This window comes from Oncorhynchus kisutch, linkage group LG3 (genome assembly GCF_002021735.2).
Source record: "Oncorhynchus kisutch isolate 150728-3 linkage group LG3, Okis_V2, whole genome shotgun sequence".
Taxonomy (NCBI): Eukaryota; Metazoa; Chordata; class Actinopteri; order Salmoniformes; family Salmonidae; genus Oncorhynchus; species Oncorhynchus kisutch.
In genome coordinates, this window is record NC_034176.2 from 26,386,291 (window position 1) to 26,458,379 (window position 72,089).

At 41.7% G+C, this 72,089-nt stretch overlaps 2 protein-coding genes across 3 annotated transcripts; one reads left to right on the forward strand and one right to left on the reverse strand.

The window, feature by feature from the left end:
* Nucleotides 1-6,360: 6,360 nt before the first annotated feature.
* Nucleotides 6,361-43,699, reverse strand: LOC109879031 (synapsin-1-like). Of its 2 annotated transcripts, none has more exons than XM_020471233.2 (13): nucleotides 42,729-43,699; nucleotides 37,066-37,123; nucleotides 35,809-35,900; nucleotides 34,987-35,143; nucleotides 34,744-34,833; nucleotides 29,148-29,210; nucleotides 28,883-29,025; nucleotides 28,665-28,739; nucleotides 28,475-28,577; nucleotides 18,053-18,202; nucleotides 17,814-17,883; nucleotides 17,094-17,679; nucleotides 6,361-9,721 (listed from the first exon to the last, which is right to left on the reverse strand). In XM_020471233.2, the coding sequence occupies exons 1-13, from the start codon at nucleotides 43,052-43,054 to the stop codon at nucleotides 9,694-9,696; spliced, it is 1,941 nt and encodes a 646-aa protein (XP_020326822.1). In that variant the 5' UTR covers nucleotides 43,055-43,699; the 3' UTR covers nucleotides 6,361-9,693. The 2 variants fall into 2 exon arrangements, with proteins under 2 accessions (XP_020326822.1, XP_020326817.1); XM_020471228.2 differs by having other exon boundaries at nucleotides 6,361-9,759.
* An 8,559-nt stretch (nucleotides 43,700-52,258) lies between these two features.
* Nucleotides 52,259-58,096, forward strand: LOC109879047 (transcription cofactor vestigial-like protein 4). The gene is made up of 5 exons (XM_020471239.2): nucleotides 52,259-52,492; nucleotides 54,506-54,629; nucleotides 54,751-55,021; nucleotides 56,780-56,864; nucleotides 56,982-58,096. Exons 1-5 carry the CDS (start codon nucleotides 52,426-52,428, stop codon nucleotides 57,290-57,292), a joined length of 858 nt encoding a protein of 285 aa, XP_020326828.1. The 5' UTR covers nucleotides 52,259-52,425; the 3' UTR covers nucleotides 57,293-58,096.
* The last annotated feature ends 13,993 nt before the right edge of the window (nucleotides 58,097-72,089 follow it).

The window sequence follows — 72,089 nt, forward strand, 5'->3', positions numbered from 1 at the left end:
CCGGAACAGTTTAATCCAAAAACCAACGGCATAAAAATACAACAGAATATGGGTACAAAAAAACCGACGCGCACCAGTAAACAAGAGCACAATCACTTACAACAAACAGTTCCACACAAAGACATGGGGGGAACAGAGGGTTAAATACACAACAAATAATGAGGGAAATGGAAACTAGGTGTGTTGGAAAACAAGACAAAACAAATGGAAAATTAAAAGTGGATCGACGATGGCTAGAAGACCGGTGAGGCCAACCGCCGAACGCCACCCGAACAAGGAGAGGAAACGACTTCGGTGGAAGTCGTGACACTGTCAATGTTATGATATTGTCTGATATTGACATGTAAGCGACAAATTATGAATCTACAGCCATCAACATACAGTTGTCCTGCACATCTAATGTGCTCCCTTGTGTCTATCATCAGAAAATAAACTACCGATCAACTGGGACCGCCACATCTGTTACACTGGTGTCGAGACCAGTCTTCTTGTCTTCGTGGGACATCTGTTACACTGGTGTCGAGACCAGTCTTCTTGTCTTCGTGGGACATCTGTTACACTGGTGTCGAGACCAGCCTTCTTGTCTTTGTGGGACATCTGTTACACTTACATGGATATTTCTATATCCACCATAGATTGTTATACAATTATATAAGAGACAACAGCTCTGAAAGGCATTCAGACCTATTCTTTACAACATTGCCAGCCAATAATAGAAGATTTAGCAGCCCATCAAAAGTTAAGTCTTTCACCTTGGAGAAAAATAAAGGAAAAAGGAAAATACGTTAGAGGGGGTTGTTGGGGGTAAATGTAAGCCTATGTGCTTGTAAAAAAAATGTATGCAGTTTGAATGTTTCAAGGGAAATTCTCCAGGGAATCTCAAGATGTTGTCTGTGCTCCCCTTGGTGGTTAATATTTTACATATTGGGTCTTGAATTATGTTTGGATTTTTTTTATTACTGTACGTGTGCTATCTAAGAGTTCTTACAGTCCATGAAAGTTCATTATAACATATGTAGATGTTTTAAATCAGGCCAGGCTTTACCCTAAGCTGAGACTCTAGGGATTGAGTGAAGAACAGTGTTGTGAATCTGAGGAATCCTTTGGAGAGTCTTTCTCTAAATCCATTGGTCAAGACTGAGAGGATTAAAAAGTCAACAAATTAAACTAAACTACTCTAAGGCCCATATATCCATCAGCTTTTCCCAAACAGACCTGAGCAACCACGCTGCAATGGGGCACCAGCCTCTGGGCTCAAATGATCCATGAGTATGCGATGAGGATTTAGACAAGAGTGCAGTAGTGTTAAGTCTTCTGACTAATAGGGAGCTGAAGCCCCCACCCTGACACAGAATGTGGTCAAGCCTGGAGGGGAGTGAGTCAGGCTGGCTCATATGCAGACAGGATGATTGGGCTTTTTCATGAGTGACAAACATTATAAACTATTAAATCCCCTGAGCTGCCGACCCATTGACATCTTTGTCTCTTTTATCCTCATCACCCTGAATTTTCTTAGGCATTTCGTATGGTGGAGCAGAGATGTTCTTATGTATCCCTAACTGAATCAGTTTGAAGTGCTATTGAGTATCACAGTGAGTATCACAGTATTACACATGCATTCATAACATAGGCTACATGTTAACATCAACGACAGTCGGTTTATTGCATTTATGTTTTGTAGTTTTGAGAGATATACAGTATATACCACACCAAGAAACTGTACAGTCATAAACAAATGCATGAAGCTAGTTAACAGTTGGGAGCAGTATCCATGGTAACCCATATTGAGTAGGAGCAAAATAAAAGGCTGAATTGATTTCAAAGGGAATGAAGTAAAGTGCTGATGGGAGCTGCCCATAGAGACCATCAAAATCTACTTCAGAATCCGAAGATGAATGAAGGTGAAAATTGGTTGTAAATATGAAACAGTCTGTGAGTGGATCCAGGGGGTAAAGCGTTCTACCAACATTTTGAATGCAATGAGGTAAACTAAATCCAATCACTTCCCCATCCATTCCATATTATCAAGAGTGATCAATGAGAGGTTTATATTATGCCGGATGCTGTGCAATAAGGGGAATAATATGGAACCATACGGTATACTTCCAAACTGGATGAAGCCTACCAACCAGACCCTTAGAGCAGATCCTCAAAGCAGTCTGTAGGGCATACTGTACACTGCTCGTATTGTCAATTCTTATATAATGTAAGAATAGACAATACTATTTGCTACTGTGTTCGGCAAACAGTAACTCTTCTCTGCTAGTCTCCGGAGCGGCAGAGAGACATCCTGGAGAGCGGTTTAATTAAATCTGTGCCACACACTTCAGTCTCTCATTCTTCATCATCTGTCATGTTGGCCAGGGAGACTTAGTGGGCTTAGACCATGAGTGCAAATATGACCCAGGCCATCATTTGAAGACTACCCATGTAAACTTCTGACTTCCCACTTCTAGAAAATTATGTATGTAATTAGAGCTTTTAGATGACACGTAGTCATTTGTTAATTTATTGATTGATTTTTGAAGAGTAAGGATGTCAATGGGAGGTCATTCATGCCGTGCTGTTAAAAAGGCCTAACATGACTTGACAGACAACAAATCTTCAGTGCTTCAGTTAATAGCTTTCTAATTATGCTTTGGCTCTGCCGTCCACAATAGGACAGCTCCCATCAGTGCTAAAACCACCTCAACAAAGGATTGTACAAGCCTAAGATAGGCCTACATGGTTGAAGAAAGTCAAAAGCAATCACAACTTATGAGATCAAAAAAATATATATTTTCACAGCTGACAAAATATGCAATCACTCTACTTGCAAAATACTATCAAATCTCCAGATTTACTTTCAGTGTTTTTATTTCAACAAGAAGTTAAACCATGACAGCTAATCTCCCTAAATACAACCGTGAATACTTCGTAGCTTTGACTGAATTTCACATTTCATTACTGTAAAGTCTTGTAAATATCCTAAGGGCTCAAAACATGCCCAGCCGTCAGTCATTCCCTAATGTGATATGTCAGCTGATGAGCTGTGCTGTTTGAGGTTGTCATTTTCCATTCTTATCATGTGAATCCTGCTAATTATTGTGTCTGTCTGGGTTTCAGAGACAGTCAGAACCAGATGCACCTGTGCCCACAGCATCTCAGGGCTGTTTAAGTAGGTCAGCTCTAGAAATATCTCTGTTCAGTGAGAGAAAGAGACATCACGGACCCCATCTCTGCCATCTCCCTCGCTCCCAGTCGGTGACAATGCAAGGCTAATGTTATCACAAAGATGCCTCAATCCTTTATTCATCTCCAGCAAGATAATGAGAGCTGAACTCATTAAGGACATTTCCCTCGATACTGCATGGCAGACTAACAGTACCAGGCAGGGCTTGTGTGGCGCTGTAGACCTCAACTACTTCCGAAAAGCTTTTGAATAGGTTTTCTGTATTTGCTCCCTGAACTAATACACAAAGTTGCACTGGATTTTGTCATATTAGAACACTTTTCTTCCTTCTGACAGATTGACAACATCTCATATGTCACTGTCATCATGGGGTTGTCAGTGGCTGTCAGTGCGATTCTCACGTCATATCAACTCGTGACGTGGCCTGGTAGCAGTAAATGACACTAAGCCATTTGTATGCCAGGAGATCCGAGAGTGATTTCGTGCAAGTACATCACTGTCTAGAAGGTCATCAGATATTGGTCATCAGATATTTATGAAAATGTATGGTCAGGTTGAAAACAGCTGCACTCTTAGTATCCAGATAAGAAATGCAGGCAGACATAGCTTTAAATTCAAGTGTGACCTTTCAGAACATTTAGCAGCGTTGAAACCATATAACATTCTGTGCAAATTGGATTGTGCACTCCAGACACAGTAGAGTATAATGAAAACTTTCTGGGGAAACTGGGAAAGTGATCGACTGCAAATAAAATATGGAACTCTTCTCCCTCACTCATCCTTCGCTAAGTATGTCCTTCTGCTGCTTTGGCCAACTATGGAGTTTTGACAGAGCTCAGGGACTTTTCTTTTACAAGACAGCTGTGCAACACATCCATGCTCAGTGCAGTCAAATACGTGATTTTCCTGTGTTTTATATACACTGAGTTTATAAAACATTATGAACACCTGCTCTTTCCATGACATAGACTGACCAGATGAATCCAGTTTCCCCCTCCCCACTCAGACAACTCCCCGACAGTTCTAGCAACATTCTTGCTTGAGATATGGCTCTTTGCTAAGAAACTCTTCTGTTTTCAATTAAAATGGTGAAAAAAATCACAGTAAGGTACTTAATTGTTACCCATAAATAATTTGATATTGAGATAAAAAATAAAAAAACAGCTGCATTGGACCTTTAACAACCTTTTCTTCAGGCCAAGTCACAGGAAGAGAACTCTAGGGAGGCAGCAGATATTTGGGTGCAAAACCAATACTGGCACTCTTTGTGTTAGTTTATATTCTCAGAGAGCATACTTAGATTATTCATATACAAAATAAAGCTAGAAACAAACAAGCAAACAAAACAAATGTTGGGCTATGAAGCAAATCCTTTGACGAAAGTAAAGAGACCAAGATGGGGAAGGAGTAATAACAGTCTCCTCTGTATCTCTTTGGCTGGATGGGGTAGATGCTGCCTTTGTCTGGTACAATAGTTCCAACACAATAGTTCCAACAGTGACAAGTAGTTTCTATTAACTTTACAGGGCTTGTGTGTTTGACTGTTGTACTGTATATAAACCTTGAACGAACACATTTGTTGCACAAAAAACAAGATAAAAAAAGGCTTGATCATCTTTGGATATTTTATATGCGTGCTCTGTTTAAATGAATGGGATCACTTCAACATTGGCATTTGTGTGTAGTATTTTGTAGTAATGCTGGCAGTAAATCTTATTCACCAGATTTCTCCACCTCATGCCATTATCCCTTTTGCATAGCTGGCATATTATGCATGAAAGTATGTACAATCTTAAAAGATTACCAGACATTTCTAATCTACTCTGTCGCACTTTTGTTACTGCCACGGCTCACTTGAAAAATAATGTAAATCTCAATGTGACTACTCAATCCTTTTAAGGTTGCTCACACCTGTTGTATAATTAGGGCCCTGTGTTCTGTAGAATCATGTGACCATTTTATCCTGTTTAAGCCTTACACAGAAACACGAATTATACAAAAAAGTTAAGCAATTGTCTGAGGATGGTGCTGGACTATCTGACATAAAATGAAAAGGGTTCAAATCCAGTCATGTCACATGTTGTCACGACTTCTACCGAAGGTAACTCCTCTCCCTGTTCGGGCGGCGCTCGGCGCTCGGCGTCGCCGCTCTACTAGCCGCTACCGATCCCTTTTTCTTTTTCTGGTTGTTTTGTCTGTGTTCCTTTTCACACCTGGTTTTCATTGCTTTGATTTCTGTGGGTATATAGGGCACCTGTTACCTGCCGTAATTCGTGCAGGATTAGATTTGTGTGCATTGCGCTCGAGTGTATTTGATGTTTGTTGTTTTTTCGCTATTACGCACCTGTATGTAAAGTGTCGGAACTGTGTTTGTTCCTCCGTGCGTTTACACGAGTTTCTGATTATTCGAGAGCATAGTTTTGGGGTTTTGGTCTGTGCCGTTTTTGTATTGCTGGACTATATTATTAAACACGCTTCTCAGACATCCCTGCTCTCTCCTGCGCCTGACTCCTACACCTCTCACCAAGACGCATGTTATCACACATGTTACATGATCACGCACAACACCGGGCCCTAGGTATAATATGCTGTAGCTCTTATTACATGTTCTCCAAGCATTAAAACATTATATCTGTCCTTACAACAATATGATAACAAAGACATCTGAAAATACACCAATAATTTAGGCCACTCCCCTCTACAGTATCCCAAGTTAGGATCTCATGTTGGTGCATTGGTTGCTAGATCGAATCCCGAGCTGACAAGGTCAAATCTGTCGTTCTGCCCCTGAACAAGGCACTTAACCCACTGTTCCTAGGCTGACATTGAAAATAAGAATTTGTTCTTAACTGACTTGCCTAGTTAAATAAAGGTAAAATAAAATAATACTAATTGGCGGTTGTGATGTGATAAAGTTCACAGTAAAGTGGCCTTTGAGTATCCAACTAGTTGGTCAGACTGTAACCCTGCACCACCTTGTGGTCACATTGGTAGAGCTAAACCTTATTACACCAATAAAGCATAATATGACAGTCGTTCGACTGAATAGCTCTTCTACAACTCCACAGAGGAAATGAGCCATTGGCCATTCACAGTTTTCCACTGAGCTTGCTGTTATCATGTCTACTCAGAATGTTATTTTTGATCATCATTTGAACATTATGAAGAAAATGGTTCCTCATTGTTACTAATGGTCTTGAACTTTATTGAATATGTGCACATGTTGATAGCATAATTATGAAGGTACATTGCAAATAACATCAAAATAACATCACATATACTTTTCTACATTTATTTGAATACTCCACAATGATTTACAATATATGTAATATTTATAATTTGTCTATTTTAGATACATATAGGTTTCTTCTTTTATACATCTGGCAGGCATCAATATTGACCATCAATTTCACAGAAATTCATAGTGCAGATAACAAAATAAAAAATAATCACATCTGCATTTAGGAAAACTACTTAAGCAAAGAAAAAAGGCATACAAATTGTAAACATACATTCAAATCTATCCATCAAAAGAATGTAAACAAAATAAACATTTCAACCCATGTCTATGAATATCAACAAACAGGATTCATATAGATTGATTCAATTTTGATGACACTCCAATGTATAATCCACCGGAGGATTTTAACTCCAAACACAGCTAAGATGTTCTCTGATGGATGTTCTCTGTTACAGGCAGTAGCAGAGAGCCGAGTAAAACAATACAGATGTATACCAATCACGTCTTCATCCAGACAAGTCATTTTTTTGTAGCAGGTATCATTTGAGGCTTCTCTGATCCATTCATTCAATGGTATACGCTGACAATTCTGTTTGCTGAGTTATGATTTCCATTGAGTCCCATGATAAGATGTGTAATATACATTTTCAAACGTAGACATGTAATCCTGAATACAAGAGAAACTAAGATAAAAAAATATTTTTCAAAAAGTAGAAATAATGCATAATTCATGATAGTGAATGCCAGTACTGAAAAAGGGCTTACAAATTATATAAATGCCAAAAATCCAAAACCAAAACCCACAAGTATTCATTGCACAAAATATCAACAAGCACAGCGTGACAAACGTGACAAATCTGCATCATTCATAGGTCACGATCTGTACAACACTTCTATTTGGTTTTACAAAACAACATTTACACGTTTATGCACCACTTATCACAAGGGTTCACTGTGGATACACTAAGGGTCGATGCGTAGAGGAAGCAGAGGGGTTCTGCAGGGACATTGGGACTTTTCCGAATTAGCTCCAAAAAACAGATTGCCTGGAACACACTCTTTTTGGAAGACATAATCAGTGCCCTAGAAACAGAAGGTTTCAGCTTTGGGCTCAGGGAATATCTAGGGATTGTTTTCTGACCAATGATCAAAGGGGTCATTAATGTTTTGGGGAGAAAGTATTACATGTAGAAAATCAAACAGAAGTATACTGCAGTGGTACTGTATATCCCACAGGGGACATACCAGTACATGTATTTTACACTGCCTACATAACCCTTGGTACATCCCTTGGCTGAGCATTTACTTGGACTAGGTCCCTTGCTCACAAGCTGTGACCCTGCTGGGAGCCAGGGGACAGACAGGATAGGCACCCAAACTCTCCACTCACAGAAACAGCAGCATCCCAGGCCCTTGTGATGGCAGGTAAAATAGAGCACTGAGATGGCTGTGTCTCTACAATCTGACATTAAAATCTCAAAAATATCGCTTGACTCATGTCTTCAAGTATGATTTTGTTATATTTCATGTGCAAATACATTTGAAAGAACAAATACATTCTACCTCAATAAACACACATGCTAGCATTTGCAGTGCTCATCATCCTCATTTCAGTGCAACATTTGGAAGACCTGTCCCCTGACACCAGTGTGTCACTTACCAGGACATCCCTGAGACAATACTATCTGACTGAACTTTGTGCCTGTGTAAGGCATGTTTTCCAAATTGAGAGCTATTGAGATTTTGTCTTAATCTAACAGAAGAAGGGAGAGGGAGGCAGCAATGGCATTCTCACAAAAACAACACGTACTTTTGTTATGCTAATTACGCTAGCTAATTTGACAACACGGTTACAAGCGGCGATGTGAGTGATTGAAATTGCAACCATATCTCCTTTATTGACATGCATCTAAAAAAAATATCATAATTTAGAATGAATGAGCAACTCAAACAGCTGTGGTGTTGCTTTACTGTAACACTGAACTGACCTACTGTAGTGTGAACAACACTGTGCCGACAAGTTCAATTTAGCGATGGTTCATTTCAGAGCCAACCAAAACTTGGTCAAATGTGTCACTATGATCTGACAGTAACAGAAAACTGTGAACACTATCATGACGATTACCAGTGTATTGTTTCCAGTATACTAGCATAAAAACAATTTCAAATGATCAAATCGTGACCAAGTAAATATCTCCCAATACATAAAAACTGTAGCAACACAGGCCACCCACTGAAATGTAATATATAATAACACCATTTAAAAAGGGACTGATGATTGATGGGGTAAGAATCTTCACCCTTACTTTTATCTGAAATTTAAACACACGTGCAACAACAAGAGAAGTGAATGTGTACTGTATGTGTGTGTGTGTTTGTAGGAATCATTTGGAATGTGAAGGTGATGGGGAATGTTTCAGACTGAGAGCAACAAACCTCCCACTGGGCACATCTAGTTTTGATTTTCATTTGGTCGAGTTAAAAAAAAAAATACATGTAATTGGATTTAAGTTAAAAGTTGGGTGAAAAAAGACAAAATGCCCTTACATTGATGACTTTTTTGCAAATCCAATCAGTTTTCCACATTGATTCAACGTCATCTCGTAGATTTTTCTGGTTGAAATAAAGTGGAAACAACATGATTTGACCAGTTTTTGTCCAGTGGGCTATCTATATTATATTCTATGTGTGGTCTTCAAATGTACAGATGTAGGATCTTAATTTGGTCACTCTTTTGTTGTGGAGAATTTTCCTGCACCACAGGACATGCAGATGAGCTTTGTGATTTACATAAATGCACTGAAAACCCACACTAACACACGGTTTTAATATTTGACATTTATTTAACCTTTATTTAACTAGGCATGTCAGTTAAGAACAAATTCTTATTTACAATGACGGCCTACACCGGCCAAACCTGGATGACGCTGGGCCAATTGTGCGCCGCCCCACGGGACTCCCAATCACGGCAGATTGTGATACAGCCTGGGTTATATTAACAGTATTGCACTTTTCACATACTGGTCAAATTAAGATCCTATGTCTGTATAGGCAGTAGATGTTTTATATGTGCATTTTCACATCAATGTACATCAATATCCATAACAGGGAGGTGTTAGTTCTATTGGTCCATTGTGTGTTGGGGAGGGGAAGAGGGAGGGACTGCCTTTCAGTCTGTCTGTCGCCGTAGGAGGGGGCTTACTCCATCTCTCAGTCTGAGAAGAGACTAGCAAAAGACTTGCGTAGGTTGCGTATGGTCTCAGCCTTCACCTCATCCTGGCTAAGGCTGGCCCGTGGCGTTGGAGTTTCTGGAATGTTGAAGGCATTGGTAAGAGACTGGGATTTGCTATAAAGAGAGGAAATGGCAATAGAGGAGAGGAAGAGGCTATTAAAGTCATGCAGCAAACCCATGTAATGGTAAGAAGTGTAGGGTGTAATGGTAAGAAGTGTAGAGCATGGCTGGAGAAAGAAAGAGAGAGACCATACATAGGGGATAGACAGAGTTCCTTCAGTATGTATGGACATTCCTTACATAACTGATTCAGTGCACTGACCAGCTCAACTTTATATGTATACTGAATGATTGATCTGGATGCAAAGGCATGCTTTTTTAAATCATCCCCCACCCCCCCCGACCAGTGTTCCTAATTACATGTTCTGGACTCGACGGCACAAAGATCAATTCATTGAAGAAATTGCTTGCAGTTGTCTTTCAGTCAGTCAACTTGGGTACAACATACTATGGGGAGTCGCACTCTCACGACTTCAGTTGGAGGAGCTACAATCACGCCTGACAAGGCCAATGAAATCCACGCCACACTGGAAGCCCTGTCTTCCACAGGTGATACATGTGAGGTTCGGATTCATTCCTTCAGTTATTCCACTATTTACCTCAGTGTGAACAGGAACAATTCACACTACTAAAACAAACACGAGACTATCTTGGAACACGAGACTGTCTTGAGTCACGTCAACTAAACTGTCTGTTAATGGTAGAGCGTGTTCACCCCCTGCATGTTGTGTGCTGAAGTTTGTACTTTGTTCTCATATTTATTTTTTTATTTCACCTTTATTTAACCAGGTAGGCAAGTTGAGAACAAGTTCTCATTTACAATTGCGACCTGGCCAAGATAAAGCAAAGCAGTTCGACACATACAACGACACAGAGTTACACATGGAGTAAAACAAACATACAGTCAATAATACAGTATAAACAAGTCTATATACGATGTGAGCAAATGAGGTGAGATAAGGGAGGTAAAGGCAAAAAAAGGCCATGGTGGCAAAGTAAATACAATATAGCAAGTAAAACACTGGAATGGTATATTTGCAATGGAAGAATGTGCAAAGTAGAAATAAAAATAATGGGGTGCAAAGGAGCAAAATAAATTAATTCATTAAATACAGTAGGGAAAGAGGTAGTTGTTTGGGCTAAATTATAGGTGGGCTATGTACAGGTGCAGTAATCTGTGAGCTGCTCTGACAGTTGGTGCTTAAAGCTAGTGAGGGAGATAAGTGTTTCCAGTTTCAGAGATTTTTGTAGTTTGTCCCAGTCATTGGCAGCAGAGAACTGGAAGGAGAGGCGGCCAAAGAAAGAATTGGTTTTGGGGGTGACTAGAGAGATATACCTGCTGGAGCGTGTGCTACATGTGGGAGATGCTATGGTGACCAGCGAGCTGAGATAAGGGGGGACTTTACCTAGCAGGGTCTTGTAGATGACATGGAGCCAGTGGGTTTGGCGACGAGTATGAAGCGAGGGCCAGCCAACGAGAGCGTACAGGTTGCAATGGTGGGTAGTATATGGGGCTTTGGTGACAAAACGGATTGCACTGTGATAGACTGCATCCAATTTGTTGAGTAGGGTTTTGGAGGCTATTTTGTAAATGACATCGCCAAAATCGAGGATTGGTAGGATGGTCAGTTTTACAAGAGTATGTTTGGCAGCATGAGTGAAGGATGCTTTGTTGCGAAATAGGAAGCCAATTCTAGATTTAACTTTGGATTGGAGATGTTTGATATGGGTCTGGAAGGAGAGTTTACAGTCTAACCAGACACCTAAGTATTTGTAGTTGTCCACGTATTCTAAGTCAGAGCCATCCAGAGTAGTGATGTTGGACAGGCGGGTAGGTGCAGGTAGCGATCGGTTGAAGAGCATGCATTTAGTTTTACTTGTATTTAAGAGCAATTGGAGGCCACGGAAGGAGAGTTGTATGGCATTGAAGCTTGCCTGGAGGGTTGTTAACACAGTGTCCAAAGAAGGGCCAGAAGTATACAGAATGGTGTCGTCTGCGTAGAGGTGGATCAGAGACTCACCAGCAGCAAGAGCGACCTCATTGATGTATACAGAGAAGAGAGTCGGTCCAAGAATTGAACCCTGTGGCACCCCCATAGAAACTGCCAGAGGTCCGGACAGCAGACCACCAGACTCATAAGTTTCCTAATTACAAACAATGAATTATTCTTCAAATGGCTTAGCCTGGCTATAGCAATAACTAACTACTAACAAGCCGGGTTCGCGACCATGCCCCAGTATATTAAAAGATCATGTTTGTTGTCTTGTATGTCTCGGCTCGGTGCATGCTCAGGATGCTCTCGCTTAAATCAGTTTGTGTGCGAGACTAAGAGACAGCTGCCACTGTTCCCCAACTAGTCCATGGCTCAGGTTCTCTTGACAATCATGTAGCATTCCTTACGGAACTTGGTGTTTCCAATAGTGACTTCCTCTCCTGGGTGCCCGTACCTTGGCTGAGTCGGAGTTGCGGAACGCAGAGATGGATTGGGTGCTTGGTCGACTAGAATGTCTACCGGCTCCTGTGCGCTCTGTCGACAGTTATGGGAGCCTACTCAAAGAGAGAGGGCAACCAGGTTCTGTGAATATCCCCCTACCACCTGTGTCTGCCTTGGTTAAGCACCGCTTGCCTGTCATCGCAGAAGGATCTGGGTCCCACCTCTGTGATCCGGTTCTACGTAGACTTTTGAGACAAGGCCAGCTAACAAGCGCTGCATAACGTGCTAGCCAGGTTAGGTAAATTGCAGAGGTGAGCTAGCTACTGCTAGCTATTAAGGCTTCCTGACGGTGGAATTGCTTGGGTAACTCTTGTTTAGTATACCTATCTACCATTAAGTCGCTTGGTTATTCTAAATGGACCATGCTGCCGCAGCCATTGCCGGATCCCCGTGTCCATAAGGGACTTGGCTTCATCCAAGGCAATACAGTCACGGAATCACAACTACGTTTGGAAGCTTGTCAATGTTTAAAGGGACATTTAAAAAAAGTTCTACTTCATATTCAGCATCTCCAGCACCACATGTGAAAATGGAACGTTTCTATGTTTTGTAGTAAACAAGAAAGAGGAAGATAAGTGTTTCCAATGACATCGTCAACCAATTAGTAGACAATTAGTTAGCAATGCCTACGCATAATTGGTTAAAAATCACACAATGCACACCAATGATGTCATTGGAAACACGTATTTCTTCCTCTCTTTTTTACTACAAAACATACATTACCGGTCAAAAGTTTTAGAACACCTACTCAATCAAGGGTTTTTCTTGATTTTTACACTTTTCATCAAAACTATGAAATAAGACACATGGAATCATGTAGTAACCAAAAAAGAGTTAAACAAATCAAAATACATTTTATATTTGAGATTCTTCAAATAGCCATCCTTTGGCAAACTACCTGCCCTCCAGGACATCTACACCACTCGATGTCACAGGAAGGCCAAAAAGATAATCAAGGACAACAACCACCCGAGCCACTGCCTGTTCACCCCGTTATCATCCAGAAGGCGAGGTGAGTACAGGTGCATCAAAGCTGGGACCGAGAGACTGAAAAATAGCTTCTATCTCAAGGCCATCAGACTGTTAAACAGTCATCACTAACATTGAGTGGCTGCTGCCAACATACTGACTTAAATCTCTAGCCACTTTAATAATAAAAAATTTGATAAAATAAATGTATCACTAGTCACTTTAAACAATGCCACTTTTTATAATGTTTATATACCCTATATTACTCATCTCATATGTATATACCGTACTCTATACCATCTACTGCATCTTTGCCTATGCCGTTCAGCCATCGCTCATCCATATATTTATATGTACATATTCTTATTCATTCCTTTACACTTGTGTGTATAAGGTAGTTGTTGTGAAATTGTTAGATTACTTGTTAGATATTACTACATGGTCATAACTAGAAGCACAAGCATTTCGCTACACTCGCATTAACACCTGCTAACCATGTGTATGTGACCAATTTGATTTGATTTGCCTTAATGACAGCTTTGCACACTCTTGGCATTCTCTCAACCAGCTTAATGAGGTAGTCACCTGGAATGCATTTAAATTAACAGGTGTGCCTTGTTAAAAGTTCATTTGTGTGGAATTTCTTTCCTTCCTAATGCGGTTGAGCCAATCAGTTGTGTTGTGACACGGTAGGGGTGGTATACAGAAGATAGCCCTATTTGGTAAAAGACCATACTATGGCAAGAACAGCTCAAACAAGCAGAGAGAAACGACAGTCCATCATTACTTTAAGACTTGAAGGTCAGTCAATCCGGAAAATTTCAAGAACTCTGAAAGTTTCTTCAAGTGCAGTCGTAAAAACCATCAAGCGCTATGATGAAACTGGCTCTCATGAGGAGCGCCACAGGAATGGAAGACCTAGAGTTACCAGCCTCAGAAATGCACAGTGATGTCTATTTTTCTCGATGAGGGACCCGTGCCCTGTTGGGAATGGACGCTCTGGCGCACCAGTGTCTTCGGACCCTCCTTTACACGTTCTGCCAGTGGTTCTGATTCAGCCCACGCTGGAGAGGGTGTGCCAGGAGGGCTTACTGTTGGTTCTTGTAGCTCCTCGTTGGCCCAAGCAGCCTTTGTTCTTGGAGATCATTTGCCTTTTAGGCAGGGAGCTGTGGCAACTCCCGTTGCGTAGCAACCTGTTGTCCCAGGCACACGGGCAGGTTTGGAATGCAAGGACGGAGATTTAGTTCCTATGGGCCTGGCCCCTGAGAGGGCCAATCTGATGGCGAGAGGTTTACCTCTGAATGTTATTTCGACCATTCAGTCCGCAAGGGTGCCCTCTACAAGGGTATGCGTATTAGTGGTTGAGCTCTGGTGCCAAGATAAAGGGCTGGTTCCTTTTCAGTGCAGGCATTCTTTTCTTTAAAACTTTTTTTTTTTTACCCCGTTTTCTCCCCAATTTCGTGGTATCAAATTGTTTTAGTAGCTACTATCTTCTCTCATCGCTACAACTCCCGTACGGGCTCGGGAGAGACGAAGGTTGAAAGTCATGCGTCCTCCGATACACAACCCAACCAAGCCGCATTGCTTCTTAACACAGCGAGCATCCAACCCAGAAGCCAGCCGCACCAATGTGTCGGAGGAAACACCGTGCCCCTGGCAACCTTGGTTAGCGCGCTCTGCGCCCGGCCCGCCACAGGAGTCGCTGGTGCGCGATGAGACAAGGATATCCCTACCGGCCAACCCCTCCCTAACCCGGACGATGCTAGGCCAATTGTGTGTCGCCCCACGGACCTCCCGGGAGGTCCAGTGCGGGGATTCTCCACTTTAAACGTGTACATGGCCGCTATCCCTGATTGTGCGGTTCCTGGAAAGTGTACTTTTTTGGGGCTTGATGCTGGTTTTGGAGGCAACCCCTTTGAGCCTCTGGAGTCAATGGATCTGAAGATCCTCTCCCACAAAACCTCCCTGCTCATGGCTTTTGCATTAGCTAAACATGTTGGGGACCTCCACGCGTTATCCGTACATCCTTCCTGTACTCAATTCGCCCAGTGCGACTCTACGGTGATGTTATGTCCAAATATGTCCTTCGCCCTGAAAGTCATGACTGTGTCCTACAGGTCCTTAGCTTTGAGCAATTTCCATTTTCGCCTCCTCCTTTTCCTTCTGAAGAGCAACAGCGGTTACATGCCCTGTGTCCGGTGCAAGCTTTTCCCATGTACATTGAACTGACCTGGGAAATCCGGTTATGTGACCAGCTTTTTGTCTGTTTGCTAATCCAGCTCGCAGCAGGACGCTCTCAAAGCAGTGTCTCTTCCAGTGGATTGCGGAGGCTATCACGTTGGCATATAGCAGAAAGTGGCAAGGGTTACCTACCATGGGTGTGGCTGCATCTTGGCCATTGTTTAAAGGGTTGATCGTAGGAGATATTTGTCCTGCGGCAAGTTGGGCATCACCACACACTTTTGTGAGGTTTTATCGCTTGGATGTTCCTGCTCCCAGTAAAGCCCATAGGGTGCTTACCGCTGGGACAGGGGAAAGTCACTATGCAGCGCGCCGTTTGCACAATACCCAGACTGCCACATCTGGCAGGGTCAGGTCTGGGTGGTCTGCCATGGACCGTTTCATTTAGTATCCATCAGGATCAACTTAGGGCGTGATTATAATTCCACATAGTATGTTGAACCGAAGTTGATTGATTGAAAGGGAACATAAACGTTAGGATTATAACTACTGTTCCCTGAAGGAGGGAAACGAGGTACAACACCTGTTTGGCCCCGTGCCACCCGTTCCTGGGCTAAGTGAAGAGTAGTATTAATTTGAAGGAATTAATCCGAGCCTCACGCTCTCGAGGCGCAAATTTCATTGTCAGGCGTGATTGTAGATCCGCGAAAGTGCAACTCCCCATAGTATGTTGTACCTCATTTCCCTCCTTCAGGGAACAGTAGTTAAATCAATAACATTACATTTTGACTGTTAATAGCTTGTTAAAGCCATATTTTCTATGCAATATACACTAGAAGCGTACATAATTTACAACATAAAGAAACCTGCATAACCCTTTCCTTGACCCTTTCCACATTGCCCTCTATCACATGTTTTAAGGAACACTGCATTAGTTGTAAATGATGTAGTGTTATTTAAACTTTCCTTTCCATGAGTCACTAGAGAATTACCAGGACATTAAACATGGTCAATAGTACTTTGTAGATTGTACTCAATACAATGTCAACCAGCTTTTTGGTGGCCCAAAACGAAAAGTTGTTGGAAAATTGCACCTTGTGTATTCTACTATTCTAATGCTCATCAGTAAGTTGAGACCCTGACTGAGTTACAAAAATATATATTATAATAATTATTTTTGGGTGGTTGGGACACCCTAGCAGCCGTGGGGCCCTAAACGGTTGTTTATGTCGCATATGCCATAAAATCTAGCTTTATCCAAAATAAGTCCTTGTAATTTCAAGTGCAACATGAAAATTAATAATGAGCAGGACACACATTCCATTGGAATCGTCTTGAAAAAACTTGTTCGGCACACTCAGTCCAAATATTTGGATCAAATAACAAATCGCACTGTAAACATCTGATAACATATCCCATGACAAACTATAGCTACATTGATTTGCAAACTCAATATCTAGCCTACAGTACAGATATAACACCATCATGCACATCAATCCCCTTGATGAGATAAAAATAAATGAAAGCTAAATCTAGAACACAGAATCCTCTCGTCGGTTAATTACTCATCCTTATCTAGAATGAGATAGACAGAGCATCCTGTGTGGCTCACAAAAACTGCCAAAAACAATAGGAGGATGTTACATCCAATATTGAGCTATTGAGTAATACAGTTGGGATACACTGAGCAAAAAGTATATTGGCATTGAATGTTTTGGGAAACTTTATGAAAGCTATTCTTACTTCAGTGGAGGGATGGCTCCCATAGCAGGAGGGTCCTGGTTGGGCTTCTGTGGGGGTTGGGGCTTCTGCTGCAGAGGAGGTTTCCCTCCCGGGCCTCCCTGGCCCTGGGCACTAAGGCGGGGCTGCTGAGTGGTGGGGGCCCCAGGGCGACCTTGCTGGGCTGGAGCCCTCTGCTGCTGGGGGCCCTGGGGGCCTCCTCCCTGGGACTGCTGCCTGGCAGGCTGACCTGGCTTCTGCTGGGGCCTCTGCTGGGGCTGGCCCCCTGTGGACTTCTGGCCCATGCCTCCAAGAGGGGGGCTCTGCTGCAGCTGGGGACCTGACTGCTGTGGCCCCTGGTTTTGAGGGGAGCCCCCCTGGCTCATGGATCGCTGTGGGGATCCCTGACCAGAGGGGGGTTTCTGCCCCTGACCTGGGGGACGCTGCTGGGCCCCAGCTCCTGGGTTGGTTCCTTTCTGTGATGTCTGGGCAAGGGGGTTATGGGTGTTGGGGCCTGGGGAAGGGGGCTGGCCTTGGGGAGAGGGGCGCTGCTGGGAGGGGGATCCTTGGCGAGGGGTGGCAGTGCCGGTTGGTGTCTGTTGTGGGCCACCTGAAGGAGACAGAGCACTGTTTATCCTGTCCCTATTAAGCAATCATCAAAAAACAATTTAGCTATCATACTACCAGCTAATGAACTGTCCATTGGGATTTTTGGGCCTTAATATTACAGAGCCATCTTCTTACCTTGTGGAGAAGGGCGTTGCTGAGCCTGTGGCACTTTGGGTTGTGAGATAGGCTGAGAGGATGTAGCTTTCTGCATGGCCAACATGTTACAATGAGACATAAAGTGAATGGGTTATAAATACAAACCAAATATACTGGCCAATTAGCAATAAAGACCACTCATCTAAACATACTCCTTTTGACAAATATTGACTCATCTTAAGTTTATTAGACTGAGTGGTGGTTAGCAATAGTGTCACCTGTACAGGCTGTGCAGCTGTGGGACGGACAGGAGAGGGACTTGCAGTGCGTGGGACTGTCTCGTTCATTTTGGAGATGACCAGGTCTGCAATTTGAGCACGGTCTTCACCCTGCTGGTCTCCAATCAGAGGCATGGAGCAACCCACCACCTGAAAGAACGAGATGGGGAAACACAAATCAAATTGTATTAGTCACATGCGCCGAATACATCAGGTGAAATGCTTACTTACAAGCCCATAACCAACAATGCTGTTTAAAAAATACGAATAAGAAATAAAAGTAACAAGTAGTTAAAGAGCAGCAGTAAAATAACAAGAGCGAGACTATATACAAGGGGTACTGGTACAGAGTCAATGTGCGGGGCACTGGTTAGTCGAGGTAACATGTACATGTAGGTAGAGTTATTAAAGGGACTATGCATAGATAATAAGAGTGTATCAGCGACGTAAAAGAGAGAGAGGGGGGGGGGGCAATGCAAATAGTCTGGGTAGCCACAAGGTACTACAATGTTGTTACCAGTGTAATTACTGTGTTACTACACAGTTTAAGAATGCTTAAATTGCGAGCCTTTCCCAATAATGCAGTACTCAATATCAAAATAGTATGGAAGCCATGAAGCCCAAGGCAAAAAAATACAACTTAGCCTCTTGGAATTCTCATTTGAATGACTTAGTATCTTGTTTCAACTACTTAGTCTCTCATTTTAATTACTTCATTGTTATTTTGCCTAATTAGACCTATTTTGTTATGCAGCTTATTGCACCGTGTAATGGTTGGTGCAGCCATTCATTCATGATTCTATCCATTGATATGATTATTCATTGACAGTTCTTTGATAGCCTAAAGCAGGGCTGCTTTTGAATGCCAGAGCATGTAAGTGGGTGATTGTTGAGTGTGGAGCAGCGCCAAAAAAATTGTGCTTTCTTCTCCCGCTCCAATTTCGCTCTGGTACTGCTCAGCCACAAGCTCTGGGCCTGCCCTGCTTAGCATTTTTTATTTCCTTTATCACTAGTCTTTTAATTCTGCCTATTCGGTTGTAATTATTTTGCCCCCCCCCCCCCCCCCCTCCCCATCCACAGTAGCCTATATTTAGTTTATATTCTACTTTCTAACGTTGGGAAATGTCATTTCTATTTTGAAGGAAATGTATTCACGTATGTTTTTAGGTAGGCAATACATAGACTACTGTGAAATATGTTTGAGATTTTCTTGGAATAGAATCAATTTAATTAAGGTAAAACATCTTAAATAAATCGTAAATAATAAAGGCCGGTATCAACTTCTTTTCATTAATAAAATGGAAGAAATAATCTCAGGCAAACACCAATAAGCTTCACATGTGGATTGAAAGTGGGAAAGTCGCTCTACAAATTAAATATTATTATTATAGAGACAACAAAATACACATGTAAAAGCTTAATTACATAAAGGAATATTAGTGGGAATATAACCATAACATAAACAAGAGAAAGGAGAATGGAATACATTTGAAAAGCCTAAAATGTACAAATACAATGACAGAATGTGCTTTTGTGCTATTTAAAAAAAAAATAAGTAGGCGGCCAGTATGGTGCAATAAACTTTAGTGAACTATTTATAGAAAAGATATACAAAATAATACATAGGGGAAGATCAGCCTGAATAGCAGCACGTGCAACAGCAATGCGTTTTGACTACTAATTCATATGCACATTGCATCTGAAAGGGTTCTTTTTAGGGGTCCATCTACATTCATTCCACCTGGGCCTATTGACCCAGCTTTGGATATGTACTACAGACTGGTGCATAAAGACATATCCAAGCTACAGGTCTTAAATGTCCAGAATGCCCCCTCTATAGTCATCCACCTAGTGGACAAGGGAGGCACTGTTACTGTACAAAACTGAAGTACTCAGGCAACTGAATGATCAGACGTTCTGTAAAATATTCACTACAAAACCCCACAAAAAAGCTTCTGTCATTGAGGGCATGTACAATGGTGATATCACCAAAAGAGAACACAGATTGGTGCGTAAAAACAGCTCCACACTGGTAATCTGCAGTCCCTAAAATACTCTTTAATTATCTTAATTCCCAAAGGGACAGGATGAATCTTCTTTGCAATGTCAGACCAGATTTGGCAGCAGGCCTGAAGATCTCTACTCAACGTCAAATTCTCTGATTGATAATTATGCCCCTATGTATTGTGACACTTTCGTTTACCAAATACTCCACAATTAGACATTAGTTAAACTTCTTCCTGCTAATAAAAACGCCAAATCCATCCATCACGCACAGATCTCCCTCTCAAGCGCTCCTTCTCAGAAGCTTTGCATTATCACCAAATGAATAGGCTGTTGTCATCGGTGCTATTGAAAATTGGATAGCTTATTTATGTAAACCATTAGCCAACAATTCAAAGATTAAATGAATTGTCATCATGAAAGTTTATTATCTCTTAATTTTATTTTGGTGATAAAATGTTAATTTTTTTGTTATTGTGAACTGTAGTCTATAACAAGTTACTCCTTTCAATTAAAGCCCTATCAGAGGAGATTCTGAAAGGCTAATAAAAGCATGTTGTTCGCAGCATAAACCAGCCTATAATTTCTGAAGTTTATTCATTTATTGGTGATGGATACTTTAACTGTAAGTTTAGTAATTCTATTGATGGAAAAATGGTTTACCTCGTGTCGCACACATTTAATTCAACATTTGATTATAGCTCACAATCAAGCATAGCCGCAGGAAATAGGGGTTCTGAAGGTGCTGCATCACCCCCTGCATAATCAGAATAAAAAATATTTATTAATAAAAATATACAGTTGAAGTCGGAAGTTTACATAGACTTAGGTTGGAGTCATTAACACTTGTTTTTCAACCACTCCACAAATCTATTGTTAACAAACTATAGTTTTGGCAAGTTGGTTAGGGCATCTACTTTGGGGATGACACAAGTAATTTTTCCAACAATTATTTATAGACAGATTATTTCACTTATAATTCACTGTATCACAATTCCAATGGGTCAGAAGTTTACATACACTAAGTTGACTGTGCCTTTAAACAGCTTGGACAATTCCAGAAAATGATGTCATGGCTTTAGAAGCTTCTGATAGGCTAATTGACATACAGTGCCTTGCGAAAGTATTCGGCCCCCTTGAACTTTGCGACCTTTTGCCACATTTCAGGCTTCAAACATAAAGATATAAAACTGTATTTTTTTGTGAAGAATCAACAACAAGTGGGACACAATCATGAAGTGGAACGACATTTATTGGATATTTCAAACTTTTTTAACAAATCAAAAACTGAAAAATTGGGCGTGCAAAATTATTCAGCCCCCTTAAGTTAATACTTTGTAGCGCCACCTTTTGCTGCGATTACAGCTGTAAGTCGCTTGGGGTATGTCTCTATCAGTTTTGCACATCGAGAGACTGACATTTTTTCCCATTCCTCCTTGCAAAACAGCTCGAGCTTAGTGAGGTTGGATGGAGAGCATTTGTGAACAGCAGTTTTCAGTTCTTTCCACAGATTCTCGATTGGATTCAGGTCTGGACTTTGACTTGGCCATTCTAACACCTGGATATGTTTATTTTTTAACCATTCCATTGTAGATTTTGCTATATGTTTTGGATCATTGTCTTGTTGGAAGACAAATCTCCGTCCCAGTCTCAGGTCTTTTGCAGACTCCATCAGGTTTTCTTCCAGAATGGTCCTGTATTTGGCTCCATCCATCTTCCCATCAATTTGAACCATCTTCCCTGTTTCTGCTGAAGAAAAGCAGGCCCAAACCATGATGCTGCCACCACCATGTTTGACAGTGGGGATGGTGTGTTCAGGGGGATGAGCTGTGTTGCTTTTACGCCAAGCATAACGTTTTGCATTGTTGCCAAAAAGTTCAATTTTGGTTTCATCTGACCAGAGCACCTTCTTCCACATGTTTGGTGTGTCTCCCAGGTGGCTTGTGGCAAACTTTAAATGACACTTTTTATGGATATCTTTAAGAAATGGCTTTCTTCTTGCCACTCTTCCATAAAGGCCAGATTTGTGCAATATACGACTGATTGTTGTCCTATGGACAGAGTCTCCCACCTCAGCTGTAGATCTCTGCAGTTCATCCAGAGTGATCATGGGCCTCTTGGCTGCATCTCTGATCAGTCTTCTCCTTGTATGAGCTGAAAGTTTAGAGGGACGGCCAGGTCTTGGTAGATTTGCAGTGGTCTGATACTCCTTCCATTTCAATATTATCGCTTGCACAGTGCTCCTTGGGATGTTTAAAGCTTGGGAAATCTTTTTGTATCCAAATCCGGCTTTAAACTTCTTCACAACAGTATCTCGGACCTGCCTGGTGTGTTCCTTGTTCTTCATGATGCTCTCTGCGCTTTTAACGGACCTCTGAGACTATCACAGTGCAGGTGCATTTATACGGAGACTTGATTACACACAGGTGAATTGTATTTATCATCATTAGTCATTTAGGTCAACATTGGATCATTCAGAGATCCTCACTGAACTTCTGGAGAGAGTTTGCTGCACTGAAAGTAAAGGGGCTGAATAATTTTGCACGCCCAATTTTTCAGTATTTGATTTGTTAAAAAAGTTTGAAATATCCAATAAATGTCGTTCCACTTCATGATTGTGTCCCACTTGTTGTTGATTCTTCACAAAAAAATACAGTTTTATATCTTTATGTTTGAAGCCTGAAATGTGGCAAAAGGTCGCAAAGTTCAAGGGGGCCGAATACTTTCGCAAGGCACTGTAATTTGAGTCAATTGGAGGTGTACCTGTGGATGCATTTCAAGGCCTACCTTCAAACTCAGTGCCTCTTTGCTTGACATCATGGGAAAATCAAAATAACTCAGCCAAGACCTCAGAAAAAATTGTAGACCTCCACAAGTCTGATTCATCCTTGAGAGCAATTTCCAAACACCTGAAGGTACCACGTTCATCTGTACAAACAATAGTATGTATGCAAGTATAAACACCATGGGACCACGTTAGCCATCATAACGCTCAGGAAGGAGACGTGTTCTGTCTCCTAGAGATGAACATACTTTGGTGCAAAAAGAGCAAATCAGTCTCAGAACAACAGCAATGGACTTTGTGAAGATGCTGGAGGAAACAGGTACAAAAGTAACTATATCCACAGTAAAACAAGTCCTATATCGACATAAGCTGAAAGACCGCTCAGCTAGGAAGAAGCCACTGCTCCAAAACCGCCATAAAAAAGCCAGACTACGGTTTGCAACTGCACATGGGGACAAAGATCGTACTTTTTTGGAGAAATGTCCTCTGGTCTGATAAAACAAAAATGCAGGAGGGACTGGTGCACTTCACAAAATATATGGCATCATGAGGAAGGGAAATGTGGATATATTGAAGCAACATCAAGACATCAGTCAGGAAGTTAAAACTTGGGCGCAAATGGATCTTCCAAATGGACAATGACCCCAAGCATACTTCCAAAGTTGTGGCAAATGGTTTAAGGACAACAAAGTCAAGGTATTGGAGTGGCCATCACAAAGCCCTGACCTCAATCCTATAGAAAATTTGTGGGCAGAACTTAAAGTGTTTGCGAACAAGGAGGCCTACAAACCTGACTCAGTTACACCAGCTCTGTCAGGAGGAATGGGCCAAAATGTATCCAACTTATTGTGGGAAGCTTGTGGAAGGCTACCCGAAACCCAAGTTAAACAATTTAAAGGCAATGCTACCAAATACTAATTGAGTGTATGTAAACTTCTGACCCACTGGGAATGTGATGAAAGAAATAAAAGCTGAAATAAATCATTCTCTCAACTATTTCACATTCTTAAAATAAAGAATTTTTACTGGGATTAAATGTCAGGAATTGTGAAAAACTTAGTTGAAATGTACTTGGCTAAGGTGTATGTAAACTTCCGACTTCAACTGTATATAAATATTTGACTACAAAATAAGTGCACTGGGCCTTTTACTAGTGTTAGCGGACCGATATACAGTGGGGAGAACAAGTATTTGATACACTGCCGATTTTGCAGGTTTTTCTACTTACAAAGCATGTAGAGTTCTGTAATTTTTTATCATAGGTACACTTCAAATGTGAGAGACGGAATCTAAAACAAAAATCCAGAAAATCACATTGTATGATTTTTAAGTAAATCATTTGCATTTTATTGCATGACATAAGTATTTGATACATCAGAAAAGCAGAACTTAATATTTGGTACAGACACCTTTGTTTGCAATTACAGAGATCATACGTTTCCTGTAGTTCTTGACCAGGTTTGCACACACTGCAGCAGGGATTTTGGCCCACTCCTCCATACAGACCTTCTCCAGATCCTTCAGGTTTCGGGGCTGTCGCTGGGCAATACGGACTTTCAGCTCCCTCCAAAGATTTTCTATTGGGTTCAGGTCTGGAGACTGGCTAGGACACTCCAGGACCTTGAGATGCTTCTTACGGAGCCACTCCTTAGTTGCCCTGGCTATGTGTTTCGGGTCGTAGTCATGATGGAAGACCCAGCCATGACCCATCTTCAATTCTCTTACTGAGGGAAGGAGGTTGTTGGCCAAGATCTCGCGATACATGGCCCCATCCATCCTCCCCTCAATACGGTGCAGTCGTCCTGTCCCCTTTGCAGAAAAGCATCCCCAAAGAATGATGTTTCCACCTCCATGCTTCACGGTTGGGATGGTGTTCTTGGGGTTGTACTCATCCTTCTTCTTCCGCCAAACACGGCGAGTGGAGTTTAGACCAAAAAGCTCTATTTTTGTCTCATCAGACCACATGACCTTCTCCCATTCCTTCTCTGGATCATCCAGATGGTCATTGGCAAACTTCAGACGGGCCTGGACATGCGCTGGCTTGAGCGGGGGACCTTGTGTGCGCTGCAGGATTTTAATCCATGACGGCGTAGTGTGTTACAAATGGCTTTCTTTGAGACTGTGGTCCCAGCTCTCTTCAGGTCATACCGTGCCTTTCTAAGGTCTTCGAAAGCCAAGTCAACAAACAGATTACCGACCATTTCGAATCTCACCATACCTTCTCTGCTATGCAATCTGGTTTCAGAGCTGGTCATGGGTGCACCTCAGCCACGCTCAAGGTCCTAAACGATATCTTAACCGCCATCGATAAGAAACATTACTGTGCAGCCGTATTCATTGATTTGGCCAAGGCTTTCGACTCTGTCAATCACCATATCCTCATCGGCAGACTCGACAGCCTTGGTTTCTCAAATGATTGCCTCGCCTGGTTCACCAACTACTTCTCTGATAGAGTTCAGTGTGTCAAATCGGAGGGTCTGCTGTCCGGACCTCTGGCAGTCTCTATGGGGGTGCCACAGGGTTCAATTCTTGGACCGACTCTCTTCTCTGTATACATCAATGAGGTCGCTCTTGCTGCTGGTGAGTCCCTGATCCACCTCTACGCAGACGACACCATTCTGTATACTTCCGGCCCTTCTCTGGACACTGTGTTAACAACCCTCCAGGCAAGCTTCAATGCCATACAACTCTCCTTCCGTGGCCTCCAATTGCTCTTGAATGCAAGTAAAACTAAATGCATGCTCTTCAACCGATCGCTGCCTGCACCTACCCGCCTGTCCAACATCACTACTCTGGACGGCTCTGACTTAGAATACGTGGACAACTACAAATACTTAGGTGTCTGGTTAGATTGTAAACTCTCCTTCCAGACCCATATCAAACATCTCCAATCCAAAGTTAAATCTAGAATTGGCTTCCTATTTCGCAACAAAGCATCCTTCACTCATGCTGCCAAACATACCCTTGTAAAACTGACCATCCTACCAATCCTCGACTTTGGCGATGTCATTTACAAAATAGCCTCCAATACCCTACTCAACAAATTGGATGCAGTCTATCACAGTGCAATCCGTTTTATCACCAAAGCCCCATATACTACCCACCATTGCGACCTGTACGCTCTCGTTGGCTGGCCCTCGCTTCATACTCGTCGCCAAACCCACTGGCTCCATGTCATCTACAAGACCCTGCTAGGTAAAGTCCCCCCTTATCTCAGCTCGCTGGTCACCATAGCATCTCCCACCTGTAGCACACGCTCCAGCAGGTATATCTCTCTAGTCACCCCCAAAACCAATTCTTTCTTTGGCCGCCTCTCCTTCCAGTTCTCTGCTGCCAATGACTGGAACGAACTACAAAAATCTCTGAAACTGGAAACACTTATCTCCCTCACTAGCTTTAAGCACCAACTGTCAGAGCAGCTCACAGATTACTGCACCTGTACATAGCCCACCTATAATTTAGCCCAAACAACTACCTCTTTCCCAACTGTATTTAATTTAAATTTATTTATTTATTTAGCTCCTTTGCACCCCATTATTTTTTTATTTCTACTTTGCACATTCTTCCATTGCAAAACTACCATTCCAGTATTTTACTTGCTATATTGTATTTACTTTGCCATCTTGGCCTTTTTTGCCTTTACCTCCCTTCTCACCTCATTTGCTCACATTGTATGTAGACTTGTTTATACTGCATTATTGACTGTATGTTTGTTTTTACTCCATGTGTAACTCTGTGTCGTTTTATCTGTCGAACTGCTTTGCTTTATCTTGGCCAGGTCGCAATTGTAAATGAGAACTTGTTCTCAACTTGCCTACCTGGTTAAATAAAGGTAAAATAAAAATAAATAAAAAAATTGACCAGGTCCTGCTGTGTAGTTCTGGGCTGATCCCTCACCTTCCTCATGATCATTGATGCCCCACGAGGTGAGATCTTGCATGGAGCCCCAGACCGAGGGTGATTGACCGTCATCTTGAACTTCTTCCATTTTCTAATAATTGCGCCAACAGTTGTTGCCTTCTCACCAAGCTGCTTGCCTATTGTCCTGTAGCTCATCCTAGCCTTGTGCAGGTCTACAATTTAACCCTGATGTCCTTACACAGCTCTCTGGTCTTGTCCATTGTGGAGAGGTTGGAGTCTGTTTGATTGAGTGTGTGGACAGGTGTCTTTTATACAGGTAACGAATTCAAACAGGTGCAGTTAATACAGGTAATGAGTGGAGAACTAATAGGTCTGTGAGAGCCGGAATTCTTACTGGTTGGTAGGTGATCAAATACTTATGTCATGCAATAAAATGCAAATGAATTACTTAAAAATAATACAATGTGATTTTCTGGATTTTTGTTTTAGATTCCATCTCTCACATTTGAAGTGTACCTATGATAAAAATGCTTTGTAAGTAGGAAAACCTGCAAAATCGGCAGTGTTTCAAATACTTGTTCTCCCCACTGTAGATATAGTTGTTGCCTGTCCCTTCCCCTGCGATTGTCATTCTAATGGTAAGAATGGAAAGAATAAAACCCTTTCCTCAAACATTTACATCAAAAGTTGAAAAGTTATGGGCAAAGCCACAAAATATCCAAATCAAATTAAATATTTTTCTTGATCAAATAACAGGGAAAACAACCACTTTTTGTGCAGTATTAATTGTTTTCTTCCTCCAATCAAACCTAATTCTAAACTTTTCAAATATATTCCATTCTTCTTTTTGTTTATATTGTGGCTTTATTCCCACTAATATTTATGTAATTAAGCTTTCACATGCATATTTTTCTGTCTTTATAATAATAATAATACATTTGTAGAGCACATTTCCCACGCTCAATGCACATGTCAAGTTTATCGGTGTTTGAGATGATTTATTCCCTTTATTTCATGAAAATAAACTGATACGGGCCTTTATTATTTATTTTAGCTTAACTAAATGGATTTATAATGTGGTGTTTCTATTCCAAGAAAAATGTAAATACATTGTACAGTAGCCTATGTATTGCCCACCTAAAACATCTGTTTATACGTTAGAAGTTCTTCAAAATGGAAACTACATATCCTAATGTTAGAAAGTAGAATATAAACTAGATATAAGCTACTCTGGGTGGGGTAGGCTAAATAATTACAACCAAAAAATGCTAGACAGAGCTTACCCAGAGCTTGTGGCTGAGCAGTACCAGAGTGAAATTGGAGCAGGAGAGAAGCTGCTCAATTACTCTCTGCTCCTTGCTCCACATTCGCCCACTTACATGCTTTGGCCTTCAGCCCTGCTTTAGGCTATCAAAAAACGGTCTATTCATAATCATATCAATGGATGGAATCAGTGAATGAATGGCTACAGCAACCATTATACGGTCTGACAAGCTGCATAACAAATTAGGCCTAATTAGACAAAGGAACAATGAAGTTGTTTCGAACGAGATACTAAGATGTTCAAATAAGATATTCTCTCATTCAAACGAGATAATTACAAGAGTCTACGTATGATTATTTTTGGGGGTCTTGGGCTTCACGGCTTCCGTAAAATAGTTTTAAATTTTTTTTTATAAAAAAACATGCGAAATAAGAAAGAAAACTGGAGAGTGTAAGCTATATAATAAGTATAAGAGCAAAATTGTTAACAATGCTTCTAATCATTTTACCTCTATAATGTAATCCTTGCCATCTTTTCCATGCAGAGCCTCCACAGCGCACATATCCAAACCGCCAAACACCTCAGAGCAGGAGTCCACCCACATCCGATACCTACGATGTTGGAGAACACTGCTAGTAACTACTAAACACACGGCTGTCTGTCTGATGCACAAAAGCCCAGTCTGTGTTAACACTCACCTGTCTGACATGGCTATCTGTTCCAGCATAGCTGAACCAGTGTTGGTTTTCCAGTTCCCTGAAATTGATGTGCGCCTGATAAACAGACAAGATCTACCGTTTACCATGTTCTCTTTTGATCATATTATTCACATCAATGTTGGGATATGCAGAATAAATTATCTGTAGAATGGATTGACCTCAGTCACCACAACAAGGAGCTTATTTTTTTCACTTACATGTAGGCCTTGTAATTGTCTCCAATCTTCTGGATGCGAACATCATACTTTGCATCGATGAAAGGTTCAGATGTGGCATAGGTCTTGGTCAGGGCAACAACACTGGCAATATCTTGGAAGTCATATTGATTGTCCACTTTCACCTGCAGGGTAAAGTCATGATTGAATAAGATTATGTCAATAGTATTGATTTGTGAAGCATAAACACTAATCCAGGCCTACTTTGTATAATTTAAAATAAGTAACAAGAGCAGTCCAGTCCTACCTTCCCTATCCCTGAGTGGGCGTGGCCCATTTTCACCACCACAGGGAAACCAGGAGTGGTAATCTGCAGCAAAAGACAACACAACATCCCCATTGGAAAACGTCATACTACACAGGCTCCAAACATGCAGGTAGGTTTGTTTGACTAAAGAGAATGTATAGCACAGCATTTCTTAGTAAATTGCTAACTGAGTAAACTGTAAACTCAAATTGAGCTGCTGTTATTTGCTAAATGTGCCAGGATGCAGTTAAATAACAAAGTATCATCACGTTTTAATGTGCATTCGGAAAGCAGGTTTTGTTACATTTTGTTACGTTACACCCTTATTCTAAAAATGATTCAATTACTTATTTTTCTCATAAATCTATACACAACACCCAATAATCACAAAATGAAAGCAGTTTTTCACAAATTTTTGCAAATGATTACAAATAAAAAACAGAAATACCGTATTTACATAAGTATTCAGACCCTTTGCTATTATGAGACTCGAAATTGAGCTCAGTTGCATTCTGTTTCCATTGATCATCCTTGAGATGTTTCTACAACTTGATTGGAATCCACCTGTGGTAAATTCAATTGATTGGTCATGATTTGGAAAGGCACACACCTGTCTATTTAAGGTCAAACAGTTGACAGTGCATGTCAGAGCAAAAACCAAGCCATGAGGTCGTAGCTCTGAGACAGGATTTTGTCGAGGCACAGATCTGGGGAAGGGTACCAAAAAAGTTTGCAGTAAAATGTTTGCAGTTCCCATTCTTAAATGGAAGAAGTTAAGAACCACCATGACTCTTCCAAGAGCTGGCCGCCAGGACAAACTGAACAAACGGGGGAGAAGGGCTTTGGTCAGGGAGGTGACTAAGAACCTGATGGTGACTCTAACGGAGCTCCAGAGTTCCTCTGTGGCGGGAGAACCATCCAGAAGGACAACCATCTCTGCAGCACTCCACCAATCAGGCCTTTATGGTAGAGTGGCCAGACTGAAGCCACTCCTCAGTAAAAAGCACATGACAGCCCGCTTGGAGTACTCTCAGACCATGAGATTACAGAATTCTTTGGTCTGATGAAACCAAGATTGAACTCTTTGGCCCTGAATGCCAAGTGTCACGTCTGGAGGATACCTGGCACCATCCCTAGGGTAAAGCATGGTGGTGGCAACATCATACTGTGGGGATGTTTTTCAGCTACAGGGACTAGGAGACTAGTCAGGATCGAGGGAAAGATGAACGGAGCAAAGTACAGCGAGATCCTTGATGAAACCTGCTCCAGAGTGCTCAGGACCTCAGACTGGGGGTAAACATTCACCTTCCAACAGGAGAACAACCTTAAGCACACAGCCAAGACATCACAGGAGTGGCTTCGGGACTAGTCTCTGAATGTTCTTGAGTGGCCCAGCCAGAGCCCGGACATGAACCCGATCGAACATCTCTGGAGAGACCAGAAAATAGCTGTGCAGCGACGCTCCCCATCCAACCTGACAGCGCATAAGAGGATCTTTCGAGAATGGGATAAACTCCCCAAATACAGGTGCGCCAAGCTTGTAGCGTCATACCCGAGGCTGTAATCGCTGCAAAAGGTGCTTTAACAAAGTACTGCGTAAAGGGTATGAATACCTATGTAAATGTATGAATATGTGTGAATATGCTGAGGCGCCGACAGAGATGGCCGCCTCGCTTCACGTTCCTAGGAAACTATGCAGTTTTTTGTTTTTTTTACGTGTTATTTCTTACATTAGTACCCCAGGTCATCTTAGGTTTCATTACATACAGTCGAGAAGAACTACTGAATATAAGATCAGCGTCAACTCACCATCAGTACGACCAAGAATATGTTTTTCGCGACGCGGATCCTGTGTTCTGCCTTACAAACAGGACAACGGAGTGGATTCCATGCAGCGACCCCAAAAAACGACTCTGAAAGAGAGGGAAACGAGGCGGTCTTCTGGTCAGACTCCGGAGACGGGCACACCGTGCACCACTCCCTAGCATTCTTCTTGCCAATGTCCAGTCTCTTGACAACAAGGTTGATGAAATCCGAGCAAGGGTAGCATTCCAGAGGGACATCAGAGACTGTAACGTTCTTTGCTTCACGGAAACATGGCTAACCGGAGAGACGCTATCCGAAGGGGTGCAGCCAACAGGTTTCTCCACGCATCGCGCCGACAGAAACAAACATCTTTCTGGTAAGAAGAGGGGCCTTATGAGTATGAGTATGCCTTATGGCCAACGTGACATGGTGTGATGAAAGAAACATACAGGAACTCAAATCCTTCTGTTCACCTGATTTAGAATTCCTCACAATCAAATGTAGACCGCATTATCTACCAAGAGAATTCTCTTCGATTATAATCACAGCCGTATATATCCCCCCCCCCCCAAGCAGACACATCGATGGCTCTGAACGAACTTTATTTAACTCTCTGCAAACTGGAAACGATTTATCCGGAGGCATTCATTGTAGCTGGGGATTTTAACAAGGCTAATCTGAAAACAAGACTCCCTAAATTTTATCAGCATATCGATTGCGCAACCAGGGGTGGAAAGACCTTGAATCATTGTTACTCTAACTTCCGCGACGCATATAAGGCCCTGCCCTGCCCCCCTTTCGGAAAAGCTGACCACGACTCCATTTTGTTGATCCCTGCCTACAGACAGAAACTAAAACAAGAGGCTCCCACGCTGAGGTCTGTCCAACGCTGGTCCGACCAAGCTGACTCCACACTCCAAGACTGCTTCCATCACGTGGACTGGGAGATGTTTCGTATTGCGTCAGATAACAACATTGACGAATACGCTGATTCGGTGTGCGAGTTCATTAGAACGTGCGTTGAAGTTGTCGTTCCCATAGCAACGATTAAAACATTCCCTAACCAGAAACCGTGGATTGATGGCAGCATTCGTGTGAAACTGAAAGCGCGAACCACTGCTTTTAATCAGGGCAAGGTGTCTGGTAACATGACCGAATACAAACAGTGCAGCTATTCCCTCCGCAAGGCTATCAAACAAGCTAAGCGCCAGTACAGAGACAAAGTAGAATCTCAATTCAACGGCTCAGACACAAGAGGTATGTGGCAGGGTCTACAGTCAATCACGGACTACAGGAAGAAATCCAGCCCAGTCACGGACCAGGATGTCTTGCTCCCAGGCAGACTAAATAACTTTTTTGCCCGCTTTGAGGACAATACAGTGCCACTGACACGGCCTGCAACGAAAACATGCGGTCTCTCCTTCACTGCAGCCGAGGTGAGTAAGACATTTAAACGTGTTAACCCTCGCAAGGCTGCAGGCCCAGACGGCATCCCCAGCCGCGCCCTCAGAGCATGCGCAGACCAGCTGGCCGGTGTGTTTACGGACATATTCAATCAACCCCTATACCAGTCTGCTGTTCCCACATGCTTCAAGAGGGCCACCATTGTTCCTGTTCCCAAGAAAGCTAAGGTAACTGAGCTAAACGACTACCGCCCCGTAGCACTCACATCCGTCATCATGAAGTGCTTTGAGAGACTAGTCAAGGACCATATCACCTCCACCCTACCTGACACCCTAGACCCACTCCAATTTGCTTACCGCCCAAATAGGTCCACAGACGATGCAATCTCAACCACACTGCACACTGCCCTAACCCATCTGGACAAGAGGAATACCTATGTGAGAATGCTGTTCATCGACTACAGCTCGGCATTCAACACCATAGTACCCTCCAAGCTCGTCATCAAGCTCGAGACCCTGGGTCTCGACCCCGCCCTGTGCAACTGGGTACTGGACTTCCTGACGGGCCGCCCCCAGGTGGTGAGGGTAGGCAACAACATCTCCTCCCCGCTGATCCTCAACACTGGGGCCCCACAAGGGTGCGTTCTGAGCCCTCTCCTGTACTCCCTGTTCACCCACGACTGCGTGGCCACGCACGCCTCCAACTCAATCATCAAGTTTGCGGACGACACAACAGTGGTAGGCTTGATTACCAACAACGACGAGACGGCCTACAGGGAGGAGGTGAGGGCCCTCGGAGTGTGGTGTCAGGAAAATAACCTCACACTCAACGTCAACAAAACTAAGGAGATGATTGTGGACTTCAGGAAACAGCAGAGGGAACACCCCCCTATCCACATCGATGGAACAGTAGTGGAGAGGGTAGCAAGTTTTAAGTTCCTCGGCATACACATCACAGACAAACTGAATTGGTCCACTCACACAGACAGCATCGTGAAGAATGCGCAGCAGCGCCTCTTCAACCTCAGGAGGCTGAAGAAATTCGGCTTGTCACCAAAAGCACTCACAAACTTCTACAGATGCACAATCGAGAGCATCCTGGCGGGCTGTATCACCGCCTGGTATGGCAACTGCACCGACCTCAACCGTAAGGCTCTCCAGAGGGTAGTGAGGTCTGCACAACGCATCACCGGGGGCAAACTACCTGCCCTCCAGGACACCTACACCACCCGATGCTACAGGAAGGCCATAAAGATCATCAAGGACATCAACCACCCGAGCCACTGCCTGTTCACCCTGCTGTCATCCAGAAGGCGAGGTCAGTACAGGTGCATCAAAGCTGGGACCGAGAGACTGAAAAACAGCTTCTATCTCAAGGCCATCAGACTGTTAAACAGCCACCACTAACATTGAGTGGCTGCTGCCAACACACTGTCAATGACACTGACTCAACTCCAGCCACTTTAATAATGGGATTTGATGGGAAATGATGTAAATATATCACTAGCCACTTTAAACAATGCTACCTTATATAATGTTACTTACCCTACATTATTCATCTCATATGCATACGTATATACTGTACTCTATATCATCGACTGCATCCTTATGTAATACATGTATCACTAGCCACTTTAACTATGCCACTTTGTTTACATACTCATCTCATATGTTATACTGTACTTGATATCATCTACTGTATCTTGCCTATGCTGCTCTGTACCATCACTCATTCATATATCCTTATGTACATATTCTTTATCCCCTTACACTGTGTATAAGACAGTAGTTTTTTGGAATTGTTAGTTAGATTACTTGTTCGTTATTACTGCATTGTCGGAACTAGAAGCACAAGCATTTCGCTACACTCGCATTAACATCTGCTAAGCATGTGTATGTGACAAATAAAATGTGATTTGATTTGATTTGATTTGGCATCATGAGCCCAAACAGCAGCAGTAAAACTTTCAGAGTAATGGAGCGATTCATGTTGATCATTGAGGCGAGCTGCGCCGAGAGCAGGCCAGCGACTGCAGGTGTGGAGGGGGGCAGCACTGCGGCTGCACAGACACTGATCTCATTGCAGCGCTACTGAGGGGATCCATAGGGCGCAGGAATAATCAAACCCACTCTGGCTCTACTGCAACCTGTACACATGAACCCTCAGTCTGATCAAAGACAATGTTAAGATTGATTGTTGTGATAGATCTGAGATGGATTATTGATGTGTGCTAGCTACTCCTTTGCCCTTTTCTTACTGGACACAGAAATGTGTTATTCAAACAGAAGGGCCACCTAATAGTCTTTGCTTAGGTCTGTTTAGTGTGAAAACATGGCCATGTCGTGGTGGGGGAGGAGTAGAGGGAAGCAGATGGCAGAACACCCACCATTTCTCTGTGGTTGGGATAGTAAACCTGCTCGATCAGTGGGAATTCCTCTGGTCCAAGTTGCTTGTACAATCTCACCATATTAGCAAACTGAAACGAGACACGATAATACACAAGAGGTGACCTTTTCAGTTAAATCAAAAGTCATGATCTGTCTAGCAGTCATGGCTGTTTACTTGAATTAGATTAGGCTCAGAAAGCAAATAACAAAAAATTGAATCTGCTTTATATTGCCACGCTTACCACCCATGGTTTGTCACAGAAGTTGTAGACAGAGTGTAGAGAGTTTACACCCGCGAGACCAGCATACTGTAACCCAATCACTATGTGTCGGTGGTCTCCATTCTTGGCCATACTGAAGGCATGCTGCCTAACCAGCACAAAGTCTGGCCGGAAACACCTTGGAAAATGTTTAAATCACACATTACCAATACATTATATTCAAACAGACATGTCAACATTTTATTCTGGCTTTTGCACTTGAAAATTACAAGAATCATGCATATCTTGTAACATAAGCAATCAGGACACACTTATGATATTGTCACGCCCTGATCTGTTTCACCTGTTCCTGTGATTGTCTCCACCCCCTCCAGGTGTCGCTTATTTTCCCCAGTGTATTTATCCCTGTGTTTCCTGTCTCTCTGTGCCAGTTCGTCTTGTATGTTAGTCAAGTCAACCAGCGTGTTTTTACCGTTCTCCTTTTGCTATTCTCTAGTTTATAGTCTTCCCGGTTTTGACCCCTGCCTGACTCTGGACTACTTTCCCACCTGCTTGATCATCCTGCCTGCCCTGACCTTGATCCTGCCTGCCCTGACCTTGATTCTGCCTGCCCTCTGGTACCTTTTGGACCTTTTGGACCTTTTGAACTGGTTTTGACCCATTTGACTGTCCACGACCATTCTCTTGCATTACCCTTTTGGATTAATAAATATTGTAAGACTCCAACAATCTGCCTCATGTGTCTGCATCTGGGTCTAGCCTTGTGTCATGATAGATATTTGTGTCTGATTATCTTAAACATCATGTAGAACACTGTATTCAAAGGATGTACAGTAGACTTACTTGGTGACCTTGGTTCCATTCCGGATTGCTTCGATATCAACACTATAGCCCCCTGTAGCATGCGCTATTAGGTCGATTTCAGAGAAGTCAGCCTGAGTGGACAACATCCGTGTCAATCCCAGTCAAACCTCAATGTGATCATAACAGGGACATATTAAAGTTATAGTTCACTGCAAAAATCTATGTTTTCCAGGCTTGATGAAATTAGATTTTTTCCATTTCTTTGGAGTTGAGACAGGTGGCTCTACAAAATAGATGGTGTGGAACATTGATTCATCTTCACATTAGCCCACTTAAGAGATCAGATTTGTCTGACAGACTTTGATTTTGGAGTGAACTACTGTATTACTTCAATGGCTTTGTCCCCAAAAACTGAGGCAGAAGGTAGCCATTATCACCTCCACAGATAATGAGACATTCATTGCACAGGGCTCTTCCTGCTGAGACTCATGGGGTGCATAGTGGAAACACTCTAATGCAACATAAAAGGAGCGGACAGAAATAGGAGACATTGAAAATGCCGGTAGAGAAAATAATCCAGAAGCATTTTCAAGTCTCCTTTTACAAAGCACAGAGGGTAGCATTAACTTCATTGTTCTATTAAGCCACCACAGGGTATAAATGTTTTGGGGTCCATGAGATCATTTTATTTTCCATGGATATTGTTAGCAGATTCAGAGTGACCTATTTCCTCAATATATTTGACAAATATGACAACATTATTATCTCACTTGATAATTATCCAACTGTCAGTCCACTTAACATAGTTCAACTATACAGTATGTGCATGTCTTGGGATTTCTTTGAATCATTGTTTATTGCATACAGTAAGTGCAGGTGTGCAGCACCCATGTACGCTCCTAGAAAAAACGGTTTCAAACGGGTTCTTCAGCTGTTCCCTTTGAAAAACCCTTTTTGGTTCCGGGTATACCTATTTTGGGTTCCATGTAGAAACCTCTGTGTATAGGGTTTTTACATGGAACCCAAAAGAGTTCTACCTGGAACCAAAAAATATTTTAAAAAGGGTTCCCCTTTGGCGACAGCTGAAGAAGCGTTTTAGGTTCTAGATAGCACCTTTTTTTCTAAGAGTGTAGATGCAGGGGTTGTCTATCTGTGTGGTTCAAGCCCTGTACTCAATAAAACCCATCATGAGATGACCTGTGAGTTTCATTGGCTGTTCTATAACCTCAAATCTCCTCTCTCCATCTCTGATATCAAATATACAATTAAAATAACAAAGGTGAACGAGCAACCCACCTGTTCCACCTTAATGTCGAATTCACCATGAACCTTTTTACCTTTGAAGACCTTTACCCTAGAGAAGAAAGGCAAGAGAAAATATTTTAATTGCATAAAAACTAGGACTACTTTGGAGAGTAGTTTTGTAATGCTATTTCACAAGCATACTCGATGTACAGTGCCTTCAGAAAGTATTCACACCCCTTGACCTTTTTTCACATTTTGTTGTGTTACAGCCTGTTTACAAATTAATACAAAAATGACAAGCTGAGTCAATAAGTATTCAACCCAATTTTTATGGCAAGCCTAAATAAATTCTGGAGTAAAAATGTGCTTAACAAGTCACATAATAAGTTGCATGGACTCCCTCTGTATGAAATAATAAAGTGTGACATTATTTTTTAATGACTAACTCTTCTCTGTACCCTACACAAACAATTACAGTATGTTCGGAAAGTATTCAGACCCCTTGACTTTTTCCACATTTTGTTACGTTACTGCCTTGTTCTAAAATAGATCAAATAGAAGATTTTCCTCATCAATCTACACACATTATCCCAAAATGACAAAGCGAAAACAGGTTTTTAGAAATCTTTGAAAATGTATTTAAAAAAAACTGTGGCCTCCATTCTTAAATGGAAGAAGTTTCAGACCACCAAGACTCTTCCTTAAGCTGGTCGTCCGGCCAAACTGAGCAATTGGAGGAGAAGGGCCTTGGTCAGGGTGGTGACCAAGAACCTGATGGTCACTCTGACAGAGTCCTAGAGTTCCTATGTGGAGATGGGAGAAACTTCCAGAAGGACAACCATCTCTGTAGCACTCTAGCAATCAGGCCTTTATGGTAGAGTGGCCAGACAGAAGCCACTCCTCAGTAAAAGGCACATGACAGCCTGCTTAGAGTTTGCCAAAAGGCACCTAAAGGACTCTCAGACCATGAGAAACAAAATTCTCTGGTCTGATGAAACAATATTGAACTCTGGCCTGAAAGCCAAGTGTCACGTCTGAAGGAAATCTGGCACCATCCCTACGGTGAAGCATGGTGGTGGCAGGATCATGCTGTGGGGATGCTTTTCAGCGGCAGGGACTGGGAGACAGGATTGAGTCAGGATGGGGTCAGGATAGTCAGGATTGAGGAGTGCCCATTGGGTTCTTGGTCACCTCACTGACCAAGGCCCTTCTCCTCCAACTGCTCAGTTTGGCCGGGCGACCAACTCTAGGAAGAGTCTTGGTGGTTCAAAACTTCTTCCATTTATGAATGATTGTGGCCACTGTGTTCTTTGGGACCTTCAACGCTGCAGACATTTTTTGGTACCCTTCCCCAGATCTGTGACTCGAAAACAATCCTGTTTCGGAGCTCTATGGACAAGTCCTTCTAACTCATGGCTTGGTTTTTGTTCTGACATGCACTGCCAACTGTTGGAACTTACAGAATATAGAGAGGTGTGCATCTTTTCAAATCATGTCCAATAAATTTAATTTACCACAGGTGGACTCCAATCAAGTTGTATAAACATATCAAGGATGATCAATGAAAACAGGATTCACCTGAGCTCAATTTCAAGTCTCATCGCAAAGGGTCTGAATAATTATATACATACGTTTTTTTTCAAAAAAAATTCTAAATTTCTAAAAACCTGTATTCGCTTTGTCATTATGGATGTTGTGTATAGGATTGATGAAGAAAAAAACAGTTTAATACATTTTAGGATAAGGTTGTAATGTAACAAAATGTGGATAAAGTTAAGGGGTCTGAATATTTTCCGAAGGCACTGATACTGTAAGGTCCCTCAGTCAAGCAGTGAATTTCAAACTTCAATTCAACCACAAAGACCAAGGTGGTTATCCAACGACTGGCAAATAAGTACACCTATTGGTAGATGGGTAAAAAAGCAGACCTTGAATATCCCTTTGTACATGGTGAAGTTATTAATTGCACTTTGGATGGTGTATCGATGCACCCTGTCACTACAAAGATACAGGCGTCCTTCCTAACTCAATTTCTGGAGAGGAAGGAAACCGCTCAGGGACGTCGCCATGAGACCAATGGCGACTGTAAACAGTTACAGAGTTTGATGGCTGTGATAGGAAAAAACTGAGGATGGATCGACAACATTGTAGTTACTCTACAATACTAACCTAAATGACAGAGTGAAAAGAAGGAAGTCTGTACAGAATAAAAATATTTGAAAACAAGCATCCTGTTGCAATAGGCACTAAAGTAAAACAGCAAAAAATGTGTCAAAGAAATTAACTTGAATACAAAGTGTTCTAAGCACAGGCAGAATTCTAGAGGAGAACCTGGTTCAGTCTGCCTTCCAACAAAGAGACAAATTCACATTTCAGCAAGACAATAACCTAAAACACAAGCCCAAATATACAATGGAGTTGCTTACCAAGATATCATTGAATGTTCCAGAGTGGCCTAGTCATAGTTTTGACTTAAATCGTCGTGAAAATCTATGGCAAGACTTGAAAATGGCTGTCTAGCAATGATCAACAACCAACAGAACAGAGTTTTAAGAATTTTTGAAAGAATAATGAACAAATATTGTACAATCCATGTGTGCAAAGCTCTTAGAGACTTACCCAGAAAAACTCACAGCTGTAATCGCCGCCAAAGATGATTCTAACATGTATTGAGTCAGGGGTGTGAATACTTATGTAAATGAGATATTTTTGTATTTCATTTTCAATAAATTTGCTAAAAAATTTAATAACATGTTTTCACTTTGTCATTATGGTGTATTGTGTGTAGATGGGTGAAAATCTACTTTATCGATTTTGTATTCAGGCTGTAACACAACAAGAAGTAAAATAAGTCAAGGGGTATGAATACTTTCTGAAGTAACTGTAGGTATACATGTATTATCAAATAAAACGGACCCAGTTTAACACACTGGAAAGGAACATGAACTATCATGGACCAAGAAATCATCATGGTATCTTACACTTTTGGCCTAAGGTAAATACTTAATCAGTGGGGCTCTCATATGGGCTGATAAGCAGACCAAAAAACATTACATTCTGAATGCGTCATAATTTGGTCTGACAGAAGCATTTGAATATGTAGCCTAGGCTAGTTTACCATGCCTGGCACAAGTGAGGCTATCTGGAATGTGCAGGTGGTGCAGAAGAGCAATTGCACCATTTGCATTGCCCAAGACATCTTCATTATTTCGGTGGCCTATGTACAGTGGGGCGAAAAAGTATTTAGTCAGCCACCAATTGTGCAAGTTCTCCCACTTAAAAAGATGAGAGAGGCCTGTAATTTTCATCATAGGTACACTTCAACTATTACAGACAAAATTTGAAAAAAAATCTGAAAATCACATTGTAGGATTTTTAATGAATTTATTTGCAAATTATGGTGGAAAATAAGTACAGTGCCTTGCGAAAGTATTCGGCCCCCTTGAACTTTGCGACCTTTTGCCACATTTCAGGCTTCAAACATAAAGATATAAAACTGTATTTTTTTGTGAAGAATCAACAACAAGTGGGACACAATCATGAAGTGGAACGACATTTATTGGATATTTCAAACTTTTTTAACAAATCAAAAACTGAAAAATTGGGCGTGCAAAATTATTCAGCCCCCTTAAGTTAATACTTTGTAGCGCCACCTTTTGCTGCGATTACAGCTGTAAGTCGCTTGGGGTATGTCTCTATCAGTTTTGCACATCGAGAGACTGACATTTTTTCCCATTCCTCCTTGCAAAACAGCTCGAGCTTAGTGAGGTTGGATGGAGAGCATTTGTGAACAGCAGTTTTCAGTTCTTTCCACAGATTCTCGATTGGATTCAGGTCTGGACTTTGACTTGGCCATTCTAACACCTGGATATGTTTATTTTTTAACCTGCAGGATTTGAGTCCCTGGCGGTGTAGTGTGTTACTGATGGTAGGCTTTGTTACTTTGGTCCCAGCTCTCTGCAGGTCATTCATTAGGTCCCCCGTGTGGTTCTGGGATTTTTGCTCACCGTTCTTGTGATCATTTTGACCCCACGGGGTGAGATCTTGCGTGGAGCCCCAGATCGAGGGAGATTATCAGTGGTCTTGTATGTCTTCCATTTCCTAATAATTGCTCCCACAGTTGATTTCTTCAAACCAAGCTGCTTACCTATTGCAGATTCAGTCTTCCCAGCCTGGTGCAGGTCTACAATTTTGTTTCTGGTGTCCTTTGACAGCTCTTTGGTCTTGGCCATAGTGGAGTTTGGGGTGTGACTGTTTGAGGTTGTGGACAGGTGTCTTTTATACTGATAACAAGTTCAAACAGGTGCCATTAATACAGGTAACGAGTGGAGGACAGAGGAGCCTCTTAAAGAAGAAGTTACAGGTCTGTGAGAGCCAGAAATCCTGCTTGTTTGTAGGTGACCAAATACTTGTTTTCCACCATAATTTGCAAATAAATTCATTAAAAATCCTACAATGTGATTTTCAGGATTTTTTTGTTTCTCATTTTGTCTGTCATCGTTGAAGTGTACCTATGATGAAAATTACAGGCCTCTCTCATCTTTTTAAGTGGGAGAACTTGCACAATTGGTGGCTGACTAAATACTTTTTTGCCCCACTGTAGGTGTGATAATAACTGTGGATAGCATTGATCAACACTGATTGTACAAAACATCAGGATCACCTGCTCTTTCCATGACATAGACTGACCAGGTGAATCAGGGGAATCCTGGTGAAGCTATGATCCCTTATTGATGTCACTCATTAAATCCACTTCAATCAGTGTAGATGAAGGGGAGCAGACAGGTTAAATAATGATTTTTAAGCCTTGAGATAGTTGCGACATGGATTGTGTATGTGTGCCATTCAAACGGTGAATGGGCAAGACAAAATATTTCAGCGCCTTTGAACGGGGTATGGTAGTAGGTGCCAGGCGCACCGGTTGAAGTGTGTCAAGAACTGCAACCCTGCTGGATTTTCACGCTCAACAGTTTCCCGTATGTATCAAAAATGGCCACCACCCAAAGGACATCCACAACTGTGGGAAGCATTGGAGTCAACATTGGCCAGCATCCCTGTGGAATGCTTTTGACACCTTGTAGAGCCCATCCCCCAACAAATTGAGGCTATTCTGATTGCAAAAGGGGGTGCAACTCAATATTAGGAAGGTGTTCCTAATGTTTTATTCACTCAGTGTACACTGTAGTATGCAGCAGTTGGGCGGCAGGTAGCCTGGCGGTTAAGAGCGTGTGGACAGTAACCGAAAGGTCGCTGGTTTGAATCCCGGAGCCGACTAGGTGAAAGGCACTTAACTCTAATTGCTCCTGTAAATAAGAGCGTCTGCTAAATTAGTCAAATGTGGTCTCGTTGTGTGTGTGTTACTATCCTTGTGGGAACCAAACAATTGATTCGCATTCAAAATCCTAACCCTTAACCCCTAACCCAACCATAACGCCTAACCTAACCACACATTCTAACCTAATTGTAACCCTATCCCTAAACTTAACCCCTAAGCCTAAAATAACTTTTTTCCTTGTGGGGACGGGCGAAATGTCCCCACTTGTCAGAATATTCCTTGTTTTACTATCCTTGTGAGGATATGTGTGCCTGTGTGTTATGACCATAGTAAAGATGAATTATATCCTAATGACGTTATGTTTCTTGGGAGCATACTGACACCCATTTGAGTCTAGACATGGGCCATAACGTGCAACCTTACACAGTACTCTCCTTACCAGTCTGTTTGTTGGTCATCAATTACCAGGAGTATCTTGGCACCAGAGGCAACGCCTGCTTTGTCTGCTACCTCGGTGACTTTCTCAGCAACAGCAGCAGTGGTTTGTTTGACAGCTTTAGTAAAGGAAGATAAAAATCCAGCTCCGGCTCCGCTGCCAGTGCCCTCCGACTGCTGGTTGGTAGACAGACGCCTCTCCGGTGGTCCAGGCGACACTACTGCAGGGTCTTGCTGCGGCAGGTCAGGGCGTTGTAGATCAGTCATGTACCCATTTGGCAAATTGGACATAAAATTGCTGTCCGACAGCCGACGACGCAGGTAATTCATGTTGAAAATGTTTGGCTACGAAAAGGTGTATGTATGGCGAATCCTCCTTTCTGATGCAAATGTATGAATTCGCCTACCAATAGCCTATAACACTATTTTGACATTTGAATCGAAGGATCAGTTGGAAATGTATCAACCCTGAGTCGCAGAAGAAAAAAAAACAAGTTACGTCGTTAAAATAGGTATCTCCATAAAATTATTTTATTTCCAAATCGATAGATGGATTGGCCTGTATCCCCTTCAAGGTTCAGACCTCTTCAATTGACTCGAAGAAGGATTATCGGTCACGATGAGAAACACACAGTCAACACGAATATCTAAGCTTCGCCTACCTCCAATTGTCCAAATTCGAGCCGTATCCAACAAAACATTAGTGAGTGGCTGCGTAAAATAGATAACATTTGAGTCTGGCATCCACGTTCACTGACCAAACAGGCCGTGCTTCGGTCTCTTTTCTAGGGAACGGAGGTTCCGTGATTTACATTTGTGTTTCCAGAATTTGTCTTATTGCATCACCCCTATCCAATCTTTCCTTCGAGGTTCGGCGCAGTTTTCCCGTCTATCCTGCGTCACTCCCTTGCATCCCTTTGAGAGGAGAGGGGCAGGTTGGAATGAGGGGTGGTGCTGAGGAGATACGATTGAGGGGCGTTGCTCTCCTGTCGGGAGAAGGACTGCGGGTACCCCCATACAGGAAATGCGCCATATGTTGCCTATGCTCGTGATGAATTTAAAAAAGTTAATGAAGAAGTAATAGCCTAATAGCTATTACTGCCTTAGGCAGTTGTTCAGATTTTGATATTCAAGGATAGTAATGGATTTTGGAGAATTGTGTGATACATTATCATAGGCTGCACATTTATAGACAAAGCAAAGAGGGATTGTTGCTGATAGCTGGACTTTTCTAAGCAGCCTGGTCCCATAGACTAGATGTAACATAGTAAACGTAATTCTGGGACTACCAAATTAGTATGTCACGTTACTATTGGTAATGTTAATTAAGCCAGAAGGGTGGTTGGTCTGGTCGGATGGGTAGGCGTAGAACATGAATGTCTAGCAACTCAATTTAGAATTTCATCACAGACAACTTTAGAATTTTAGCTAATGAGCAACTTTTCAACTACTTACTATAGTTTAGATACTTTTTAACTACTTAGCGTGTTAGCTAACCCTTCCCCTAAACCTAACCTTAACCCTTTCAGCTAACCCTTTCCCTAACCCTTTAACCTAACTCCTGAACTTAATCCTAACCCTAACCCCTGGCCTAGCTAACGTTAGCCAGCTTGGTAACATAGCCACCTAGCTAGAATTCGTAACGTATCATACATTTAGAAAATGAATAACATACAGCTGAAGTCAGAAGTTTAAATGTATTTGGCTAAGGTGTATGTAAACTCCATTTTCACATTTAATCCTAGTAAAAATCCCCTGTTTTAGGTCATTTAGGATCACCACTTTATTTTAAGAATGTGAAATGTCAGAATAATAGTAGAGAGGATGATTTATTTCAGATTTGATTTCTTTCATCACATTCCGAGTGGGTCAGAAGTTTACATACACTCAATTAGTATTTGGTAGCATCACCTTTAAATTGTTTAACTTGGGTCAAACATTTGAGGTAGCCTTCCACAAGCTTCCCACAATAAGTTTGGTGAATTTTGGCCCATTCCTCCTGACAAAGCTGGTGTAACTGAGTCAGGTTTGTAGGCCTCCTTGCTCGCACATGCCTTTTCAGTTCTGCCCACACATTTTCTACAGGATTGAGGTCAGGGATTTGTGATGGCCACTCCAATACCTTGACTTTGTTGTCCTTAAGCCATTTTGCCACAATTTGGAAGTATGCTTGGGTCATTGTCCATTTGGAAGACCCATTTGCGACCAAGCTTCAACTTCCTGACTGATGTCTTTAGATGTTGCTTCAATATATCCACATCATTTTCCTTCCTCATGAAGCCATCCTTTTTGTGAAGTGCACCACTCCTGTAGCAAAGCACCCCCACAACATGAAGCTGCCACCCCTGTGCTTCACGGTTGGAATGGTGTTCTTTGGCTTACAAGCATCCCCCTTTTTCATCCAAACATAACGATGGTCATTATCACCAAACAGTTCTATTTTAGTTTTATCAGATCAGAGGACATTTCTTCAAAAAGTACGATTTTTGACCTCATGTCCAGTTGCAAAATGTAGTCTGGCTTTTTTATGGCGGTTTTGGAGCAGTGGCTTCTTCCTTGCTGAGTGGCCTTTCAGGTTATGTCGATATAGGACTCGTTTTACTGTGGATATAGTTACTTTTGTACCTGTTTCCTCCAGCATCTTCACAAGGTCCTTTTCTGTTGTTCCGGGATTGATTTGCACTTTTTGCACCAAAGTACGTTCATCTCTAGGAGACAGAACTCATCTCCTTCCTGAGTGGTATGACAGCTGTGTGGTCCCATGGTGTTCATATTTGCGTACAGGGGCTGAGTCACTGGCTTACTGGGGCTCTCTCATGCCGTCCCTGGAAGGGGTGCGTCACCTGAGTGGGTTGATTCACTGATGTGGTCATCCTGTCTGGGTTGGCGCCCCCCCTTGGGTTGTGCCATGGCGGAGATCTTTGTGGGCTATACTCGGTCTCAGGATGGTAAGTTGGTGGTTGAAGATATCCCTCTAGTGGTGTGGGGGCTGTGCTTTGGCAAAGTGGGTGGGGTTATATCCTTCCTGTTTGGCCCTGTCCGGGGGTGTCCTCGGATGGGGCCACAGTGTCTCCTGACCCCTCCTGTCTCAGCCTCCAGTATTTATGCTGCAGTAGTTTATGTGTCGGGGGGCTAGGGTCAGTTTGTTATATCTGGAGTTCTTCTCCTGTCCTATTCGGTGTCCTGTGTGAATCTAAGTGTGCGTTCTCTAATTCTCTCCTTCTCTCTTTCTTTCTCTCTCTCTTGGAGGACCTGAGCCCTAGGACCATGCCCCAGGATTACCTGACATGATGACTCCTTGCTGTCCCCAGTCCACCTGACCGTGCTGCTGCTCCAGTTTCAACTGTTCTGCCTTATTATTATACGACCATGCTGGTCATTTATGAACATTTGAACATCTTGGCCATGTTCTGTTATAATCTCCACACGGCACAGCCAGAAGAGGACTGGCCACCCCACATAGCCTGGTTCCACTCTAGGTTTCTTTCTAGGTTTTGGCCTTTCTAGGGAGTTTTTCCTAGCCACCGTGCTTCTACACCTGCATTGCTTGCTATTTGGGGTTTTAGGCTGGGTTTCTGTACAGCACTTTGAGATATCAGCTGATGTACGAAGGGCTATATAAATACATTTGATTTGATTTGATTTACTATTGTTTGTACAGATGAACGTGGTACCTTCAGGCATTTGGAAATTGCTCCCAAGGATGAACCAGACTTGTGGAGGTCTACAATTGTTTTTCTGAGGTCTTGGCTGAGTTATTTTGATTTTCCCATGATGTCAAGCAAAGAGGCACTGAGTTTGAAGCTGGGCCTTGAAATGCATCCACAGGTACACCTCCAATTGACTCAAATTATGTCAATTCGCCTATCAGAAGCTGCTAAAGCCATGACATAATTTTATGGAATTTTCCAAGCTGTTTAAAGGCACAGTCAACTTAGTGTATGTAAACCTCTGACCCACTGGAATTGTGATACAATTAATTATAGGTGAAAAAATCTGTCTATAAACAATTGTTGGAAAAATTACTTGTGTCATGCACAAACTAGATGTCCTAACCAACTTGCCAAAACTATAGTTTGTTAACAACAAGAAATTTGTGGAGTGGTTGAAAAACTAGTTTTAATGACTTAAAGCAATAAAACTGCCCTTCTTTAGACTTGTTGAGTATCCAGCGCATGAGCATTTGTGGGTTCGGTTACAGGCTCAAAATGGCCAGAAACAAAGCACTTTCTTCCGAAACTCGTCAGTCTATTCTTCTTCTGAGAAAGTAAGAATATTCAATGCGAGGAATTGCCAAGAAACTGAAGTTCTCGTACAACACTGTGTACTACTCCATTCACAGAACAGCACAAACTGTCTCTAACCAGAATAGAAAGAGGAGTGAGATGCCTCGATGCACAATTGAACAAGAGTACAAGTACATTAGAGTGTCTAGTTTGAGAAACAGATGCCTCACAAGTCCTCAACTGGCAGCTTAATTAAATAGTGCCCGCAAAACACCAGTCTCAACGTCAACAGTGAAGAGGCGACTCCGGGATGCTGGCCTTCTAGGCAGAGTTCCTCTGTTCAGTGTCTGTGTTCTTTTGCCCATCTTAATCTTTTCTTTTTATTGGCCAGTCTGAGATATGGCTTTTTCCTTGCAACTCTGCCTAGAAGGCCAGCTGCTGGAGTCGCCTCTTCAATGTTGACGTTGAGTTTTTGTTAAATGTAATCTTTTGGTTCAACCACAATGCATAATAAGCATCATCAACAGGGGGAACTCTTTTGGGATTGGGTGTACACTGATAAGTTGTAGAAAGAATATCTTCATTTACAAGACCTGTTCACAGAAAATATAATAGGTAATTTAGGGCCTGAGATCAAAGTCCATATTCAGACCACTAGGGGTCAATGTTTTTAAATAGAATGTTGTAGCAGGTTCAAGGGTGTGGGGTTTCCACGTCACCAAGTGCAATAACCAAACACGCACAAGGAGCACAACTAGAATGCAAATGGGGAGTTTATTAGGGAGATTTGAACTATTGGGAAAGGGGGGGGATTCACCAACCATTTCACAATCCACAATCCTCTTCTCGTTGTCCGTTCCGTTCTCCCGGGGTAATCCTAAAACTCAGGTCCTCAGCCAAACCGGTTCGGTACAAAGTGCGAGTAATCAGACAGTCCAGATCACAACGGGTAATCACACAGATATTTCTCTCTCTTCTCACACTCTTCATAACAAACTCTTCAAAACACACTCTTCATAACACACTCTTCCCTCTCCATTCTCTGCCCCTTTGTGCAGGTGTAACAGTATAACTTTAGTCCGTCCCCTCGCCCATACCCGGGCGCGAACCAGGGACGCTCTGCACACATCAACAGTCACCCTCAAAGCATCGTTACCATCGCTCCACAAAAGCCGCGGCCCTTGCAGAGCAAGGGGAACAACTACTTCAAGGCCTCAGAGCGGGTGACGTCACCAATTGAAACGCTATTAGCGTGCACCACCGCTAACTAGCTAGCCATTTCACATCGGTTACACAGGCCGCTACCTCTTTCATCCCAAAGTACTCCCTGGCTTAATGATTCACATGCTCACCTCGTTGGGGCAGGAAGTCCATATAAGGCTCAGGGGTGGAGCCAGCAAGACATCTAATTTGAATAACCACTCCCCTCATCTCTCCCTGCCGTCTGCCACAATATCCAGTAGGCCTCCCTCTGTAGTAGTAGGATCTCGATGTTACCTCCTCTCCTTGGTAGAGCAACATGCTCAATGCCTGTGTATTTGAAGGAGGAGATGGGATGGTTAGCTTCAACTATGTGAGCTGCTACTGGATAGTCAGTGTTCTTACACCTGATTGAGCTGCGGTGATCAGCTATGTGTTGTTTTAATTGTCTCTTCATTTGTACTACGTAGGCTTTCCCAAGTGTACAGGTGATGAGATAGATTACTCTCTTTCTTGCATGAGATGATACCCCTAAACAGGAATTTTTCGACCTGTATGTGGGTGACTTGCCTAGTTAAATAAAGGTTCAATTAAAATGTTAAAAATACAGTCTGAAGAAGGATGTTTTAGTAGTGCTATCACACTGTGCACATGAGCCACATTTGTAGTTCCCATTTGGAGTGGGTGTCAAGAGTGTCTGAGTGGGCTCGTGGCAGTTCAGATCTTACTAAGCTATTTTTTGTCTGATTGCAGAATATGCCAGTGCTTTTTCAGGATTGCTTTCATTTTCTCCGAACACTTGGTGTACTTAGTGCAAAACACTTTTGCGTTGTTTTTCTTCTTTGGTTTAATTTTGAGCAATTCCTCTCTTGGTTTTTCAGATATTTTCATCATTGCAGCATTTTGCGTTTTGTCCTTGTAGCCTCTCATTTTGAATGTATCTGTCATTTTCTTAGCATTGCTGTCAAAATCTGACTGGTGGCCACAGATTCGTTTAACTCTTCAAATTCATAAACACCACATGTTTTTCAGTAGTGACCAAACATACATTATAGTACCATCATCTTTTTTTCATTGTACTACCATGATACATTTTTTTGTAAGGGATGTGAGGAACGTGTTTACTGGCCTCATAAATGCTAACCAGCAAGCTAATATTTAGAAAAATGATTTAGCCAGCAAACAAGGCTAGCTACAGATGTTAGCTGGCTAGTTCGCTACAGTAGTTAGCTACTGCCATCAGTTGTTCTAGTGATATCATATTTTGCTTATTCCACCATTTATAGAATGCATACTGTCATTTGAATATATCGGAAAAAGGGAATCCGTACACACTGTGGACATGGTAGACACATTTAAATGTAGGTGTAGATGCATGATGCGTTCAGAATTCCATGATCAGAACTTCATGATTAGAATACTAAAGCTGCATGAACTGCATGAAAGTCTAGACACAGCCATTGAGAACCGTTGGTCTACTAAGTACTAGCCCATAGAATCCAATAAATGTTTCCTGAGTGTGAACTACTCACAATGTTGTTTCTATTATCCACACTAAATTATAAGACCTTGTGCATGTTGATTGGTTGACAATATGGCAGGAAATAGTCATACGAAGAAGAAAAAACACTCTGAATACTCTGAAAATGCAGGATCCTTATATGTCCAGTTAAAATTCATCCAATCATATCATCCTATCCTATCAAATTTTGATAAACCCATGAATTCCTCCTGATCATGAAGGAATGTCAATTTTACTCTGCACCATCAGTAGGGGACATTCAGCATCAATCTGTCAAGGAAAATATAATATTCTTTCTAAGAAAGATATCTACATATGTTTCAGGATGTTATGTATCCCAGGAAATAATTACCCACCTACAAATATAAGGGCACAAGGTGAGACCCAGATACAGACACGGGAGGCAGATGGTTTGAATCTTTGATATTTATTAGAATCCAAAAGGGTAGTCAAGAGAATGGTCGTGGATAGGCAAAAGGTCAAAACCAGTTCAGAGTCCAGGAGGTCAAGGCAGGCAGAATGGTCAGGCAGACAGGTACAGAGTCCAGGAACAGGCAAGGATCAAAACCGGGAGGACTGGCAAAAAGAGAAGAGAAAAGGCAGGCGCACGGGAAAAACACGCTGGTTGACTTGAACATACAAGACGAACTGGCACAGAGATACAGGAAACGCAGGGATAAATACACAGGGGAAAAACACGCTGGTTGACTTGAACATACAAGACGAACTGGCACAGTGATACAGGAAACGCAGGGATAAATACACAGGGGAAAAACACGCTGGTTGACTTGAACATACAAGACGAACTGGCACAGAGAGACAGGAAATACAGGGATAAATACACAGGGGAAAATAAGCGACACTTTGAGGGGGTGGAGACAATCACAAGGACAGGTGAAACAGATCAGGGCGTGACAACAAATGTATGTGCTGAATTAAATATTACCACTTCCTTTTTTAAACCATGTCTATCAAACACAATTCAATATAATCACAATCGCTTTTTTGTTTTTCAGAATTTTAAGCATATTTTAACACAGGCTCAACACCTTTTAAACACTTTTAAAAGGCCAGGCCCTGTTGTTACTGCATATCCCAGCAATAATTCCTTGCATATACACAATATGCTAAACTTTCCATTGGCTCAACCATTGGCTCAACTTACCCCAAGGCAAAGATTTTGACTATATTGGCCCACACAGCTATAAGGATGCACTTTCAGGCTAGGTTTAGGACCTCATATTGAAGCTTATAAATACCCCAACTGATTGTTTAGAACAATCTTAAAATTATCGACTTTGGTTTAGATACAAGCATCATGAAAATACATTAATTTGACTTTGTGAAAATGGTTTGATTTTTTTCTTCCTTCACAGACTCCATGAAATGATAACTTCTTCCTAAATATTTTGTCAAATGATTAATTGTGTGTATGGTTTCCCAGAAACGACGTTGGCTCAACTTACCCTTTTGGCTGAAATTACCCCACTCTCCCCTATTCATGAAGTTTAGATAAGTCATAATCAACTAAATTCAAAGAATAAAATGTTAGAAATGCCAGTGTGTGCCCCAAGGGGTCCCTGTTGAGCTTGACTTGCTTCAAAGCGGCACCTATCCTATTTTGACAGTGGTCTCCATATTTGTTGAGGCTTTCACAGAGCTGGGTCACACACACACACACACATATATATATATATAAATAACTCCAGAGGGCATGCTTAAAACATAAACCAGATAAGATATTTAAATAATTTATTTTACCCTTTAATCATGTTACAAAAGGAACATAAGTAGGCTTTAACCACATTTTTAAGAAAGTCAGCAACTATAGATAAGTCCCTCTAGTCCTTCAAAAGCATATCAGTCACCACACATTCTAAATGTTGTAATTTTTATGTATTTTATAAGTGCCTGTAAATGTGTCAGGTCCTGAGTGTTGTTGTGGTCACTTGTGTGCTGAGAGTATGCTCATGTGTGTCCAGACTCTTCAGCATGCTCAGACAAGATTGTTTCTCAGTGCAGAAGTTTTTCCAGTATTTATTGGCCTTTGTCTGGCCATCAACAATAGCCTTTTCATTAATGGTTAGGCTGGCTCACAGTACAGCTGTGTGCATGTATGGGCAGGTCAGTGGAATTACTGGAGCTCTGGTGGGCTAAGCACTCGAAGAAATGCAGTTTGGTGAGATTGTAGATTAGGAGTGAGGGAAGGGCAGAGGACAGGTGCTGACTTCCAGAGTGGAGACAACAGATACACCTGAAGTTCCCAGTGGATTCTGGGAGAGGTACAAAACATGGAAAAAAAGTGCTTTGTGACATTATCAGTGTTTTCTTGTTTTGAGTCTCCATTGAATTGAATGTAAAGTAATCTATGTTACATTCCTGTTTATGCCTGAAAGTGAGGTAAACGTATGGTTGGGTGGTGCAGGGACAATCAGTGAACAGTTTAATATAATTTTTCCTACTTGAAGTATCTACCTGTGAACCCACTCTTCCTGCAACAATAACATAAACATCTAAAAGCGATGAGGTTGTGATTGGCTTGAGAGCGACCAATGACATTGCAGCAATAGGGTTTCCTGGAAGACACAGCAGCTCTGCGCAGCCTCCTGATACGTTACCTGGCCGAGATCAAGCTCTGCATCTCGTTGACTTTCCATTTCCAACCAGAATTTAGGCTCATTGTGTCCTTTTAGCTCGAACAGTCAAGGTGGTCCTCTGCAGTTTGCTTTATTCACAGACAAAGACAAGGAAACATGGCTGTTGCAAACTTGCAATACATAACTCGGATGAGCAGTGGCTTCAAAGTCTACATCTTGGAAGGTAATATATCTTATTTATTTTCTTATAGGCCTACTATTGTTTCACAAAATAGAATTGTGCTGCTGTGATCCCTGCTACTTTAAATAGTAGTATTTATTGCTGCAACATGCATTGTTATCATGTATGATGACACAGTTGTTATTAGATCATTATTACTTCGTAATTAGCTTAGCTAGTTCAAATAAAGTCATTAGAAATGCAAATGTTTAGGGTCATTCTAAAATAACTTTTACTAAGTCAGAGTAAATGTCATTGAGTACATTTTAGCTAACTGTTTGAATTGCATAAAAGCAATATGTAATTCAGCAACTTTAACAATCTCATTTAAGAAACCAATACATATTTTTACTTTTGACTTTTTTGGGGAGGGGGTTGAGTTTAAGATAACGTTGACGAATGCGACAATAATGCCTCACTATATCCACTTAAGGCTATAACAACATTTAAGGATAGTTAGCAACTATAAATTAGTCCCTCCATTGGTAAAATGTCAACTTGTTTCTAAATGTCTTGCTCTCAAGCATTACTTCAGATAGGTTTATGTCAGATGATGGGAATAACTGTGGCAGATGGAGAGGATCTGAAGGTACTGCCCTCTTGTTTCCTCTACCGATACAAATAACAAATAACAAATAACCATGCCTCAGGCATCATAACGTCAGTCAGGCAAGGTGTGGTTTTCTCCCAGTCACCCTCCACGGGTATCCACTGTGACACTATGCTGTCTGAGGGACAGAATGGGAGGTCATAGGTGAGAGGTTGGGGTTGAGGGACATGACTGTTTGAGATGTGGATTGGACTGACGATTGTGGATAGGCAAAGTATTTGAGATTAAGGGGACCATTCATGTACAGTACTAACATGACCTAATCATTCAGCATTGTATCTCAATGTGGTAGTGGAGCATTGCATGCTAATGTGGTGCATTTCTTTTGGTATATTGACAATGCCAATTTTAATATAGTTCAAGGAATTTAGCTTTAAAGAAACAACATAATATGAGGTGTGAAGAGGACTGGTGTCAGCTTTATAAAAAAACAAATGCCAGTGTACTGACGTTGGTAAACGTCACATTCTGCCACCTCTGGTCTCTTGGCCCTCTCTTGACACCTCTACGGGAGGGCAGCTCCTGCTCAGCTCAGCCCAGTCCAAGCTCTTCTCTCTCATGGCAACCCAATGGTGAAACCAGCTTCCATCTGAACCTACCTAGGACAGCCCATCTTTCGAAATCATCTGGACCCTTCCTCTTCAAATAGTATCTTAAATAATCCCACAGCACCCCCCTTGCACCTGCTCCTCACCTCCTCCGCATTTCCCCCCCTTACTAGCTCTGATAGCTACTTTATTGAGGAAAAATGTACTTACTATGAGTGTGATATGTGGTTGTCCCACCTAGCTATCTTAAGATGAATGCACTAACTGTAAGTCGATCTGGATAAGAGTGTCTGCTAAATGACTAAAATGTCATGTAAATAACACAAAGGATGTTAGCACCTGTTGATGTTTCTGTTAGTTTGTCACAATGAAGAGAATGCTTCTGTGTGATGTGTGTATTGTAATGATGGTTGTGAGACATTAGTTATCTTAAGTTTGTCCAGCTCAATCCACATTTTGAATATAAACTAATCTTACTCTCTTAGATATGTAAATAAGATAGGTGTCATCATCACTGTATGTTGAAATACAACATTTACAGTTAACATTGAATCAAGAAGATTTGTAACACTCACCAATCTGGTATGTCTAGTTCCACAGCTTAACAGAGTTTACAATTAACGGTGGCATGAAAGCTTTCCCACGGCCACAAACTACTCATACAGGTGATGAACCCTATGTCACAGTTCCAAGGATCAAAACAACCCGTCACCTATTTACTCATTGCCACACCTAATGACTGGTTAGTTAGGTGTAAGCCATCCTTATCTGTGCCAATATCTTTGCCAATAAGTATAGTGTATATTATTTCAAATAGTAACCATTAGCTTTATGTGTGCCTGATCTTTCCTCTTGTAGGTCAGCCCAACCTAAGAAGTGAAGATAGATACAGGCATATGACAAATGAGAGAGTTCGAGTACCACCAGTGCATCCAGTCAAGCGCAAACACAGCTCTGAGCGTGGCCTAACATTGGAAGAAAGGTTTGTGAAACCTGCACATGCCTTAATCCCCCTCTATAACTTCATAATTGACAACCATTGGTTTCATAACGCCATGTCCAGTGTGTGATTCCATGTTTCAGCATGTGATTTTGTGTTTCAGGCGAGAGAGGGCACAGAGCAAAAGCAACATGAGAAGTGCTCAGAGGCCAGCTGTGTTTAGTGTTCCCCAGAGCCCCACATCCTCCTGGAGCCCAACCCCAAGCCCCACATCCTCCTGGAGCCCAACCCCCAGCCCCACAGGTCATCTTCCCCATCATGTGTATCCCACACCACCTATGGATGAACCACTGGACCTAATTAAGAAACCAAGGAAAGAGCCTGAGAGGACAGAGAAGAAAACAAAAAGCACTACATCCACCAATCAGATACAGGTAATTTCAAGAGGAACAATTATAATAGTGGGTCCAGGTGCTAACAACATGAAGGATGGGTTTTCTGGTTTGTCTCAGTCATGAGTGCCTCAGTAATCTCCCAGTGTAGCCCTAGGCAGTCAGAGCCTACGTACACTACATGACCAAAGGTAAGTGGATACCTGTCGAACATCTCATTCCAAAATCATGGGCATTAATATGGAGTTGGCCCCCCCTTTGCTTCTATAACAGCCTCCACTCTTCTGGGAAGGTGTTTCACTAGATGTTGGAACATTGCTGTGGGGACTTGCTTCCATTCAGCCACAAGATCATTAGTGAGGTCGGGCATTAAGGTTGGGCGATTAGGACTGGCTTGCAGTCAGCGTTCCAATTCATCCCAAAGGTGTTTGATGGTGTTGAGGTCAGGGCTCTGTGCAGGCCAGTCAAGTTCTTCCACACCGATCTCAACAAACCATTTCTGTATGGACCTCGCTTTGTGCAAGGGGGCCTTGTCATGCTGAAACAGGAAAGGGCCTTCCCCAAACTGTTGCCACAAAGTTGGAAGCACAGAATCGTCTAGAATGTAATTGTATGCTGTAGCGTAAACATTTTCCTTCACTGCAATTAAGTGGCCTAGCCCAAACCATGAAAAACAGCACCAGACCATCCTCTTCCACCAAACTTTACCGTTGGCAGGTAGTGTTCTCTTGGCATCCTCCAAACCAAGATTTGTCCATCAGTCTGCCAGATGGTGAAGCGTGATTCATCACTCTAGAGAACATGTTTCCACTGCTCCAGAGTCCAATGGCAGCAAGCTTTTCACTACTCCAGCCGAAGCTTGACATTGCGCATAGGATGGTGATCTTAGGCTTGCTCGGCCATGGAAACCCAGTTCATTAAGCTCCCGATGAACAGTTATTGTGCTGACGTTGCTTCCAGAGGCAGTTTGGAACTCGGTAGTGAGTGTTGCAACCGAGGGCAGATTATTTTTTACATGGTACGCACTTCAGCACTTGGCAGTCCCATTCTGTGAGCTTGTGTGGCCTACCATTTCACGGCTGAGCCATTGTTGCTCCTAGACATTCCCACTTCACAATAACAGCACTTACAGTGGACCAAGGCAGCTGTCTAGCAGGGCAGACATTAGACTAACTGACTTGTTGGAAAGGTGGCATCCTATGAAGGTGCCACGTTGAAAGTCACTGAGCTCATCAGTAAGGCCATTCTACTGCCAATGTATGTCTATGGAGATTGCATGGCTATGTGTTCGATTTTATACACCTGTCAGCTACGTGCGTGGCTGAAATAGTCGAATCCACTCATTTGAAGGTGTGTCCACGTACTTTTGTATATATAGTGTATCTCTGCGATCTCTGTAGTGATTATAAACGCTCAGGCACATTCTATTCCCAAGAGCCTTTACAGGCTTCTGCTTGTCCAAGATATGCAATCCAGCCGGATTCGGGGAGAAAATGTGAGCAATGGTGGGAGGAATGTCCTCAACATGACTAAACAGACATCTCTTTCTTTGACCTGTTTGTGCCAACCTGATGAGGGTGAACAGCTTTCAGGCCCCATCCTATAACCAAATAAATGTTCTATCCTAAAGTCATACTGAGCCTTCAACAAAAAGTTAGTGATGGCTTAATCTGCTATGTTTACATTGACATGTTCATCCTATTGTTCTGGGGGGGAATTAGGTTTTCGATAACATTGTTCTGTACGGAATCTTATAATGTTTAAACACTTTTTAAAATGTAATTGTTTTGCCTCTTTCAGATGCGTCCTTCTGTGATCACCTGTGTCTCCTCTACAAGAAAGCCCACCTGCAGATCTGAGTTCCGCAGCAGCCACTCCTCCACAGGTCAGTATCATTCTCCTTTATCTCAATAAAAACTGTAGTGCTACAATGCTGTTGTTGTATTGCAGACTTGTTAAGAATTATGCCTCTGACCTTTGTTTGGTATTCTCTCCATTGCAGTGCTATATAAGCACAGCTATGACCATGTGGTGGAGGAGCATTTCAAGAGAAGCCTGGGGATGGACTACCAAAGGGCAAGCTCCCGCCAGCTCTCCATCAGCGTCTCTGTGGATGACCACTTTGCCAAAGCCTTGGGAGGGAAGTGGCTTGAGATCAAATCTAAATCCTCCTCGTGCTCCTCGTCTACATCCTCACCATCCAGCAGCCCAAGTGTCACTCACTCCCCCAGCTACAGCCACAGCCCAAGCCAAGCTCCCAAAGAGTCTCCAAGTACCACTACTCCCACCTCCAGCTTCTGGTCAGTCAAATAAAACTACAGAGACCTTTCCTGAAGAAAGAATTAACTTTGAGTAGTTTTTTATGTAATACAACAGCAGGTCCATGCTTTTCAACGAATGGAAGCACAATGGAAACAGTTATTGAGCAAGGGTAGACTAGAGAACAGGAATGCAGGAATACTTACCTACTCTATGGTTGAACCATTGAGAGCATCTCTATGAGTCTATGCCCTGTTTGTGGAAAAGGGGTTTATTGGTCTAATATCAAGGGACAAGCAAATGTTACAGTGATGTGATGTCTTTATTTCTCTTCATTTCTGTCCCAGACTTTTTAATAGCATATATATCTCTGAAATAGATGGCCATTATATTTCAGTAAATGTGTCATATTTCATGCGGTGAAGATGCCACAACTTTCATGATTGTGTATTTATACTGTATGCTTTTAACGATCCTAGATCCTATTTTCTCATACTAAACTACTGTGCTAATCTACTGTACAAATTTGTTTACCAAACCTGTTCAATACAGTAACTTCGTGTTTTTGTATAAAATCAACTTAAAAAGGACAACTCAAAAAGAAAAACCTATTTGTGACTGGATATTACAAGTTGAGGCTTTATTAAATAAAATATACTTAACTTAAATTAACAATATTCTTGTATGAAAAGCAACCTGGTGATTTACGAAAACATTTTGAGTGTGCAATTTTTATATGATGTACTTTGAAAAATATGGAGTGCTTTGAACACTGATAAAATGCATTATATAAATTCAATATAATTACCTCCCTGGAGCCTATGACTGTGATTGTTGTCCATACCTAAAAAAAAAAATGCAAGTACCACTGACTTACAATTACAAATACTGGTATGATTTATAACCTTACATTAAAGAAGACAAGGTCAGAAAGGTCCGTGGGGCAACGCACAATTGGCCTAGCATCGTCCGGGTTAGGGAGGGTTTGGCCGGTAGGGATATCCTTGTCTCTTTGCGCACCAGCGACTCCTGTGGCGCAGTACACGCTAACCAAGGTTGCCAGGTGCTCGGTGTTTCCTCCGACACATTGGTGCGGCTGGCTTCCGGGTTGGATGCGCGCTGTGTTAAGAAGCAGTGCGGCTTGGTTGAGTTGTGTATCGGAGGACGCATGACTTTCAACCTTCGTCTCTCCCGAGCCCATACGGGAGTTGTAGCGATGAGACAAGATAGTAGCTAATAACAATTGGGTACCACGAATTTGGGGAGATAAAGGGGTCAAATTAAATAACTAAAAATATTTTTAAAAGGGTCAGAAAGGTTGGTTATGTGTCACTTCCACATCTCAGTAAAGAAGTCAGATTCTCATGTGAATACTACTCCTGTAGACATTCAAGGTAGCGTTCCAGACAGCTTAATTTCAGTGGTGAGTCACTGTGTCTGGGGTACATCCTTTATAGTGTGCACGTACACCACGTCACAAGATGGAAGCATTATGGCATTCAGCACTTGATTCTTTGCGGAAAGGGAGATGTTTATATACCTTTTGGTGATTAAGTCATGGCAGCATTTAGAGGGGTTTGAATCCCTATTCCTCCTGGGTTTAAAACTAAAGAAATGTGAATACTCGTCCTCAATAGGGGCTTTTTTCTGGGAGATTTTGGGAATGTCAGGAGCATGTCCCAGCAGGCTTATGTTCAAGCATTCCTGTCTCCTGAGAAAATTATTCACAAAGATCCTACAGATCCTGTTTGGCAAGGGAATGGAGAAAGTGAGGGAGGGAGATAGAGGAGGGAGGGAAATGGGGTGGGAAGGGCTAATATAGGCCATATCAGTTGCTTATTTGCATGTTCTATCTTGTCTAACAAATGACATTATATGATGCTCTGAATCATTTTCCAGAAATGAAGCATTTGAACTGTGAACTTTGAACTGACTAGAATCAGGAGTTGCTCTGATCTGCTTTTATTCTGCACCAAAGTTTTTATATCAATATAAATCATGCAATTACAATAAAATTGGCAAAAATTGATTTTTAGCAAAAAAGTATTTCTCAAGCAAGAATTTTTACTAGGACTGTTTGAGAGTGGTCTGAGTGGAGAGTGTACAACTGAAAACGCTGTTATTTGCATAAAGGTTTGGAATTCTCTATCTTATTGGTCTATTTGCAAATTTACCGCACGGTGATGTCACCGCGTAATGCCGAAACTCTGTCCCATGCATAGTGATGGAAAGTTCGGCTCTTTTTACTGACTTATATTTTCGAGTCATTCAGTCAAAATAACGAATTGTTCGAATAATTTCGTTAATTTGACTCCGTAATAGACAGAGCACACATAACATTCATTATTTCAATTAATTGTATTCATTTTTCCACCATGTGATCAATTATCAGTTATAAACATGTATTTTTCTTCTCTATACTGACTGCAGCGTGATCTATTTTCCCTGGCGCACGTGATAGACAGTTGTTAGTCGGAGCACATCCCCGCTGAGCTGGAGGAGCGCGTATTAAAAGCCAATTTATGCGGTCGGAGGCCGGTTTGGATGTTGTGACGCAATTGCAGGCGTCTTGAGACAAGCAGAGGCTAAATTGAACTCTGTACCACATCGTCATGCGTCTCTTAAATGTTGTAACAATGTGGAGGGCTCCGCATTGACATGATTGATTGACGGTAGGTGAGGGTGAGAGGTCCTGTATAAGCACAAACTCACTTCCTTGACAACTTCCATCACAAAAGATTTGCGCTGCTCGGCGAAGCGCAATAGGAATAATGGCCCTGACTTCTACAGAGGCCGTATCACCCTAAATGCTGCACGGCCAAAACAGACGTCAAATGACCATGTCGCTCCTCTAATCCTTCTGTAGAATTAATTGCGGCCAACAGGTCAAACGAACTACTAAAATGAATGAGAAACTCTGAAAGATATATATAACTCTTGAGTCAGTAAAAAGAGTCGTTCAAGTTCGCAAACTGCACATCCCTAATTAGAAGGTCCTGTGTAGAGTGTTAGTTTCATCCGCTGTTGGGACGTGCTACCTGTCCCAGACCTGCTGTTTTCAACTCTCTAGAGACAGCAGGAGCGTAGAGATACTCTTAATGATCGGCTATGAAAAGCCAACTGACATTTACTCCTGATGTGCTGACTTGTTGCACCCTCGACAACTACTGTGATTATTATTATTTGACCATGCTGGTCATTTATGAACATTTGAACATCTTGGCCATTCTGTTATAATCTCCACCCGGCACAGCCAGAAGAGGACTGGCCACCCCTCATAGTCTGGTTCCTCCCTAGGTTTTGGCCTTTCTAGGGAGTTTTTCCTAGCCACCGTGCTTCTACACCTGCATTGCTTGCTGTTTGGGGTTTTAGGCTGGGTTTCTGTACAGCACTTTGAGATATCAGCTGATGTAAGAAGGGCTATATAAATACATTTGATTTGATGTACAATATATACGCTGAACAAAAATATAAACGCAACATGCAACAATTTCAAAGATTTTACTGATTTACAGTTCATATAAGGAATTCAGTCAATTGAAATAATGCCATTAGGCCCTAATCTATGGATTTCACATGACTGGGAATACAGATATGCATCTGTTGGTCACAGATACCTTAAGAAAAAGGTAAGGGCATGGATTAGAAAACCAGTCAGTATCTGGTGTGACCTGTGGCGACTTGTCATTCAGGGCAGGTGGGGCTGAGGCCCACAAAGCAGGTCTGCTCTGCATAGCTCAGTGCTTTCTGTGGTGAGGCAGGCCAGCAGAAAACCATGATTTGCTCAGCATTGCACTGTGATTGGCTCAGTGTTCTGTCACTCATGGGGACACTACATCACCCGCCTTTAGTAAGAGTAGACATCAAGAATGTGAGCCCTTTGGGTGCTGCCATGGAGTTACATTAGAAGTACCCAACCAAGAAGGCTCAAGGTCATTGGCCACAAATAAATTGACGTCAAATCACGTTATATCTACAGTAGTCTTGATTGGACTGATCATGTCAACATTTAGCTAGTAGTCATCATCATAAATCAAGTAGACAATCTACTGGCAAATCCTTTTTAATCCTTGTCATATGAAAATAAATAATGAAGATAAATTATAGATAAAAGGTATCGGTGCTCATCGGCCATTGGACATAAACATTACACAACCAGTTGGAGATGGCAAATACTAAAATGAGTTGTTTGGAAGGAATCGGTGACAGCAGCTAACCGCAAGCATTGACCCTGGGAAGTCAGACTTTGGAAAATACGTTTTGAACGGTCTTCCAACTCCAAATCTTTTTCTTTGATGACAAAATTTGCCAACGAGGGACCACCATGCACAAGGTGAACCCAAAAATGTCTTATATGCTGCTGCATATATTATGTAATATGCCAGAGAGCCATATCAGCTATGTTTTATAAAAAGGTAGTAAACGAGGCTGAACGAATTGTTTCGCTGCCAGACAAGGCTCCGCTGATAGCCAGGTGTAGCGGTGGTCACTACATTTTGCTGGATAGAAAGCTCTGCTGTTGGGACATGTTTATGTAGGCCCTTGTCGCCGTTATAGTGCAATTTATGTATTGTTTAGTGTTGTGTTGTGTAGTGTAGTGGCTTTGCTGGCATGGAATTTGAGGGGAGTTTGCACCACCAAGATTTACATGCTAAAATTGCCACTGGGTGTGACCACCGTTTTCCTCATGCAGCGCAACACATGTCCTTCACATAGAGTTGATCAGGCTGTTGATTGTGGTCTATGGAATGTTGTCCCACTCATCTTCAATGGCCGTGCGAAAGTTGCTGGATATTGGCGGGAACAGGAACTCTGTCATACACGTCGATCCAGAACATCACAAACATGCTTAATGTGTGACATGTATGGTGAGTATACAGGCCAACTGGGACAATTTCAGCTTTCAGGAATTGTGTACAGATCCTTGCGACATGGGACCGTGCATTATCATGCTGAACCATGAGGTGAAGGCAGCGGATGAATGGCAAGACAATGCGCCTCAGGATCTCGTCACGGTGTCTCTGTGCATTCAAATGCCATCGATAAAATGCAGTTGTGTTCGTTGTCTGTAGCTTACGCCTGCCCTTATGCTTGAGCTCCCGAGTGGTGCAGCGGTCTAAGGCACTGCATCTCAATGTAAGAGGTGTCACCTCACAGCTTGGATTCGAACAAGGGACTATCACATCCGGCTGTGATTGGGAGACACATAGGACAGAGCACAATTGGCCCAGTGTTGTCCAGGTTTGGCTGGAGTAAGCTGTCATTGTAAATAAGAATTTGTTCTTAACTGACTTGCCTAGTTAAATAAAGGATAAAAAATTTAAAAAATACCGTCACAATGTAAAACAGATGAGCTTCCCTGAGATGGTTTCAGACAGGGCTGGCGTGGTTACACATGGTCTGCAGTTGTAAGGCCAGTTGGACGTACTGCCAAATTCTCTAAAATGACCTTGGAGGCAGCTTATGGTTGAGAAATGAACATTAAATTCTCTGGCAACAGCTCATGTGGACATCCCTGCAGTCAGCATGCCAATTGCACGCTCCCTTAAAACTTGAGAACATCTGTGGCATCATGTTGTGTGACAAAACATGCACATTTTAGAGTGGCCATTTATTGTCCCCAGCACAAGGTGCACCTGTGTGATGATCCTGCTGTTTAATCAGCTTCTTAATATGCCACACCTGTCAGGTGGACGGATTACCTTGGTAAAGGAGAAATGCTCACTAATAGGGATGTAAACATTTCTGGGATCTTTTATTTCAGCTCATGAAACATGGGACCAAGACTTTACATGTTACATTTGTATTTTTTTTTTCAGTATTGAAAACAGAATTTTGACTGCACTAGGCCTTTACGATACTCTGTGAAGAGGTAGGGTTTGCAAAGTTTTTGGAAGAGGGCCAGGAACTCTCGTTCCACCATTTGGGTGCCAGGACAGAGAAGAGCTTTGCTTGGGCTTAGTGGGAGCTGACCCCCGTAGGGAGACATGAATGCCATCTAGAGGACTTGAAGGGAATTTGTGTAGCAATATCTGAAACAAGTGCTTTCCATACAATCTTAGCATGCTCTCATAACAACTAAAAGCAAACCGTTAAAGCTAATCAAACTAGCTGTTAACCTCTTGCAGTATATCTCCTAGCATCCCCTATCCAGACGTCTCACTATATTTATTGTTTGAACTTATGCAGCACTATTAAGCATCAACAAATACTTGACACATGACCTTGCTATTGAAGAGAATGTTTAGTAACAGTATTAAGCATCAAGGAATACTTGACACATGACCTTGCTACTTCAAGAAATGTTTAGTAAAGCATTTGGTGTCTGATCCCTTGTAAGCATGAAAGGCCCATTCCTTTGTTTCTAAAGCAAGCACTATCCCATTTCCAAGAAGATAGACAATAAGAATCAATTAGTGTAAAATGTCAAGTTTATCAGGCATTATTCAACATCATATTCACAATACAACTATGGAAGGAATTAAGAAAGCATAATGACAATACAAATATTTGACATTTTCTTTTGAAATGTACTTTTTTCTGTTTATACAATCGTTATATCGAGACCTTTCTTGTAACAACATCTGCATTATGTAGGCTTCTCTGAATTACATTTTTTTTTCACCTTTATATAACCAGGTAGGCCAGTTGAGAAAAAGTTGTCATTTACAACTGCGACCTGGCCAAGATAAAGCAAAGCAGTGCGACACAAACAACAACACAGAGTTACACATAAACAAACAGTCAATAACACAATATAAAAAATCTATATGCAGTGTGTGCAAATGATGAATGAATTCTCAAATACAATGTTTCCATCACAATCTCTCCCACAAGTATTTCTTAGTTATGAAGAACAAGATCTAACTGTGTTTAAGAGGAGGCAGTTTGTATAGTATTTCAACATCAGCTTGTAGAGTTCATTGTGAAAGATCCATTCTCTTCAACCAATAATGGTTGGCAGTATTGTACATACTTCAAATTGTGTGTATGTATGATCATACAAAACAGAAATGAGAAAGCACGCTATGAGAAACCACGCACAACTAACGATTACTGTGGGAAAATGCTCTACTGTACATCCTGTATAGTCAGTGTAAAGCCCCAGCCTGAGAAAAGAAAGGCTTAGTATGTTGGGGGTTTGGTTCTCTCACACAAAGTTACCCTTATCACAAAGTTATTTCTCACACCTCAATGGAAAACAACATGCATTTTTCCTTTAAGACCAAGATGGCACATTCAACAACAATGTCACTAACTTGACTAAAGCCATACAAATGTACATTCATCTAATTATTTGTTTGGAAGTACTAATTAAAGATGCATTACTGTAATTATTTGATTATAGAGTAAGTTGTCTGAAAAATGTAGGACTTTCTCAACCGTTATAGTACTTGTTCTGAATGAAGAACTAATGTGCTAATACAATAAAACATTGGTTTAGAGATGATTTACAAAAGTGTTTTGTTTTGCTGATTTTTTACATCTGGAGGATGCCGTGCCAGCTAGTGTAATGAGGCAGTTGTACAGCCAGATAGATAACTGCAGATATGTGTGGGTGAGACGCTTCAAATGACACTCTTCCTGTTTTACCCCACATTTTCCCAAATGAAGAATTTGGGGTTGTAACGAATAACAGAGGCAACATTATGCGATGCTGAAGTTTCGCAAATGACAAACAGAAAACAGACTGAAACAAGTCTTACACATGCGGAAAACCTAACAGCAGAGAGACTTGACAAAATATAGAAGATCATTCAGATCTTTTCACTGTTGACTCTAAATTGCACATCTGTTTAGAGGATGTTGCATTTAAGCCAGTGTCGTGTCTTTGGCTATGCCGGATTAAGTGATATGACATGCTATTCTATAAAATAGTTTATCCGTAATTAATATTACCTGATTGAGCTAATCATGTAAATGTAATTAACTAGAGAGCACCACAAAATAATATTTATAGAGCTGTTCTCTTCCGAATAAACTCTTAAAGACCTAGTAATATTTTACATCAATAGTAGTCAATATTAATCGTCATCTTAATTCAGTCTCATCTGAAAGTTGTAAATTCTTGGTTATCTGCATGAATCAGCAACACAAAATTGTGTTTAATTATTTATTTACTAAATACCTAACTAATCACACAGAATTACACACACATAATTAATCATAACTTGAGTACAAATTACGTCATAAAGGAAAACGTCCCTAGAGGGCGGAACAGATATGACAGCTTGTTACACAAAAGAAAAGGGGCTGTGTTTGAGTGAAAGAGCGGGAAGACTGAGTAACAAAGGAAGAAGCTGTGCTATCGTAAATACAGTATCTTAAGCATTCTATATTACCACCCATTTGGAAAAGGAAAATGCAATAAATATTTACTCTGAGCTGCGCTTCGGTAGGTTGGTGGTAGATGGAAGGCGTGTTGCCAAACAGAGTCCTTTGTCCTTTGAAGAATGTCCCCGGTTGTAATGCTCCGGGTGTCGTGGGTGTGGAGTCAAACGCAGAGAGTGCAATGCTGTGCTTCTTTAATAGCACCAACGCACCACAGGGTGCTCACAATAGTAACGGCCCCAAACACAGGGAATGAAAATGTACAACGGAAAAATGCACGACCAGGCACTAACACGTACCTCTACAACAGAGCCGAAGGTTACACTGAATAATCCCGCACAACAACCAGGCGGGCCGGCTGTCTAATAAAGACAAACTAATCATTCATAAACAGGTGCTACCAATAAACATACAAGGAGGGGGAGGAAAGACAATCAGTGGCAGCTAATAGGCCGGTGACGACGACCGCCGAGCGCCACCCGCCCGGGAAGGGAATCCACCCTCGGTCGGACTCGTGACACCGGTGGTCAATTGGATACGTTGTAGTAACGTTGTTGTGTGATAGACAGAATACTCTGTCTGTTCCTTCCTAACCCTCGTTTGCAGCTGCTGTTGCCAACTCAACGGCTAGGAGGTATCACTTCTGTTGTGAATAAGAGTTCAAAGTTCATACCATTCGCAACCAAGGCTCACGCTGATGTTGGCTTCATTCTGTAGTTATTATCTGAACCATTCTGACATCGGACCGTCGTCCTCGGAACAGGAGGTTACATTTTCGTCAAGGCTTTATATAGTGGAGCGAGGAGGGTGTGTCTGAAAAGTTTTATAACCCATGACTCTTCACAGGGGCGGGCCACTGATTGAGCAGAGCCCTAACCTTATGAAAACTCAATTCTCACATTATAGAAGCTAAAATCACATTTCATCCCATCCCGAATAATTTCATATTCAAACATTTAAATTGAACAACAATTCCATGTGAATCCGATAACTCTGATGTGTAGACTTTACACTGTAGAGTTTATGTCATCTTATCATTGATGATAAGTACCATCACATATGTTCAATTGGTCGGATTACCAGAATATAGTTCATTTCCCCCCACCTTCTGATTTTCTCAGAATCTCTATGTTAACCAAGGGGTTTGCAAATGTAACATCAGTAGGGTAGAGAGAGGAAAAAGGGGGGAAGAGGTATTTATGACTGTCATAAACCTACCCCCAGGCCAACGTCATGACACCAGCACAACATATACAGTATACACAACAAAATAGTTGTGGTTGAGGTTGAGGAGAAACAAGCATCACACAACTTTGCAGAAACAAACATGCTGAAAGTTAGAGCTTTGTCTTCAGACAAAGAGTAATATAAAAACACATGAGGGTTGTATTAAAGGCTCAAATCAAATCTTGACTAAAGCCATACAAATGTATATTCATCTAATTATTTGTTTGGAAGTATTAAATATGCATTACTGTATTTGATTATACAGTAAGTTGGCTGACAAATTTAGGATATTCTCAAATTTGATTTGATTTGAGCCTTAAGCCAGCACAACATATACAGTATTCACAACAAAATAGTTGTGGTTGAGGTTGAGGAGAAACATGCATCACACAACATAGCAGAAACAAACATGCTGAAAGTTAGAGCTTTGTCTTCAGCCAAAGAGTAATATAAAAAACACATGAGGATCGTATTAAAGTACATTCAAAATATATATTGGATCACAGATGATTTGGAACGCTACATAGACCTTTACAGAGTTTTAATTAAATAACTGGTTTTAGTATAAAGCACATGTGAAGTAACCTAACCAGTCAGTTATGCATTGCTAGTTTTGCAAGACACAGAACTGGTGTATCTTCTAGTTGCCTTGTATTTCATAAGACCACGGCCCAGCGCCGGACTACTGCCCCAGACACCCACCCCCAATTTTGTTTTTATGACCGAAACATGTCCAGTTTTATAATTCTATTTCTACACATTTTGTCACAAGGCTAAGAGAGAACGTTGCTGTTTTAAAGCTAATTTCTTGCAATTCTACACATTTTGCAATAAAAAACAAAAGGTTGGAGACCCAACTGTAATCCGGCACTGAGAAGGCATCAGTAACACTGCTCTTGAAGTGCTTGAAATCTACATTTGTGATAATTGTCCCCCACAATGAAATCGGGGAAGGGATTGAGACGTTGTCTCTCTCCATCAGTACATTACACTCTTAGAAAAAAAGGTTCTGGATAGAACCAAAAAGGCTTCTATTGCTTGCTTCATATATGGGACCCCTTAAGGTTCTATATAGAACCCTTTTGTAGGGTTCTTTGATCAGAAACCAGGGGGTTCGTCATCACTGAACCAGAATTGCTTCCATGTAGAACCATTGGGTTCCATACAGGGTTCCATTTTGAACCAAATTCGGGTTCTTTACTTTACCTTAAAGCTGCAATATGTAACTTTTTGGGCAACATGACCAAATTCACATAGAAATGTGAGTTATAGATATGTCATTCTCATTGAAAGCAAGTCTAAGAAGCGGTAGATCTGTTCTATATGCACTATTTCTATGCTTCCCGTGCTAAAGTTTAGTTTTAATATTCGACATAGTTTGGCACAGAAAGCGTGGTCATTAACTACAATGACCATAATCCATTGCGCACCTACTTTTCCGGCCTATAAGTTTATTTTATGCCTGCTAAGTTAGATAAGTGTGGAACAGAGAGAGAAAGGAGACAGAAAAATATGCAATCGAGAGGGATAGATAGCAGTTGCTTTGTGAGGTATCTGTACCTGAAAATACATCATCTAAGTTATTGATAATTGGTATTCAGCAGTCATAAAAGTATGACTTATTTACTTTGAAGAACTTCTAATATAGTGATTTTTTCAGACAGCATAGGCAGCAGCTTTATAGAGATGAGATGACTTGGAATTAAATAATACAGTCATCAAATAAAACAAATGTAATATACACAACTGAAATAAGTTACTAAAGTGAAGTCGTGAATAAATTATGGTTAATAGGTGATAAGAAATAATGGGCCGTCACTAACATCATGGGAATGTAATTAATTGTTTTATTCTGTGTTACGGCGTTCAACCCACAATTCATAATGCATTTAATAATGTTAAAAATAATTCAATTGAAACCTACCTCAAAAAGCACTAAACGCTCAGCACAGACAGCACTGGCCTGATTTTGACAAAACGTGGGTGAATAATGAGTCTTGCCATAGAGATCCGGCATTTACAAAATTACACTGATTGGCCAGATGGGGGCGCTATAACAAGAGATTAAAAATGCTAACTTTAAAAGGTCACGCCCCTCACCTCGTTTGATCTAAAGTAATGAAATTTGGTACGTTTGTCTCTCTCCTCATGAGGAACAAATTTGCCCCAGGGACACAAAGTCTGATTTAAAAAAATAAATAATTAACTCTACTCCTCTGGCACCGAATGACCGATCTGCATGCAACTTGATATGTTGCATCTATGGACAAAGGTCTCAAGGCAATACTTTCCAGACTAGTACCTCAAACAACACTGATAAACATTCAATAAACATTCACATGGGTGTGGTCTGGCACATAAATGCATATAAATCAATCAAAGGTATTTGTATTGTAACAAAATGTGGTACACATGTTACAAATGCTGTCAAGACTAAACATATTAAAGAACATTCACATTGACCACATGGTGGTGCTATTACAGGCACATGTTTATATCTCTTGATATGTTTGACTCAGAGTGATGAAATTTGGCACACATGCTCAGGGATAGGAATCTAATTCACCCACACAATATCTTAGACACCACTAGCTCTGAATGATGCTTCTTACCATAGAGATCCGTCATTTACAAAATTAAACTTATTGGCCCAAGCGGAGAGCAATACATCATTCCTGGGGGACTACATGTTTACTTTTGTCTTGATTTATTCTTGAAGTACCATATATAGGCTATATATACTTTTATGCTAGTGTATGATTCACTGACAATATAGGCCTACTGAAAGACCGCTTTTATACTGTATTATTTCAGAGATTGAGATTTAAATTGATCTGTCATCATACATGATTTGTAAAGTGCCATCTCTCAAATTGAAATACAAAACATATATTCTTCTTAGGGTAATCATTCACACCAATTATTGGATGTGCTCTTGCTTCACAAATTAACGATCACTGTTTAAAAAAAAGCACAAACAGTTCACTAATAAAAAAAGTCAATAGGTCAGGTTTGACAGAGATTGGCCCAGAGAGCATGGTGGAGAGAATGGGGTTACTATCAAATGTAAAAAATTTGAAACGTTTTCACACATACAATGGTTGCTAATTTAACCCCGCCCAAGATGTTTAAATTTACTTTAATAATAGACATGCTTTAACATTGCGGATCCATAGTGTCTGTTTTGGTCCTGTCTGTTATCTCCTGGTCTAATAGGTTTATGTCAGTTCAAATGTGTAATTACTGTTAAATACTCAAATGAAACAATGATTTTGATCTTCTGATTCAGTGTGGTGAATAAGTCTTTATTTTTATTAGATTTTTTTGCAAAACATTGTACATCATCAACCACCTACTGAGGCTACCACACAATCGATGTACTTTGCATATTATCCCAGTGTCTAAGAAAACTCTCAAACCAGCTCAGTAAACTTAGATAGAAATTATTGTTTTACCCTTCACTTTAGCCTCTTATTGAGCAGAGCTCAGAAAGGAGTAAGATAATAGCTATATCCTTTGATTTGAGGCAGGATACCTGAAACGTGTATTTATTGAATCTCAAGGAAACAATATACCTCATTATTTATTATTCGTATTATTTTGAAAATGTCCGAATTTTATAATTTTGAGATTCAAATAGGCACATTTTTTATAATGGAATCTACCAGTATATCATCTCTAGCAGGAGCCACCACTGCCTATTCGAGTGATGTGTCAGGATACCTGTAGCTACTGATCCTTGGCTTTGTCATTGCCTTCATCCTGGCCTTCTCTGTGGGGGCCAATGACGTGGCCAACTCGTTTGGCACGGCGGTGGGCTCTGGCGTGGTCACCCTACGAGAGGCGTCCATCCTGGCCACTGTCTTTGAGACGGTAGGCCCCATGCTGCTGGGGGCCAAAGTCAGCGAGACCATCAGCAAGGGCATCATCGATGTGAACATGTACAATGGCTCTGAACACGTGCTGATGGCAGGCTCCATCAGTGCCATGTTTGGTGAGTGCTTATATGACGATCATTGTTAGGAGTTCAGAAACTCTTTGCATGCTATGCTGATTTAAGAGGTCTCAATGGCATTTGTTGATATCCTTATAAAGGCAACAAAGGAGGACATTGTTCATGCTTGTGTTCTACAGGTTCTGCTGTGTGGCAACTGACAGCTTCATTTTTAAAGCTCCCTATATCTGGAACCCACTTGTGGGTGCAACAATTGGTTTCTCCATGGTAGCCAAAGTTCATCATGGGGGTCAAATGGATGGAGCTACTAAGTATTGGTGTGTAAATGACTGTGGTGATACGCTGCAATAAGGACTTGCTCAGACATGATAATTATGAGATGATGATATCACAGTATTAGTGTGACAAAATAAGGGTTGAAAAAAATATAAATGCTTATGACAAGTCTTACAATGCATTACATCTGTATCGTAATGCATTATTGCCAAATGGTATTGGTCAGAGACTCATTGAAATATGCTTTGACATAATTATCTTTAGAAATATCTCTCTTTCCTCTCTGTAGTGGTATCCTGGTTCCTCTCACATCTGCTGTCAGGCATCATGTCTGCAATTCTCTTCTATTTTGTTCGCAGGTTCATCCTGAATAAGGTAAGAGGTGTAAACCTATAATATTGTTTTTAGTGTTTCAACTTTCTCCTGACGAGAGAATGTAGAAGGATGAAATGACTGTTTCGGCACACAATGGGGTATATCTGAGGAATCTATGAAATAATAGTGACATTTAATAAGTGATCCTTAGCCATGTGCTCCGAGCCAGATCTCACCCCACCTATCTTCCTCAGGAGGATCCTGTTCCCAACGGCCTGAGAGCGCTCCCAGTCTTCTATGCTATCACCATGGCCATCAACTTCTTCTCGATCATGTTCACTGGAGCCCCCCGTGAGTACACACTCTCAGTCACTGTGCACACATACACCCCACTCACTTCATCCTTCCAAAACACTCTCCCACAGCACTAATGCAGGGACCATTGAAACCCTCTGGGGCACCTTTGATGCCTTATTAAAAAGTGTCACTGGAGGCATAAAGGAGTCTGCATTCAGTGTATTTAACTACCTGATTTTTTTTTAAAGAAATCATGCTGCTGTCAGAACCTCTGAAATTACATGTCTTATACTAAATCAAATTAAATCAAATTAATTTATATAGCCCTTCGTACATCAGCTGATATCTCAAAGTGCTGTACAGAAACCCAGCCTAAAACCCCAAACAGCAAGCAATGCAGGTGTAGAAGCACGGTGGCTAGGAAAAACTCCCTAGAAAGGCCAAAACCTA

What these genes read in the sequence shown, in the direction of transcription:
- LOC109879031 (XM_020471228.2), bottom strand. Translation starts at nt 43,054, where the DNA reads ATGAATTACCTGCGTCGTCGGCTGTCGGACAGCAATTTTATGTCCAAT. An exon ending in TCTGTGACAAACCATGGGTG is followed by an intron (nt 34,834 to 34,986) that starts GTAAGCGTGGCA and finishes GTCTCGTTTCAG; the next exon opens with TTTGCTAATATGGTGAGATT. An exon ending in CAGCTGCACAGCCTGTACAG is followed by an intron (nt 17,884 to 18,052) that starts GTGACACTATTG and finishes TTGGCCATGCAG; the next exon opens with AAAGCTACATCCTCTCAGCC.
- LOC109879047 (XM_020471239.2), top strand. Translation starts at nt 52,426, where the DNA reads ATGGCTGTTGCAAACTTGCAATACATAACTCGGATGAGCAGTGGCTTC. An exon ending in CAAAGTCTACATCTTGGAAG is followed by an intron (nt 52,493 to 54,505) that starts GTAATATATCTT and finishes TTCCTCTTGTAG; the next exon opens with GTCAGCCCAACCTAAGAAGT. An exon ending in CATCCACCAATCAGATACAG is followed by an intron (nt 55,022 to 56,779) that starts GTAATTTCAAGA and finishes TGCCTCTTTCAG; the next exon opens with ATGCGTCCTTCTGTGATCAC.